The sequence below is a fragment of the Harpia harpyja genome, chromosome 1, assembly GCF_026419915.1.
Source record: "Harpia harpyja isolate bHarHar1 chromosome 1, bHarHar1 primary haplotype, whole genome shotgun sequence".
In the NCBI taxonomy this organism is placed as follows: domain Eukaryota; kingdom Metazoa; phylum Chordata; class Aves; order Accipitriformes; family Accipitridae; genus Harpia; species Harpia harpyja.
In genome coordinates, this window is record NC_068940.1 from 91,008,797 (window position 1) to 91,080,885 (window position 72,089).

The following is a 72,089-nucleotide window of genomic DNA, read 5'->3' on the forward strand; positions in this document are numbered from 1 at the left end:
ATGTTTGTATATAATTATAGAAATAAGACTTTATTCTGTACAATTTGAGTACATCCACTGTTTTGTCTGCTTTTTCTCTTCTTTTTTTCATGTATTAGGGATGCTCAGAATCATACTTGATGAAAAGCTAACCTGTTTTACATTTTATATGTGTAACATAGGAACACCAAAGGTTATAACAGTTCTTCCATTTGCACACACTAATGTTTGTGAAACATGGCCATAACGTTTTTGTTGATCACTGTAATACATTTTGCATGCACATTGTTTGATATCAGCAAGGGAATATACTTCCTTTGTAACCAAGGGACCTTACATGCAGTCTCCAAGTAGCCCTTTCAATAGGCAGAAAAAATCCAAGTTACTATGTAACTGGAAAATCTCTAGAGAACAAGCTTAGGAAATGGCAGGGGTGATTTGATAGATTGGGCTCTACCATCAGAGCAGACTAAATGAGCATCCCCGGCCTATACTGAGAAGCCCTGTTCTGAGGAAGGCAGTCACTGCATTTTAGATAAGACATAAAACTGTGACCCTTGCTACTTGTGGTCATCAGAGAGCTTAAACTACTTTTGTAGTGTCAACACCAATACTGTGGCCAAGAGTCACGCATGTCATTACTTTCCACCTACCCAAATCCCCCAGCTGTTTCAGTGGTATATGATACCCTTCTCTACTTCTAACTCTAAGCTCATGTTCAAAATCATTCATTGTGTCAAAATCATTGCAGCTACTGTGCTCCCTCTTGGGGTGGGAGTCCCTGACTCCTGGGGCTACTGTGTAACATTTAATATTTCATCCTTCAACATCCTCTGAAGGAAGGAGACATAGAAGGCCAGAAGGGGTACGTGAATGTATGTGTATTTAAAAGCTTGCTCTGTAACTCCAAAGCTGAATGCCTCTTATGGCTGGCAGCAGTTTAATCTCGAGCGGAACTTTGCAGGAGACTCACAGTTGTGATACAAGTGAATTTTCTGAAACTTTGACAATTTCCCTCCCCTTCCCTCAGAGGATAAAATAGGTCAGTTCTAGGTATGAGTGTGAATGTTGTGGTTTAGTCTGTTTGCACAGAATCCAGTCCCATGATGTGTCACCGGTAACCACATCACACTGTCTTGACTATAAACTGAACTTCAAAATTATTTTTGTTTCTTCTTTGTACCTCTACAGCAAAGCCCCTCCTAACTCTAGACCAGCTTTCCAGTCTTTCTGGAGTTTATTCTTCCAAAGTCACCATCACCACTATGGAAATGAAGAGAAAGAGTGGGCCAGGAAGCTGGTAGCTGGTTGTTTTCTCTTACTGGATGTGAGAGGGATGAAAGCAATGTCCTAGTTCTGTGGCCTTCGGCAGATTGCTACCAGCTTTCTTGGCCTTTTTAAAAATTATGGCAACTTTTTGGATATTTCAAGAGGAGAAGATTGGATCCTTGTGGGTATTTTCCCATTGAGTGCATTGAGTTCTGTGTATTTCAACCATAACTTATCGAACTTTTGGACATTGTGTCCTCCAGGAAAACATAATCTCACAGGAAGCTCTTCCAAGCACCCAGCAATTAGTGAAGTTTTAGCTAGCAGGTAACATAGTCAGGGGAAACCAGTTTCATTCTGCAAGTAGATGGGGCTGCTATTTATTTCTCATTCCCCTTTTAGTCTCCAATTCTTTTGCCCTTTCCAGTTATTTCTAATGGAAATAAGCATGGAGTGGCTTTCTTTGCAAGACATCTTAGCAGCAATTACTTGGTTGGAAACTTAGATGGATACTTAGGAACCTTGCTTAAGTGGAATCCATGGTGGAAGACATCCAGGAAAATCTATTGGTGGCTCAGATTGTACGGAGTAGTGTTAGACGATTTAAGTCTCTCCAGAGATGCTTAAATCTCAACTAGATTCGGCAACTGCAGCATCTGCTGCAGCTCTTGTTAAAAAAGAAAATTAAAAAAAATAAAAAAAAAAATGATAAAAGTCAAATAAATGTAAGATACTAATAAACCATGCTGAAGTGCAATATCAATACTCATATGAAAGGTGGAACTGGCAGCATGGAATCTAGAAAGGGAACAAGAGATGTTACTGAAACCATATCAGAAACAAATTTCACCAATGTCAGTCACCAGGCAAAGATTTTTAAATAGCAGGTCCCTGTACAGGTGCATGGAGTATTGGCAGCAGAACAAGAATAGTTCAGCTGTGACTCAATTTCGCTGGGAAGGAGAGAAAGTTATTGATACAATGAACACAATGAAAACAGTTATGTTTCAGGACTGTCATCCACGTATTTGTGCATCTGGAACATATTTTTCTTGGAGTGCAAGTAGAGATAAATCCTCATTTGAAGCCCAAAGAAGTCAACAGAAGTCTTTAAGTTGACTTCAGTGGGTTTTTCACCAAGCCTTTGACTGACATATCATGTAAGCAGAAGTCTTAAATGAGAATCAGGTTAATTCTTTTGTCTTACACCATTGAGGACACCTTTCCTAGCATTTTGGGTGGGGAAGCAGCAAAATTTTTATGAAAATATTTTGCTTTCTTGCAATGCACGAGGCAAATGCATTGTTAGTGAAAAAATCAGCAATATCAGGGCCTTACAAACAGCAAGAAACAATAGAGCCCTGGAGAGATGTGACTCTACCAGAGCTAACCCATGCATTTAATTTAAACCTGGATCTTTTGCTAATGTGGAGCCAGAGTGCCCAAGACCAGGCATTAATAAACCCTCAATGTCCAGTCATCAGGAAGGTGCCACAGGGACTTAACGTACCAATTTCAGGATCTCAGAGGTTTCATGGCATTATCCGCTATAGTTTTACCTCATTCAGCAGTGCTTAAGTTTCTTTTGGGCTTTCCATGAGTAGGCACTGACCCAGTATTTGGCCTCTAATGAAGAACAGAAGCATAAAATGCTCTAAAGTTTTCCAATAAAGAAGCAAGCCATTACTGAAATTCACTCATTTTATTCTAATAACTTTGCATTTCCTGCCAATAGCTTAAAATATGCCGTTATTCTCCCTGAAAAGAAAAAGGTCTTAACTCTAAAATAAGACTCTGGAAATGATATAATATAAACATGTGCTGACATTAATTACTGTAATATTTATCTATAAAACAGATGGTAGTGCTTTCAAAAATGTGTGAGCAATGATCAGAATGAATTCATTAGGCATTTATACTGCTGTCATGTACTTGCATAGGTGTTGCCTTGGACCCTGCTATATGCTAAGGGGCTCTTTCTTTTTAAGTGAGGTTTTACCAAACAGATGGAAAACATTATTAACTACTGTTTTCCTTACTTGTCAAAGATGTTTTGTCTAATCATCACTATAATTACACATCCACATTGTAGTAAATCATGCTGTATAAACATTTAGAACAGAGTGGATTATTAGGGTGAAATGCAAAGTATTCCAGACATTAAAACAAAACAAATTCGGACTGGACTCTGCTGAATAATAACAATTTTCAACATCAAGGACAGACAAAACATAATTTAATAGCTTTGGCTTTTCTTTCTTCCATTTATGTCCCATTATTCTATGTACAGTGTATCCTGGGTGCTTTCAAATGCCTCCCTCCCCTTTCTTTGTGTGAATATTTTAGTAAGAAGACATTTTCCTTTATACAGCAGCTCCCTTCAATGTGTTGCTGTTTTCTTCTTTCCATTTACTATATTACCACAAAAACATTCAGGAACAAAGCGGACAACAATGAAATCTAGCGGGGGCCCTTTGTTTCCTAAGATAGCCACAGAATTTCCATTCTGTTTGAAGCAAGTGTGTTTGATCAGGGTAACCAACTATTTTGGGACCAGATCTGCAGCACTCAGCTTTTCCACCTGCAGCTCCACATCTGTTGGGTTCAGAATCACAAAATATCGGCATGAACAACTGCAATTCTCTCCGGCTTGTGACTCCACTCAAAGGCTGCCACAGCCCCACTTTGGGTCACAGGAGTTTGGGAATTGCTGGCACAAGTAGTGGTTCAGCGCAGTTCACACCACGCAGCTGTCCTTGGCCCTATTTGGCCAAGCAGTGGGTGCAGTGGGGATGCATCTGATTTAACATCTATGGTGTAGATGCCTATATTTGTGCTGGTCATCCTTTAAAGTCAGTGGAAAGAAATAGGAGCTTTTATGGCACTGAATTAATTGACTGTACAGACAGGGTGAATTCTGCTCTGGTGCCCAGATCTTTCTACTTCAAGGCGCTCTGAACTTCTAGGATTTAAAAGGTCCTGCTTGAAACTAATATCTTCCTATTATGCCAAAGGCTTGTGAATATTGTCTTACAATGTCAGAAAATTGAATTATTCTCCTTCTGTAGACATCACGAAAGGCGTCTGTTCAATAGTTACAGACAAAATTCAGATTCCGTCAGAGACTGAAAGAACATTTATTGCATCTTACATATGGTTCACACTTGGAAAACAACAAATACCTTAACACTGTGTACAATTTCAGGACAATTTTCACATCTGCTTTTCTAAGAGTCAGGCTGCATCAACATTTTCCCCTTCTAACTTAGTTACAGGTTATTGCACCAGCTGTTTCTTGCAAGATCAAAAATTTATGACAGCTACAGGATCTATGGCCAGACACTAAAATACAAAAAGGTTTCATTGGGTTTAGACTTTTTCTGCATACTTTGCATCCAAAGTAGAACTGCACAGTGTCCTGGTATTCCTGAAAGCACTATGGCCAACTGCAGAACTAGCAGAATATCAGCAATACTGGGCAAATAAAAGTGGTTTATAGGGGAGCTGAAATACTGAAAAAATCCCAGACAAACCTCACAAGGAGACATATAAGTAGCTTCTAAGAAAAGCAAACTAACTATATTCAACGGGAGAAAAAATCTGTCTGTACAAAATTGATTCACCAAGCAATAATGGCTTGATCTCTTGGTCTTCTGTTCTTCAATATTAAGATCTACTTAAAGAATAAAAATACCGGAGCCTTAAAAAAAAAAAAAAAGCCCAGGAAAGCCAATTTTAACTTCCATGATATTTCCAAAGAAGTGTAATTTTCCTCCTTGTATCAATCCTGCTTTTATTCCTATCAAAAAAAAAAATATTAAGCAGTACAAAGCAATGTTTTACTCCTGCAGATTAATTTATTTCCATCTACAAACATTTACATAGTATGTCGGAAGTTGATCATGGCCTAGATTTTATCAGCGACGTTCTCTTTGTCGCAATTCCATACGTTGCCTGAGGAAAACCAAGGGTACAGAGCTGGCTATTTCTACAAGCTATTACAAAGTCTGCAACAAAGTGCGAGAGTTAGGGCTTGATTAATGTCTGCTACAATATAAAAGCTCATGCAAATTGTTACTACATCAAAAAAGGTTGATCATCAGTAAATCTGTTGTACCTTTCCTCAGCTGCATTTTTTTACAACTTCTACAGGGCATACCTTAAAAGCCTACCATGTCAGCTTTCCTGCATGGGTGGCAGAGGGTTTACTCAGCTTAGTTCTGCTGTGTTGAAATGACCCTGCCGTACTATGATGCCATTAGCTGGCCAGGCAGTAGGTTTTTAATGTTGCTCTTTCAAAGCACATTAAGGCCACTGCAACTTCCCTGGCTCACAAGATGCATTTCCAGCTGCTGCTTTGCCCTGCCAGTATTGCACAAGGACTGCCCCATGTGTTTGCCCTTTGTGCCCAATACTGCACTGAGGTGAGGTTGACCACATGACAGCTCCCTACTTAAATGCTGGCACATGGTTAGGATCAGTCTGTTTGCAATGGTGTGCGCTTAGGGTCATATTAGAGCACACTCTAACCTTTCTGTAAACACTGTAAAGGACTGCCATGCCACTTATCTCTACCAAGAACAATGCAGAAGCCTGGCACATTGTGCCTTCTGGAAGAAGGCGGTATTCAGGATGTCTTTGTGAAGAATCACTGAAGTCATGAAAGGAAAAGCTAAGGAATGTCACACCTGGTACACAAACCGATGCCACATGAAGAATATCTCATGAAGGCTCTGTCATGCTATGAGAAAGCTAAGGACAAAACCAGACCTCTGGCTGCTTTGAAGGCACCTGTTTGTATTGGAACAGGCTGGACAATTTGCAGAGTTACCCTGATGCCACATTTTAAAGCTGACATCAGCGAGCTATCAAAGCTATCAAGGGCACTGAGACTGACTGATAACAGCAGGACCTCATTCTATACCAGAACACCTCTGATACAAAGTCTATGGCAGGAGGAAAAGAAATCAGCACTAACCCTCACCTGGCCACCCTGATGGGGAAGCCTCCTCTGGTAAGTACTGTTCTTGTATCACATAGTGGAGCAGATGGTCTGTACACCCTTCTGGAGCACACATCTATTAACAATTTTCCTGTTACTGTGGTAAAAGGGTTTTTATGATCCTGTTGGACTTTTCTGTTTGTAAGCTCCTAAGAGGTATGATGATGATATATGATGGTAAATATTGTAATATATGACTGGTGTTTAGGGCTAAAACTGTTTTTTTCAGATGCTAGCTGGATGTTGCCATTTTGGGCAGATTTGGGCCACCAAATAGCCTTTTCAATGTTGAAAATGTGTAAGGGAGGTATCACTTTAAAAACAGTGTTGTGAAAATGCTGTCTGGCTTTTCCTTTCCACAGACCTCTCCTTATTTCTTCCTGTCAGCTGTCAGCCATAACAAACTCTTACCACCAAAATGTAGCTGGGGAGGTGGATCAGGAGTGGTTGTGAGGATGAAGCTGTTTAAGACACTGCTGGTCTACGAAAGCAGAAGTTCTCAATCATCCAGCTGTGTGTCTCTCTCTCTCCTAGTTTGCCTTGGATGACACAAAAGGGCACATACATTCCTCTTCTTTTCAGTGCACAACTTCAATAATATTACCTTATACTGAAAATATATTGAGGATTGTGATAATGAGACATAATTTCAGCTTGCTTGGTTAATAGTTGGACTAGTGTCCTGCTTCTCAATGGAGAAGGACAGGGAACTGGGTGTAGAAGCCTCATCATGATCTCACAGCTGACCCAGCAAAGACCTTCTCTGTGGCCCAAGTGAATGTTGGAAAGAAATGGGAGGTACTGAGTTAGGTCCTGGGAATCATGAGGAGATAAACAGCCTTGCCTGAAAACATACTCTCTGACAGCACCTTCCTGCATTCATGTCACTTCCTTTACAGCCTGCACAGAGTGTAGGTGCTGTGAGCAGCTCCTTCCCACCCAGATTATGGTGTTTGGAGACCAGAGACTTTTGGGAACGGACCTTCAGATTTCCAATCCTACAAAAAGGCTTATGTCTTGGCATTTGACTTTTTGAGTTACCAGAAGGAGAGCAGGAAGGAAAACCTGGGGTGAAAGTCAGTGCACATACCTCAAGTTGGTTAGCTCCTTACTGTAGGAAGAAGAACCTGGCAAAGTTTCAGCTGGTAACCAGATTTATCTAAGCAGTGAGGGCGGCCCACCCAGTGGGTGCGGCAGAGGTGAGCTCTGCACCCACTGCTGCTGAGCTCCATGACTTCACTGTCCTGAGGGAGTTCTGCAGGCAGCAACACTGCTGCTACCGGGTCAGCAGCAGAGCCCTTTGGTACCAGATAAGGACCTCAAAAGCAGGATTGCAGAAAAGGCAAGTGACCTAAAAATGATTCCCATACTAGTGTCTAGTCAATGTGCTCTTTCCTAGTATTATCGTTACTATTTTCCTACTGTTACCACCATTGATGGGGTATGGGTTAGTACCACTGAAAAAACCACTACAAACCCAAAACCTGGTAGGTTTGCTCTATTGCAAAGCTTTTGGCAAACTGTCAAATATATCGCTAGAAACTGCCAGCTCCAATGGTGTTTTCTCCATGCTAGCCAGTAAGAAATCAATAGCAGTGCTAATCATGAAAGTAAGGAGAGATCATAAGAGAGCAGTAAAACAAGGGAAATTGTGAGTTTCACCTGTCATTCCTGTTGATTCTGGATGGTTTCTGCTAGTAATTTCATAATGCATCATGAATTTCCATAAGGCAGAGGGCCCAGCACATGCATAAAGAACTTTTGGAATTTTTGCCCATAGGGTTGAATGCTTAATATAGAGAAAAAAATTTGATCTGTGGAAATACAGGCTGAGATTGCAGTAGGGGACAATTAGCCATCTGGACTCAGGTATTACAGGTTGTCTGGTAAGCCCCAGTGCAGTGCAGATAACTGTAACCTCCACACATGAGCAGACAGGCTCTGTGGCTGCCCCAGTAGCATCTTTAGCTGCTGTTTAGTAACAATTTAGCTTCACTAAAATGACTCTAGGCTTCTGCCCAGTGTGAAACCAGGCACAGGTCCTGGCAACTGAGTTCAGAGGTTATCTATACTTACTCTATGAGTATGCCAAGTCTGCAGGAGTCTAGCTTGATTTGCAGACAAAAGGGACAGAAGATGGGCTAAATTACGCAGGATTAGACTCACATAGCTGCATTTCAATATTTGCACCCATGTGTCATGATGCACAGCAGAACCATTGATTTTTCCTGGATGCCAGCCAGCGGGAGCACTGCAGGGACAGGACACAACTGGGGAGAAGAATTCCCCTCAGCAGCCTCCTCCAACCTTCTGTGCTCAGCATGAAGTTGAGAGCAAAAGGTGAAAGACTCTTCAATGTTTCTCTGCTGGGAGGACACTTGTCAGGGGATGGGGCTCATGCCAGGGGTGAGGAGGAGGAAACCAGGAAAGAAGCTTCCAGACAGCAATTATAAAACAATCCCAAAGAGCAGACTTTAGACAGATCAGTTTAGATCATAGGAAACAATTTATGAACCTATCATGTTCTGTTTTTCACTAGACTGAATGCTGAGTACACAGACAGTACACGGTCAGGTTTCTTCACCAACACATGTATACATACTGCTTGCTGTGATGGAAGGTGATGTGCCAAGCCGCTGGATTTCAGACGTGCAAAGGTATAGGGCAGAGAAAAAAAAAGTAAGGGTGATACTGTTTATACAGTGAAAGGTTTACTGAGCTAGGACAAGGCACTCAGACTTTTAAAAGATAGGGTAGAAAAAGCCACATTATAATCCTTTTGATAAAAGGAAGTAGCATAGACTTTACAGAATATAGCAGGAAAAGCCCATAGATTTTTACTGAAATATTTTGTGTTGTATTTCATCTGTAATGAAACTAGAGGAACTATGGAAAGAGGTCCATCCAAGCCCTTGATTGCTTACTTAGAAGAATTATTACAGAATTTATATATAGACCATGTCTCATCTCAGGCAATGTACTTTTCTGTCATTCATTCAGACACACACAACTATAATACATCCAGGCCGATCAAAGATGTATGCTGTGGCATAATCAATATGCATGTTGAACCAGCTTCAGAAGGAAAGTGCAAAGTCCAAAAGCTGTAGAAACAATAAATAAGACATCACACTACCAGAAGATGACAATTCTTATTTTATTTGTTATTCATTCCTCCCTCAAGAGCTCAAAAAGTTCAAGCAATTTCTATACTTCTAATACTTTTGGAGTTCTGCTGTAGCAGAAAATAATCTGCGATCCTTTATGGAGGCATATTAGTTCAAAGTTTCTGAATTCTGGATGTCTGCTAAACTTGAAATATTTAAATAGTCAATGTGAAATTCTTCTTCTGACATCTATTAGTAAAACAATAGTTAATGATCTAGTACACAGTGGTGAGAAGTATCTGTGTTCTTCGCAAGTCATCAGATTTTATCAGTCTTTGAACAATTTTTGTAAAAAACTTTCTTTCCTTCCTTAAACAATCCTGTTTTTACTTGGATTGTATCAGTCTCCACATCACCACTCAAGAAAAATTAAACTCGACAACAAGCTTGGAGTTGTATATACCCCCAAAGTAATTTAAAAACAATGGAAGATTATATCACCTGTGGATATATGATCTGCTTGTTATGAACTCCCAGGATACCGCAATGAGTCCAGTAGTGTATGTGATGTCTAGAGAAGATGTCATCCACTGCCCAAAGCTGCTGCCTCCTGTTTCATGTACACAGGGTATTATTAAGCCATATAATTTTGATGATGTAATGTTTGCAATTTTGTATCCTGTTTCCATAGTTTTGGTGGGTGGAATTCCTAGGCTGAAATTACCTTTGTGTGGTTGATTTAATCTACCCCATTAAAAGAGGCTGGTTTTATTACTTGTCTGCAGAATCTAAAACAGCAGTACTCCGAGCAGATGGCTATCGTCTTTGTCACAAGACAGAGATTCTGACTTATAGATTCTATTTATGCATCAAGATAGATCTTGGTGGTAACTATTTGTTCATATAAATATTTGCACAAATTTTCCAGAAATAAAGCTAAATTAAAAATGGAAGAAAATTGGTAGAGACAAAAAGTCATTTTTTCTGCTTCATTTACATAATTAAGATGGAGAAGTGCAGGCTACTCTAATAGTAGACTGCTGTGGAAATAAAGGTATTTTCCTATAGACATAAAGCTTACCAATTTCCTGTTGTCTGCAGAACCTGAAATTGTCTAAATTCATACTGAGTGTGGACTGCAGGAAAGGCTCAAGCAGACCTAAGACTGCTGCCACTGACAGTGGGGTGGACCCCCTCACCCCCTTTGGTTATGTGCTCCTGCCACTTCACCTGTGCCAGCTCTGCCCATATAGTGCAGCCATGGGGGAATGAGACCAACTTGCTGATCTGACAGAAACCTTCCTTCTGCAAGGTTTGTTTTCAATCATGAATTGGAGCTTTCCCACTGCACATGATCAGGCAGCAGTAGGAGCATGTAGCTGTGAGTGTGAATAAAGATAAAGTCCCCGCTTTTGGCAGCAGTATGGTCTCAGGCAGGCTTCTGCAACCTGTGGAGTGCTCCCTGGGTGCCTGTGCTGTGGAGGATATATTAAGACTGTCTCTGGGCAGCTAATAAAGCCACCCCTTAGCTTTAGTCAAAACAAGATTGTAGGAGCTGCACAAACTCTTTTCTTCATGTTGTAGCACTTGAATCATGTAACTCATTTGTTGTATTGGCAAGTATATTTCTCCCCTGAAAAAGGGCTGCTGAGGGATAATGGATTAGGAAGGAGGTCTTCATTTTGAGAGGTGAGCGAATAATAACATGACATGCTTCCTAAAATATGGATGGTTATAATCTCAATTTATGCCCTGGACCTATTCAATCTCTTGTACAAGTTAATAATTAAGCCATGCTTTAGTTTTTGCTTAAGAGTCTATAACCCTTTAAAGCCTGTAGTTCCCTGTAATGTCTAGGCAGAGCTTACCTGCTCCTTTCGTGATACATATGAATATCTGAATTACACAGCAGCATGAGCCTCATTTTGTTTATACTAGTTGAATTTATAGGCTATTTTTACTAATGGCTGCACATCTTAATTTAGCACATTTTTATGCGAGGAAGAAAAACTCCTCTAATTTTGTTTCTTGAAAGGGTAAATCCTGGAACCTGCACTCAGCTGATCACTCATCCTGGTGGAAGGGCCTTTCCATGGAAGGGCCTTTCCATGGAAGCTGTGGAGAAAAACTGAACCTTTTCTATGTTGCTAGTACAGTCTCAGGGCTACATTAGCTTGTGCAGCTAATCTATTGCAACTCCATGAACTTAGTGAGGGAATGGCTGGCAGATCTGGGCTGCCCTGTCCTCCCTAGCAGTAATAACATCTGGAAGAGAGTGCCCCTGCACTGTCTGCTCCCAAAGCATAGAGATCATGTACACTCTCCAGCTGTTCCTCAGATGTCACGGGCAGCACAGAGGGACCATGCCTTCAGCTTGTATTGAGGAAGAGGTAGGATCTGATTGAGTTTGACTAGAATACGATCTTAGTAGACAATGCAACTTTAGGATAAAAGGAAGCTATGAAGAAGTAGCCAGTATTATTTATGTCTGTAATTCAGGAAGTGCCTTTCACATGTCAGCTAGTAGCCACCTGCCAATGTGCCCTGCAAGCAGAAAGCTTAAGGTGTCTGAAGGTCAAAAGAAAGTTTTCTAATATCAACTTTCTCTGCTTTTGTAGTGCTTGTAAGACAGAATCCAGCATACGGAGCTAAAATTTCACACTATTTCTCCCTCACAGTATGGCTCTACAGCAATGTCTAGCTCTTTCATGATGCTTTCCATCACTAGAAATGTTCTGTAAAGGAGCTTATTTTCTTGTTCCAAATTTACAGATGAAGAAAGGAAGGTAATGATAACATAAATACATACTGTCATTTTTATAGGTCATACAGTGAACTGCCTCAAAATTGAACCCTGGCCACCAAATCCCATGGTGTGATCTAGCCACTACATAACAGGGCCTTCCCTGTGTGTACTCAGCCAGAGTGGTACAGCTATTGTTTGTATGGGAAGTCATATCTCATGAAACATCCCGTAGCCATGCTCAGGGAGAGATTGTTTATTTTAAGCAGAAAGGGTAAAATAATAAGAAGCTCTAAGCAATTTTAATACCTGTTGACATGCACATGTATTTAAGAAAATGTATTATTATAGAATGTGTGCTTGCTTATTTGGCAAGAAATCAGGTTGTTGCTTAGATTTCAAGGCAGGGGGAGTTTCTGATCTGTTCAGACCTTTGTATCTGGTTGAAAAGACTCCTCTGTTTTCCTGACTAGCCTCCTCTGTATTATTGTCCCTCCAGAAATTGTTCTTCATGGTCACCCTTGTATCCTGACTTCAGGCCACAGCTCTCCCAATTTTCAAGATCCCTCCAGCTAGGTGAGCTCTGCCAAGACTTACCTGAGAACAGCTCTACCCTAATTCTTTCCCACATTCATGTTTCTTTGTACTAAGAAGCCAACATTTTCTGATAAATTACACCAGCCTTCCTAGAGAAGTACAGAGAAATACTGGAGTATCTCAAATAGCTCAAGATGCTGACTCTTGGTTATCATCAATAAGGTAGTCTCCAGCTATTTTGAAAATAAAGAAAAACTATGGGCCATTTCTGCCTATACAAGTCCATGAACACATCCTGCATAGCAAAACATTATGTAAAAATACTTCCTTATGTACAGCATTGTGCGTTCTCCGTTCAACACAACACACTGAATCAGATTAAATGAATAAAAACTTACTGAAAATATATGCTTGCAATTGCTTGTTCAATGGGTCTTAAAACACTAAGCAACATAAGATGATGCACCAAGAAACCATAGTTGAGATCAAATTAAAAAAAAAAAAAAGGAAAGAGGCAAACCCAACAGAAGACTAAAAAACCAGGAATTACATGCAAGGAGTCACTGCGGAGTGTGAAGGAAACAGAGTGCATGATATATGAAGAGGAAAAAATTATGACTTAATTCTGCTTATACAGAAATCACTGTGAGATTTATGAGTAGTTCCCCAGGAACAGGACTAACCCCTGTATAAGTGGGTAGTGAATGAAAACAAGAGGTCTGGTACTGGACTGCTAACAGTTCACATCCTCTCGTGCTCAGTATGTGCATTCAGATATTAGGACATATACAGATTTGAAATAACAAAAGGTCACGATTAAATAGTTCTATAAAAAGTTGCTAGGTTCCTGGAAGGCAATTTAACATCAAGGTCTTTTTTCCTCTATGGAAAAAATCTAATTACTTAATACCATGTGAAGAATTTCTCTAATTTCACAAACTACAGTTGCATGTAAATGTATTGAAACAGACTGTAAATCTCAGAAATGATCTGCAAGTAAAAAACTTTATATGAACCTTGTCATGCTGACATTTCAGTCAAGAAGAGATTAATTTCACTGATCTTAACAGGAGCTGAAAAAAAGCCAAAATGTGAAGTGATCGTAACTCTTTATATTTGGTAATAAAGATGAAAAAGCACCACTGTATTGTCTACTAATAACTGAATTACACTACGGACTTGAAATTCACAGAAAAACCAACAGTCAGACAAACTCAGAAGCCCATGGAAGCCCAGAACCCCTGACTGCCCATGGAAAAGCCAGATAACACCTTTGCTGAAATGCAATAGCAATAGGTATTCATGCATTATCAAATATTAGTCAAGACAGAGACATAGGTATTGCGCCTTGAAAAAACATTTTGTTTGAGAAAGGTGCACAGATTATTAAAAGGTCATAGAAAACAGGAAAACTCATAACATGGGACTTCAAATTCTCCCACCACTTATAGGGGTGAACCTACTGTGCCTCATCAGCTCAAATTGTAATGAAGATGATTTAAACCTGTATTATCTTGTTAAAACAACTGTGAATGCAAAGGACACATAAGATCAAAGGATCAAATATATATGAGATCTGCAAAAGTGCTTCCAAAGCTCAGTGTGCTTCTAGGACCTGAGGTGGAAAGCTCAAGTGACAAATGGAAACCAAGGGCTTTAAAGTCCTTAACAAATACTAAGTATCAATTTGTAATTGAAACGCTTGTGGGAAAAACTACTTTGACACAATGGATGGCGGATGATGGAACAAAAGATCTTAAAGGTTGAATACAAGACCTTGGGGACTCCAGTAGTGTATCCAAAGACTAAATGACAGATCTAAAAACTGTAACTTCATTCAGGTTACCGGACACACTATAAACACAGAGTTGAGCAGACGAAACCAGAGAATCAAGGGGAAGTATTACAGTGATGCAGGAAACCCAGTGGAAAAGTAATCTTTTCAAACCCATGGGAAACAAAAAACTATGTGTAACTATATATATTGTATAACAGAGGAGGATTAGGTGAAAGACAAGGAATAATCCTCTCATGCCAGGAAAATTCAGTCATCTAATTCAAACTCCTGATCCAGAAGAAAATATTTTGGTTTGTTTGCAAGTGTTTTGGCTTACATGTTGTCATGAGGAGATGACAGCAGATTATACTTAATGTTGCCATCCAGGACATAAAGCCTGATCACTATTTGGAGACAGATATCACCAAGAAAAACTCAATGTTATAGGGAAAATTCCTGCCTGCATAAGTAGGGCTAGTTTTCTCTTTCAACAATTTCAGAAGCCCTGTGATTTTGCAGAAATGAATACAGTTGGACCCCGTTCTAATGAAAGTCTCCAGGCATTTGTGCAGTGGAAATATAGAAATAATAGGAAATCAGTACCTCAGCTTGGTATTAAGGAGGCTTGCTCATTTACTGGCACTGTTTCGTATCAAATGAGAAGTAAGGAGAAAGATTATGAACATGAGCTGTAGATTCCCATTGCAATTTTTGCAACAGTATAAGGGTACTGTTAGCATCTCTACATTTTGACTGTGTCCGTCTGTGTTTTGGCTTCAGTTTCAAATGGAGATTGTATTTTGCCTTGCTTTCTCTTCTAAATTGGTCTTCAAGGTTGATGTGTTACGCAGTTTCTGGCTTTTACTTCAAAGAGCTGCACTTCAGTAGCTGTTAAAGAGCCTCCTACAAAGTTTACAGATAACACTCAGGAGAAAGGGATGATACAAATATATCATAAAATCATTGTAATTTTTTATGATAGACTTGATAGCAAAAACTACTGACTACCTACACCTCTTCTTAAAAGGGAGTTACAACAGATTATCAGCATGCCTCAATAGAAACTTTCATAATAATATATTCTAAGTGCAAGAGAAATGTGATGAAGGTGCAAAAGAGTTACTCAACACACTACTGCAAACCCTTCCAAAACCCTGATGTGCTGCAGTTTTTATAAGGGAAGATCTAATGATGCACAATGTTTGTTATTATGCTGCCATGGCCACCTAGTGAGGAACATGCTTAAGAGAAAGTCGAACAAAGTCGGCACAGTTACACTAACGTTGGCATAAGCCCTCTGTTGGACACAGAAACAAGGGTCCTTTGCTGAGTATGTCGGTGGACGAAATAAGCTGCGCTTTTGAAGGAGAGGAGGACATCACATTCTTTGCGCTATATTTCTTTTTGATGCCCATGCATTCACAGTGATGCCCGAACTTTGAAGGTACACTGTCTGCTGGAGGTATTGCCAGAGATAGATGGCCCATCCTGTGCCAAATGCCCATTTCCACTGCTTCCCTTTGCCGCATTCATGCTGCCATAAAGGAACTGCTACATGGCTTCTCTCATAGGTTTTTATGTTCTTAGCTTATCAGCTGGCTTGTGTGTTTGGACAACCTTTGAGCCACACAGTTATTATGACTGTTAGTATTAAGCCTTTTCCTGATTGGAAACTGATTACTTAACGTGCAAACAAAACCAGTGTAGGATTGGGAGTGTGCAACGGACTGCCTGACCAAGGCAATCACAGGGACAATGACGTGATGAGCCTCTCAGCCATGGTGAGTCTCTTAGAGAGGCTGAGAGGAGAGGAAACTTAAATAATAATAAAAACTTCAGTTACCTCCAGGGTAAGTGAGATAAAATATTATGTCTAGACATGGTGCTAGGAATGAAGGTTTGGATTTCAAAAATAACTTCTCCACTACAGGTAGCTCAGCACAAGAGGAAGAACAACTATTGATATTGTCATGGATGACAGGAACAGTCAAAATGTAACTATGAAAAAGCATTACTGTAACAACTGTATTCAACGTTGCAGAAATGACAAAAGGAGGAAAATCCAGTACTTAAAAAAAGAAAAAGATGGAGAGCACTTAAAAGAAGACTAAAGAGTAGAGTGTAGGCAAAATGCAGACTATTTAAAGACACCATACTTGAAACTTGGTGTAACTGTAAACTACCTGTCAGTAGCAGCTTTTGAAAGATTCAAAAGGCCAACATGGGTAAAGAGCAAGATACAGGAGATTTTAAAATTAAGAAGGCATCCCTTGTGGCAATGAAGGCCAACAGCTTCCTGGGTTGTATTAGGAAAAGCATTGCCAGCAGGTCGAGGGAGGTGATCCTTCTCTGCTGAGGTAGAGACCACACTGGAGTGTTGGGTCCAGTTCATCAGAATGATACTGACTTAATGAAGCCAGTTCATTGAAGGGCTATGAATATGATGAAGGGACTAGGGCTTCTTTCATATGAGGAGAGATTAGGAGACGTGGGACTGTTTAGCCTGGAGAAGAGAAGGCTCAGGGGGATCTTACCAAGGTGTATAAATATCTGATGGGAGAGAATGGAGAAGAAGGAGTCAGGCTCTTCTCCATGGTGCCCAGTGACAGGACAAGAGGCAATGGGCACAAACTAAAACACATGAAATGCCATTTGAACACAAGGAAATACTTTTTTTTACTGTGAGGGTGGTCAAACACTGGATTACGTTGCCCAGACAGGTTGTGGAGTCTCCATCACTGGAGATATTCAAAAGCTGCCTGGACATCGTCCTGGGCAACCTGCTCTAGCTGACCCTGCTTGAACAGGGTGGGGTTAGACTAGATGATCTCCAAAGGTCCCTTCCAACGTCATTGATTCTGTGATTCTTCAGAAAGTTGGAGCCTCATTTCCACTGCCTCCCTTTGCCACATTCATGCTACAATAATGGCTTCTGTAAAGTTAATTAATTCTGCACAAACACATCAGAGTTCTTTGAGAAGCCAATGCCACAGCCAGCTGATGCATTCTACTTTGCATTCAATAGGTGTTCAACATGAGCCTTCATCAAAGATCATAAAGAAACTAAGCTGCCATGGAAAAAGAGACAAGATCTTCATGTGGACAAGTAACTGGTTAAAAGATAGAAAGCAAAGGACAAGAGTTAAAGGGGGTGGGGATTCACAAGTGGCATCTGAGAAGGAAGATGTGTGCTGAGGCCTGTGATGTGCCATGTACCTTTCTGAATTAGGAGGATAAAAGAAGGTGACATAGTTTGATTCTGCTGCTGCAGAATCGTTCAGGAGAGTGAAGGTGAGGACTGAGGAAGAGTTGCAAGGATCTTGTACTACTGAGACACTGGGAGACAAAATGGCAAGACAAAATTCAGCATATGTAAGTGAAAAGTAATTAATCCTGGGAGAAACTGTCACACAAAGAGAAACTGGGAGAGCTGGGATTGTTTAGCCTGGAGAAGAGAAAGCTCAGGGTGGATCTTATCAATCATCGTATCATTTAGGTTGGAAAAGACCTTTAAGATCATCGAGTCCAAACGTCAACCCAACACCAACATGCCCACTAAACCATGTCCTGAAGTGCCTTGTCTACACGCTTTTTGAACACCTCCAGGGATGGTGACACCACCACTTCCCTGGGCAGCCTGTTCCAATGCCTGACAACCCTTTCAGTAAAGAAATTTTTTCTAACATCCAATCTAAACCTCCCCTGGTGCAACTTGAGGCCATTTCCTCTCATCCCAGTGTGTATCGATACCTCATGGGAGTGAGTAATGAAGATGAAGCCAGACTTTTCTCAGCAGTGCCCAGTGACAGGACAAGTGGCAATGGGCACAAATTAAAATGCAAGAAATTCTGTCCTTCCATTGTGTGATTCTGTTTAAAAAATATCCTAACAGTACATTTGTAAGGAAGAGCTCTGACCTGGCTGTTACCACTCCAGAATGAATGAGAGGGCAGGATTTCAAAGAGATAAGTACTGGTTAAAATGCAGGAGTAAAAGGACAGGAATAAATAGGCAAAGGAAGGAAGTAGAAAAAATTATAATACATAGGTTTGTGAAAACATCAGCTCAGGGCTAAATGGTGACCAATAAAACAAATAGACTGTTAGAAAATATTAGAAAACACTCATAGAATAAAACAGAAAACATCCCATTCTCATCCCTAGGGGCACTCATTTTTTGTGTACTTTGCCTAGTTATAGTTTTCTCATCTGCAAAAAGATACAGCAGGAAAGCAACTGTACAGCAAAGAGAAAATAGGATAATTAAAATTGTAACGGCTTCCATATAAGGAATGATTAAATAGCTCACAATTCCTCTCCCTGAAAAAACTAAAACTATGGGAGGATATGATGGAGATCTAGAAAATCATGTGTGGCATAGAGTAAACAAGTAGGCAGTTGCTCACAGTCATACCTAATCTGAGCAGGGAAATCAAATGATGGCAGCAGGAGGCAAGTATAAAACAAAAATAAGGATGTATACGTAGTTAACCTGTGCAACTTGTTGCCACAGGAGGGTCTATATGTTATTTTGGGTTCAGAATACATGGATGAGAAATTCTCCTCTATGAAGAGAAATACTGCTATTATTTAAGAGAAATACAGCTATTATATATGAAGACACCATCTGTATGGGCTCAAAAAGCCCTGAGTCACAAACTGCTGAAGTCTGCAGTAACATTCTGGGCAAGTATCACTATATGCTTGTCCTGTTTGTATGCTGTTGCCCAGACAAAGCTACTCACTGTCACTGGTGACAGATGGACTTTGCTCTGACCTGATAAAACTGGTTGCCATAGTAGGCCTGATTTGCCCCCATTTAAATTTACATTTCTGCATGCATTTCTTCCAATGACTGTCATAGATTTAATACAGATTGTTGTTTGGCTTACTTGGCAATCCCTGCCTTGATTACTGTGTCTCCGTCCTTTGCCCACCAGGTCCTCTGATTTACCAGGATTGCTTCACCCAATGTTGTGCAAAGGGCGAGCTACTGATGACAGTAGTTACTTAATCCACTCCATCCCATTCTAACAGCTAATCCTACAGGCACATGCGACCTAATGCTAGATGACATACGTTATCCCTTCAGAGGGGATTATGGATAAAATGCTCTCACAGTAGGGAAGGGGTTATTCCTTCCCTTCCCCCCTTAACATTAACCATGTTAAGTACTGAAAGCAACTGGAGAAGGAGAAATGAATATGTTGTTCATTAAATGCAAAGTCACTCCATTCCAGATTTCCCCCCCTTGAAATGATCATTTAAAGTACACCCTCTCTGAAAATGGGAAGAGTGCTTTCAGAACAGCTGCTTTCTGAGAAGGAACCTGAGTTGCCTTGCTAGTGAGAAATACAGATTTTGCTAAAGCAGAAAAGTACTGCACACAGATGCATGCCTACTGTGTCTCCTTTAGCAAGTTTACTGTGTTCATAACCCACCGACATAGGAAGTCCAAAGCAAATCCTAAAGTGACCTTTGAAAAACTGAGGAACCAATGTGGAAATAGTAAGCTTTGGAAATGTATTACTACTTTTTATTTCATTAAGACTGAGAGGAAACAATTCATACCAACTTGGTCTGTCAAATATTCTGCGATTATTTTTTCTGTCTTCTGATCCCAGTGGTAAATATATTATATATCGTGCTGCACTGGATACAAATATACTTGCCATGAAAAAGAAAAATTCACAGCACCCACTGTTCAGTATGTTCCTCAAGAGCATCTGAAGTGCAGCTGTGGGCAAACTCTTAACATCCAAACTTTGTTGTTCTTACTATGCCCTTTGAAAACTGTTGTCTCACCCTTTTCATTGTTGATGTGCAGTAGATGATAGATGTACTTCAAATATTAAAGCTGCTTTCTTATTATGTAAAATGTAGTTAATGTTTTGTAAGGAATCTAACAGTCCTAAACAGGAATCTACTTCTGTATCATTATTGTTTACATATTTCAATGGTTGCTTTAGAGACATTTAAAAAGGGGTATTTAGGTCATCCAGTCTTAAAAGCTGTCCTTGGTTTAAAGATTCATGACACAATGCAGAAAGATAAGCTGTCATTTCTAAGACCACTGCTTGCATTAGTTGGGATTAAATGATTAATCAATTTATCTGAACAAAATTCAATGTAAGTAGGAGGTGGCTAGCCTTTTTCACCGTTTTCCAGCAGAGAAGTAAGACGTGGTGTCTCTTGAGTATTACACCTCGTATCTAGCAAAATAACATTTCAAAGCATGCAACTAAGTCTTTCATATTATCTTCAGCAACCAAATTATTCTAGCACAAAATCAGGAATCTACTCATGATCATTATGCAAGACTCAGTTAATGATCTTCAAAATACATGTTGGTTTTCTCTGAAAACACTGGCATATCACTCCCATATACAACCATAGCTTTTTGAGAGGCTGAAACACTTTCTTGTTCTTCCCCAAATAGCTGATTCCTGTCTGTTACAACCCAACGCTCTGTGTAATCCACTTTTTTAAACTGCGTTGACTATAAGCAGTGTATTTTAATTGCCCAGAGCTAATGTGCTTATAGTCTTAAATCCCCCTTACTGTTCACAGAAACCGAGCAGGCACTGAGAGGATCAACAGATGGGAGTGCCCAGCTCTGGCTGCTGTTGGAGGTGGGGAGAGAAACATTATTATGTAGTTGCTTCATAAAAATAGGCTGGATTCTTTAGAAAAGAAGTGGCCAGCCACAGCAGGATCATTTACATTGCAGTGTGGTCTCCAGAGAAATCCTGCCCAGAGTTCTGGGACTCCTGCAGCACTTTCGCTCCCTGCTATTATTTGCTGAATGTGAAATCATATGGATGTGCTGACTGTGTTTAAGCATGTCACACAGAAAAGGAACCTCCCTGAATCTGACACACATGCTGATAGTCACTTTTACAAACTTTGCAAATTACTGTATGAAGAAGAAAAAAGGAATGAGCATGTGTATGTGTGTCATTTCTGCTAGGAGGGACTGGTGATCTTAGCAATCATGCTTGTTTCACTGTGAATCATAACTCCTGACTCACTGCCATGACAAAATATGGGTCAGCCTCACAATCTGGAAGTGGGAGAGTAGGATTAGTCTTTGCAACACGAGACCTGTAGATTGCTGTCAACTTCTCTCTGAAGTGGCTGAGCTTCTCAACTTCTGCTGGACATTGTGCATAGTTGGCATAACAGAAAATCTTTGAAAGTACCAATGAATTAAGGACTTTGACACCTGGACACGTGCATCCTCCTGAGACTTTTGTGTACCTAACCAACCTAAACAGAACCTATACGTTTCAAGGCCTCTTTTTACTTGTGATGGCATTGGTGAAGGGAGAGAGAGGAGGCTAGCCATGCAGTTATGTAGCCACTCTCCCATCATGAATTTCACAGCTCATGCTGAACTAGGCAGTGCTGGCAGGGAAAACACAAACTGTTAGCTCCCTTGGCATATTAGCCCTTGCTGTTTCTGCAGTCTTCTACAGCAAATACCATTATCCCCATGTTTAAGCTGTGGAAGCTAAGGCAGATGGTTCAAGTGAACTTACCAAAGGCTCCCAGGTGTCTTTCAGACACAGAACGAGACTGAGGGAACCCTTTGTTATTTATTCCAGGTTGTCTCTCACGTTACTGATTCATTACTGACACACTCATCTCTGTTGCTAAGGTTACACTGCAGCTCGTTCAGCAGGAACAAACTGGATGGAGGTCCTTCTAGCCTTTCCTCGCTCTCAGTGGCTGCCTAGGGACGCCGTGCTATGCAACTGGTCTAGGGTCCCCTGAGGACACATGAAGTGCAATGGCCCTTTTATTACAGATCTCAACCCTAAGGGAGTGACTACGAATAATTCCCCATCTTTTGAGAAAGGTAATCACAATTACTCAGTCCTAATGACCTGTTTTCATCATCAAGGATATAGCCAAGCCCATAACGCAGTGGACAGGGAATTTTGATGCTGAGAATACAGGAGCTATCATTGTTATAATGTTTTCCCTTCTTTGCCACAGTCCTGAAGTAATCAAAACCTCAGGAACACTGATCGCATACATTTGTGCTAGCTGAGATGGTGCTGACATTTTTCTACTTCTCTGAGCCCTGTATCAGGCCAGGAACCAGGCAGCCTTCATGCAAGACTATAAAGGCATGAGGGGAAACTCTGAAGTGCAAATTTCATCTCTTTCTCTATATACACATCTCCATACATGGCGGGGAGCTGTCTTGGAACCAGTTATGCTAGTTTTCTACCATCAGACTGCTTCCCTTAGCAGTGTATGAAGAATAAGGAAAATATACGCATAATTATTTACAAATATTATATGCAGACAAGTTGATCTGCTTGGTGCTACTCTGCCAGAAATTCAGAGATCAGTGAGAAGAAATCAAGAGGAAACAGCATAGCATAAAGAAAAAAAAAGGCAGTCAAAAGGTCTCCAGTGTTCTTCTAGGAAGACTAATTATCAGGGAGGGCTAACCAAGCTGTTACAGCTTGATTCTCCCACATCTGAGGTCGGGATCAAACGGGATAGTAAATGATAAAAAGAAAAAAAGACCTCCAGCCTTACTAAAGAAAGGGATTGGGCTAGTTGTCATGAGTAACTGAGGACTCCTTATGAGTCATGAAAAGCACGTAAGAAAACAGGCGGATGCCCATGAATTACAGCAGGCAAGATGTCTCTCCAAGCTCAGAGATGGTTTCACTGAAGAAACCCTGCAAAAGCTTGATAGGAGAAGAAGTACATATTTTGCCCTGATTATTGTACATCTTTCAGTGAATAAATAGTACTCTTATTTTGAAGGAGCTAGGTCTGAGCTACTTTAATTATCCACTACCACTGGCTCCTGTAATAGGGATGAAAAATGCACAACATGGCCTAGCTTTCCAGAGTTAAAATAGATATACAGAGAGCAAACAGGTCAACTGCTGCAGCCAGATCCAATCTCAGAGCGAGAGGACTACATAGTTCTACCTGAAGGAGGACAACATGGAGGAGAAACACCTGTTCTCAAAGGGCATGCTTAGGAAGGTCTAAAGCACCACATCCATAAGCATGAGCTATGGGACTGTTCATTTAGGGCGGGTTTTGCCTCCTTTCTTGTGTCTGCTCATCATTAAGGCCAAAGATCTGAATGCCATCCTGGCTGACCCTTCATTCTGAGTGAGGTATAGAATTATAATTTGAATCAGGACTAGTATCCATATTGAATAATTCAATTCTATGGCTACAATGGAAAGAAATCGAATACCAGAATACAAATACTCTCTGACTTCAAGGGATTCAGTATCCTTAGTAGACTACTTTGCTGTTTGGGTCCACCTTCCAAATTCAAATTCTCATCCTGTTCCACGTTAAGACCCCACAACTCCTATACACTTCAACAAAAACTACAGAGTATAGATGTACTGCTGTCTTGTATGACTGCAAAGCACAATCCAAGCCACGAAAACTAAGTCACACCTTCAACAAATCTCAGACTATTACTAATAAACAGGAACAGTCCTGGTATAAACACAGCCAGCCATTGGCACATGTTTAATTATAGAATACGCCTCCATAATTTAATAGGATAATTACTGTTATTGTACTCATCCTGGGAGTTAGTTTTCTGAGGTAAAAGGGGCAGGAGAGCAGATCCTGAAAGTGGAAGGAGCAAGGTACCAAAGATGTTTACCACACAAACGCAAAAGAACAGTTACTGTGTTGACCCTGTAATCCAGTTGAAGGCAACTGCCCAGCAAAATCAGGACTTTGCTAGAAGAACTGTGCCCTCTGCAGCCAGCATTCTGACAAAAAACACCAGTCTCACAACTACACCTGCCTTGTGCAAACTGCTGACACGGTTTGATCTCTTTCATTCGGTGTGACTACAGGAGAGCCTAAGGCCATTTAGGTGCGCTACAGAGTCAGTCTTTGGAGATGAACAGAGGCTGCCTAGCCGGCCCAAGGATGATAGCACAAACCAAGGACAATTTCAGACCCACATCAGACATGCGCTTGATTAATTTTTAAAAGAGTTGCACTTGCTTACACATGGTCTGAGGTGCGTTTCAAGCCACAATAGCAGGTTAGCCGAACTGGTTATAAAAAGGCTTTCTTACTGCCATCAGTTTCAGAGGAACATTTAGGGCTTTTAATGGACGGAGGATTCTGCTGGCAGGAAAGTATACAGCCTGATGTATCAACTGGCCTACATTGCTGGACACAGTGGCAGCTCGTGATCAAACGAGCCCATTCTTTTGGTGCTGGGGTCCTGCCTAGCTGTTCTTCACCTCGAGAGGTGGCTGCTTGCTCTGCTTCAGCACAGGGAGCTATAGCTAGCTACCACTGTGCGGCTCAAGCTTTCTCCTTCCCCTCTGCAATTTCACCCGGTGTCTTTTCTCCACCGACCCCGAGTCCTGACGCCAAGAGCAACTCAAGACGCAAGAGCAGTCTCCTCAACCCCCCTGCCCCCCAGCAGAGGACGCCAGCCAGAGCCGACCCCTCCGCCCGACGGAAGCGGCGCGGAGGCGGGCGGCGCCCCCTCAGCCCGCGCCCCTCACAGGCCCGCGGAGGACGCCCTGCTGCGCACGCGCGCACTGACGCCAGGGGCCGGCCCTTCCCCGCCCGGCTCGGCTCCGCTCCCCTCCGCTGCCCTCCCTCTGCGCACGCGCCACCCGCAGGGGCGGGGGTGTTTGTCTCCCTCTCCTCCCGCCGCGGGCGCACCTGAGGCGCCCGAGGCGCATGCGCAGGGCAGGCGGCGAAGGGGGCGAGGGAAAAGGGGCGGCGGGGCGCGCAGGCGCAGGCGGTGCCGCCGCAGCCTGCGCAGGGAGCGTCGGTGGGGGTCGGGTCGGGCCGGGCCGGGCGCGCTGACGGGATGGACGAGGACGTGCTGACTACCCTGAAGATCCTCATCATCGGGGAGAGCGGCGTCGGCAAGTCCAGGTGAGGGGGCGCCCGCCTCCCCCAGCCTCTCCTGCCACCATGCGGGGCAACGGTCGGGCCCGGCCTAGTCCCCCGCGGCGCCGCGCTGGCCACCACCACCTCTGCCTCGGCGGCCGCCCGGCCTGGGCGCGGCCTGCCCTGAGGAGGGGTAGGCCCCGCGGGGACGAGCTTCCTCGCCCCTTCTCGGCCAGCCCTCCTGCAGACGAGAGGCTGCCCCTGCTGGGACTGCCTGCCTTTTCCGCAGCCCTGCCTCGGCCGCCGGCCCCGCGGCGGGGAGGGGAGAGCCGGTGCCTGCCTGACCCAGTTGGAAGCTGAGGCGAAGCGGAGCTCTGCCGGCCTGGTCAGGGCGATCTGGGCCTCCCCGTGTCCTGCGCAGCGTTGTGTCGTGTGGCGATGGGTGCGCTTGTGCGTCTCCGTAGCGCTTTGGGGTTAATCAGGTCCATAATATGTACACGCAGAGTCACAAGTGACCCGGCACTGGGTGTAGGGTGGGGGGCAGGGGCATATAAGGTTGGCAGTGAAGTAGTTCTACCGCTGATTCTTCTGCTGACTAATTATACTCTTTCTCAAGTACGTTGAGGCTGATTTCTTCCCCCTCCCACACCCCCTGCCTTTTCATGGCTTTTGTCTAAGCTACCTTTTTTGTCTTTTAGGTTGTTTTTTTTTCTTTAACTTTCTTTGTTAGTGCCATAGATCTTAATAAAGGAAGTGGGATATAAATGCAGGCGGGCATCTGGGAGCCTACCACAGTACTCACGTTAGATTTGATGTTTTTATGGCAGTGATCCGAGTCTTCTACCATGACCCTAAATAACATATAAGTTCCTAATTAGAAAAAAACCCACCACCCTTATCTGTTAAAAATCTGTCAGTCAATCCTTTGAGTTAGCTACTGAATTGATAACCTAGTACAGTAGGCTTCTGGTGACAGACATGATCTGAGCAAATTTCTTTTAGTTTAAGTCATCTCATTTATGTGTGGCCATATGGAAGAATTTTTCCCGAGACACATAGTATGGACAATGGTTTTGTATACCTACTTACGTGCTTATTTCTTCACATCAGAAAATTAGTTAAAAGAGACTTTATGTAGAGGAAATGAAATTGCTATAAAACAATAACACTACAGCTGTTCAGGTACAGGAATTTAATATTGAACTATTCCTGAATTTGTGTCTCTTCCTTATTACTTGACTAGGAAAGGTCAGATGTCAAACTTGTATTAGCGTGGTGTAGTAAGTGCTTGGAGTCCTGACTTCTGTACCAAATGCTGTCTTAAACCTGGTCCTTGTGAGTGTGCTCTACTTTGTAGAAGAGGCTATCTGCATATGAAAGAAAGGTGGGGAAAGTAGAAGTTGGCTGGGCTTAGCACTCAAGACTTGTAAACTGATGTTTTTATTCTAGTGGCAGTATGAGAGTTCCATATTTTGTCTGTTTTGGGTGAAACTAGTTTTGGTTGTAACTAAAAATAGCTGCTCTTAAATAGCATCCTGATACAGCCGTCTGAAGGTACCAGTAAAAACCTATGTGCTGTCAATTTTGTTTAATTTTAATTATTCTTTGGTAAATAAAGCTACCATTTGGTTTTGTGGTTCTGGAGTAAGGAAAAAGAGGTTGGTCTATGGTTAGCTTTGGAGTTTTCGCCCAGCCTTATTGAAGTAAAGGAATTTCAGTAGTTGCTTTTCTGTCAATGCAGGACTGTGTCCAAATGCTAAAAAGGACTTGGCTGCTAAATTCACATGCAAAAAGAGAGGAGAAAAAAACGGGGGGAGGGGGAGAAGACCAAAAAAATAAAAAGGGCTTTGTTTTGTTTCTCTAGCCTGGAAATGAATAGAAGCTGTCAGTCATAGCAAACAGCTGTCTGCCACATGGTAATATACACTTGCCACAGATGCATAAGACTGGTGATTTTAAAAACTGCGTGCTGAGACTCTTTGTCTCTTGCCAAAATATTTACATTTGGCACAAGTACAGTAGCATTATGGGCCTAATACTATAGTGTGATGTGCTGGTAAATCTTAGTTGTAGCTGTTCTTCTATTGGTGGCAAACATATCCGTCAGGATAGGGGGGAAATGTTGTGTGTGTGAAAATCCTTATACAAAAAGATACAAAACCATAAAACAATGGTGAGCTAATTCTACTCTTAAACTTCTGTATCTTTATTTATGATGGGTGTAGTCCTTACTGTTCCACTGTGTGCCCAGTTCAAGGAGTTATTTCTGGAGTGAAAAGCTGACTTGGAATTTTCTTCTCAAGCTTACAGAAATACTGTGTGAGGCAATATGAAGCAAAAAAAAAAAAATCTTAACCTTTGTACTGAATTCTGGGAGAACAAAAATAGCGTAAGATAGAAGTAAAATGCTTTGAGAAGCAGACCATGTGACTGTTCAGGCAACTGATTTGAAAACTTGTGTGGTACTTTGCTTTCAAAGAGACATACTCTGTAATAGATGCAGAAAAGAGGCCAGGGCTCTCCTAGCAGAGCATGTCTGCCATATCATTTCTGTGTTCCCATCTTTGTTTTTTGTAGGAAAGAAATTACGGAAAAATGAGATGTGTTTTTATTTAGCTATGTGATTTTGCTGTTACTTTCAGACTTGTAATTTATAGGCTTCCAGCAGGCTATGGATATGCTGCAATAATAGTAACTGTAATTTTTCTTCCTTCCCTGTCAGCCTTCTACTGCGGTTCACAGATGATACGTTTGACCCGGAACTTGCAGCAACGATTGGTAAGTATGTGCTGATGCTACCTTAGAAAAATTTATACTAACTTCAGTGCAAAATTGTAGTTTGTTCAGACTTGCCTAACCAGTAGTGAAGTTCAGACATGTCTGCTTCTCTGTAAGGAAAGAATGATGTGGACACAGTTTTAGCGTGCAGCGCTCTTTGGTGGAGAGCACTGACTGTACTGGCCTGTAGTTGTCCCCTTTATGCAAAAATATATCCTTGGCTAGGAAAACAGATATAAATATCACCCTTCACCATGAAGATGGAAGGCATAGGTATGGGCAGTGAAAACCTCTAGTGGAACAACCTGCAGTTCAGTTTGCCAGCATTTTAGGCTAAAATGGAAATGTAAGAGCTATTGTTATGTCTCCTATTGATTTATCTGTGCAAGATAGCTATCAGGTTGGTTGAATTGTAATATTGCTGTCCAGAACTTGTGTTTTATGTGGTATGATACTTGGTAGCTATCTTAAGAAGACTTAAGACTCCCTTTAGTAGGGGATGTTAGCTCTTGCGACTTCTGATAATGCTACAGTGTACTGGGCTCTGTGTGGCATCTGCTTTTTCTCTATAGGGAGGAAATTACAATGTGGCTTTTTCTCGCCTACTTAGTAGTCAGTTCCTTGGCAGCTAGACTCTTGAGAAAAATGGAAGAGAACCAAAAATCTAGAGCTGCTGGGAAAAAAGCAGGGATGTGTCATTGCTATGTTGGTATGATACCTACTAACAGTGAAGTCAGTTGGGCTGGAGGAGGATGACCCAGAATGCAGGATATACTATGTAGATGGTTGTCAAAGGAAGCAAAATGAAACTATGAAGAACGTGATGCAGCTCTGTGCCAAATTAATAACTGAAGTAATGGAAAATAGAGATGACTTTTCCACACAATGAATTTCAGTTGCATTTTTTACTTTCTCTGTAGGAAGAGTTCTGGCTAAGGACTTCTATTAGATTTTTTCTTTGACTTCAGGTGTTGGTAAACAAAGCCAGCTCTGTCTAATTGGTTAAGAAATCAATAAATTGATCTATTTTTCATTAACATTAATAAGATACCAGAGTACTGTTTCATGTAAAGCACTGAGCAGCCAAGGGGAGGAACGTGGCCTACTTTTGTTCATTTCATTGCTTGTAAAAAAAATGAACTTGTGCAAGTAGCCCTGCTTCAGCTCATGAGGGAGGATAGGGTGGAAGGAAACAGGAATGGAACAGACCAGGTGGTGAAGATGGCAATTTTGTATTCTAATCTAAATAGTTTTGGCACTGTATATACTTCAAATCACTTTACTTTCTTGGTGTGTCAACCACGTGGGGCAGGAAGTCGGTGCAGAATAGCTGCTTTAGCTTTCATGATGTTTTGGATACCAGTAGACTAGTTTGATCTCAGTGTGGGCATCTTTATTGTTTGGGGTTTTTTGTTTTTTTCTTAATTGTGTTTTTTTTCATTCTGCTGTTCATACATAATGCTCTTTACCAATGTCAAAAACTGACATCAGTGCACTATTTGAGAAACTAAGGAGTTATTTCCTGAAGTAATTCTTCTTCTTTGGGATTTGTCAAAATGCACAACAGCATGTGTGGTAGCTAATTGTTGGCTGTTAATAGCAACAACTCAAGGTTTACTACTGGCAGATCCTACCCTGTTCTGTTTCTGATATGGAAAAGGGGGAAGAGTACTCACTGTGAGCATTACTTCAAATAGAGTTTGAGTTCTGAAACAAATACGCTAATCTGGAATGAACATTATCATCTGGCAGGAAAAGAAAGTTTCTACAGACTGAGCAAATGCTTGTCTAAATTGCCCTAGCTGTTAGGCCCCTCCAGCTGATGTTTGCAGTTGTGTTGTGCAGTAGAGCTACTGTGACCCCAACCGTGAAAGTCCTATAGCGTGCTGTGGGGAGCACTCATGCGGGATAGCAGATTCTTTTAATTTTTTTTTTCACTTAACTGGAAGGTGAACGGTGTCTGGGTTCCTACTTACTTTCTTGTTTCCTTTTTTTTAAAAAAAACCTACTAGGTTATGGCATTGCCATTTTTCTGGTGAATGTATTGCTAAGAAACAACATGTTAGCTTTGAATTCAGGGCAGGAGTTGTTGTTCCTATAAAGTACCTGGAGTGAGTTCTTAGAGATAACTTTCCTGCTGCATGAAGACAGATATCCTAGATGCCCAATTCAGGTACTCGCAAGATAGTGAAATGCCAAAGCACTTTGTGAATCTCAACCTGGATTTCTTTTTTTGCTGATTAAACACTATTTCATTTTGAGTTTGGGGACAGAAGAGATTTTTAAATAATTTTAAGGCTTTCCTGTTGAGACTGCAGAGTATGATGCTTTTCCAAAATGAATGGATTGACTACAAATAATGTCATCTTTCAGTGTCATCTGTGTACTGACTGCTGGACTGGTTAAAGTGACTATATTTTTTTAAATTTGGGTTAGAAAGTGGAGAGAACATGCTATATGTTTAAAAAAAACTAAAACAACTGCATGCAAAACCACAACACTGAGGAAAGCCTTGGCTGCAGCACGACTGGTCCCTTGTAATGACCTGTTGAGATGTACCTTATCTTTGTAGCTTGCACAAACCTACTGGGTGCAATTTAAATGAAACCCTAAACTATTGTTTTGTGGGTTTTTTTTTCTTAAGAATTTTGTAAAAATCCTGTGGTATTCTTAGAAGAATAAGCTGCCTTGGGCAAATATTTTGACTTCAGGAGCTTCAGTTGGATTAACCATGTTTTATTCAACCTAGGAGATCGCCTGTCTTCCTTGCATTCTTTTGAGGCTAACTTGTTCACCAGGCTTCATCACAAGGATCTTATCAGACTATATATACCCCGGTATTTTTTGTTGTCCTTACTGCTCATGCTTGCCTTTACTTGCTTGCTCCTTGTATAAGAGATTCTAGATAAGTGTTCCGCGCAATCCCTGTTTCTTAATTGAAGTAATGTATTGCACAGATCTGATGTCTCTTAGCTTTTTAGCCTTCCTTGCACTTGGAGTCCTCCAACTCTAAGCTGTCCAACTTGTCCGTTACCTACAACACAAATAATACACTCTAGCTGATTTTGCACTTGCCTTAAGTACAGCATGGCATACTGGCCTAAATGTGAGAGCAGCATGAAGGTGACAGAGCTATTCCATGCAGACTTTAAGTCCATAGTACGTTAGTGTGTAGTGCTGAAGTGGTAGGTATGAACACACAGGAGTACAGTCTAGTAGTGCTGTCTTGTTTCTGGCTGCCTTCCAAGGCATGGTGGAAAGCACTGGCAGCTTTCTTTTGTCAAGGTTAGAATCATCACTCTTGCAAACTCAGAACTGACACCTGTCACACAAACATGTCTGTATTTCACTGAAGTATTTAGGGAACATAAGTACCCTGTTTGCTCAATTTAACAAGATTTTCTTGAGCCCTGCTTTTTTTCCACTTGTCCTCTTTTATGGCAGACTGATAATCAAAAACCTAGTTATTTAAAAGATTTCCTTTTGTTAACTGGCTTTTGTATGTGTTGAGCTCCATGGCTTACTAGAATTGTATTTGCCACTTGATCACTTTAAAGGATATATTTTGGTGTGCTATTAGTTCATCTTCATACTTTTGCTTTTCAATAATCAATCTATAACACATGGGGTTTATTCACTATTTTAGTTTCTTAATTTGCTTGCATTGCTCATGCAGAATTTAAAGCATTATCTTTTAATTTTAAGCCAGCAGCAAGGCTAACATAAAGGCGTATATACACTTTCCATTAAATGAAAATTGCAGTTACTGCTGAGTGCTGAAAAATTGGCAGAACAGGATGTTCTTTAGGATCAATTTGAGTCAACTTGCTAGCATAGCAGTCTTCTATGAACTAGGTAAAATTCTAAGAACTGGTGTTTAACACAAAGTTAATAGTGACTGTTCTTTTCTGTGAACACAACTCTAGAATAATGTACCATTCTTGTGCATGGTGTGGAGCATTATATTACTGTTAAGTTAGGGACTAAGAGTCTTAGTCCCTGAAAAAACAGAGTTCTGTTTAGTTACTGCAAAAGTTAATGTACTTTGGCCAAATTCTGCTTGAAATAAAGAGTATGGGCTTTTTCCAGTGCGGAATGTAGTCTGAAAATGACTTCAGGGAACAGTAGTGAGCTGAAGTTGTGAAACAGTGGAATAAAAATTGTGTGGGTTTTTTTTTTTTTTTTTAAAAATAAAGCTCTTTTAAACCTCAGTTGCAGTAAAGTTGTGAATCTGCTTGCAATGTGCAGTTTCTTAAGCATCCTATATACCCTCTGTGACTTTGTAAGTTGAACTTATTTTGGCAGCTGTTTGTGCTTGTTTGTGATCTGCATGGCTTTGGGAATACAAGTGCAGCACACTTATCATAAGGCCCTACTTAAATATTTTGTGTTAGAATAGTTAAAACAGGAATTCTTATTATTGTAACAGCTACGATGACTACAATTTTAAGTCAAAGTGCAAAAAGTTTGATGTTACACTTGAAAGTTGTTCATACAAAGGTATTAACTTTCCACGCTACTACTTCAGTTCAGGGCTGCTGCCTAGTGGGGAGTGAGAGTCACTCCAAAATAATTGAAACATGCTTCCAGTTACTTGCTATTGGTAACTGTTGTGGTTTAACCGCAGCCAGCAACTAAGCAGCACGCAACCGCTCACTCTCTTCCCCCCCACACCCAATGGGATGGGGGAGAGAATCAGGAAAAAGAAGTAAAACTTGTGGGTTGAGATAAGAACAGTTTAATAGAACGGAAAAGAAGAAACTAATAATGATAACACTAATAAAATGACAATAGTAATAATAATAGGATTGAAATATACAAATGATGCACAATGCAATTGCTCATTACCTGCCGATCAATGCCCATTTAGTCACCGAGCAGCCATCCCCCCACCCCCACTCTCCCCAGTTTATATACTGGGCATGGTGTCACATGGTATGGAATACCCCATTGGCCACTTTGGGTCAGCTGTCCTGGCTGTGTCCCCTCCCAGTTTCTTGTGCCCCTCCAGCCTTCTTGCTGGCTGGGCATGAGAGGCTGAAAAATCCTTGACTTTAGACTAAACATTACTTAGCAACAACTGAAAAGATGAGCGTTATCCACATTCTTCTCATACCAAACTCAAAACAGCACTGTACCAGCTACTAGGAAGGCAATTAACTCTATCCCAGCTGAAACCAGGACAGTAACCTAAGGATTAAATTACAGCAAAGTGGATCATAACTGTACTCAGCCTCTCAAACTGATGTGTGTTGCTATATCCTTTAAATTTGCACAGTTGTTAACATCTTGTCCTCCTTGGCTTGAGTTTTGTGCAGCTTGTCCTTGGGCAAGTGATAGGCTGCTAGTTCCTGTGTATTTAAAAAAAGCCAGGGGGAGAATTGTCAGATGTTGAGGTAGATGACCTATCAACAGCAGAACTGTCACCATGTTGTCTGTTGTTTTCTTGGTCACTGAGCGTGGTATTGGTGAGTCCCTGATGTTGCTGGAATCTTTGTAAGAGACATACTGCGTATTCAAATCATCCGAAGCTTAGGTGACGTGTTTGGTAGAGGAATTACTGTCATCTAACCTTATTTCTCACAGGATAGCAATCATGTAGTGGATGAGTCTTGTCTGTATTGGTTTACCTCTGCATGATCACCTTGATGGGACTTGGTCAGATTGTTGGAGATAGGGAAACAGAGCCAATAGCTACCTGAATGCAGCTTCCTTCTTTATTTTGAAAGCACGTTTTTCCTCAAGATGACAGATGTACTCAGGGAGAACACATGTATGAGTAATGAATAGAAAGTTAATCCATTTGTATTATAAACTTGAATATTTGTCCTGGAATATGTGCTTTAATACAGGAAATGTAGTATTTGCCTTATTTCCATAAAATATTTTGAGTCAATGGCTTTAAAGGCCCTTAGGCTGTTGTAAAAGTCTGTCAGCAACAAAACCTTGAGTTTTGAGCAAGGTTCGTAAATAGCTAATGAAACTTACTCTTCCTGCTCCTGTCAAAACACAACAAGTTTCCCGAGTTTGATTTTTTTTTTTCTTTTCTGTTTAATTTTCTTTCAAAAATAGCTGTGGTATGTTTGAAGAACTAAAATATTTTTCCTCCTCTAGGTGTGGACTTCAAGGTGAAAACTATTTCAGTTGATGGAAACAAAGCTAAACTGGCAATATGGGTAAGTCTCTCCTAAGTTCTTAAAGTATTGCTTTGCTTTAGGAATAGTAATGGCTTGTATAATGAACAGTTTGTATAGAATCCTTTTCTATTTAATATGAAGGTGATTTGGAGGAGTGAGAGGTTAATACTGAACCATTCAGAAGGTGGAATGAATTGTGGGACAACTGGCTAATGGGGCAATTCTCTTGCCTATGAGCTGCTTCTGCAGCACTGATTCCAGGCGGGGTTGGGATAGGAGTAGAGAAAAGGAGGAGTAATATGGTGCTAAATCAATCAGACTTTAAAACAGTGAATGTGGCCATGCGTAGATTTTTTTTTTTTTTTACGAGTAATTCATTGTTTAGCTTCTAAAGAGTTAGCCCTCACTAATCTGAGACTTCCTTGTATACATCGTTCTTGTTTGTACTTGACAGGTTTTAAAAGGGTGCACTTCTTAACCTAAACATTTTAGGCAAAATTTAGTAGTGTATTAATAGGTTAAGATTACTGTTGCATGCTCGATTTATGCTCAAATGTTACCTCTCAAAACAATTTTTAGCCTATAAACTTCGTAGCCCTCATACAAAGACTTTTATATGCTCAAGGTCAGTGTTATTTGTAGCAGATGCAGCTGAAAGAGGGAGAGGCAGTGTTTGTAATCTTAGCCTTAGAGTGTTCAACATCTACTCTAGTTAAAAGTAGAACTTCTAAACTCATGGCAAGTAAGGTAAGAAAAAGTACTTCCAAGCTTTTTTTTGAACATTCTGCATTCTGCAAACCAGCCTTGAAGCACCTTTTGAATATTCAGACCCAGTTGTGACTTCTTGTAGCAAGCAAGAGTAAAACCTTGTTTCTCATATAAGCAAGATAACCTTTACTTCCTTGGGAAGTAGTAGTGGAACATGAGATATGAAACACTCTCAAAGCAACAGAAGTATTGCAATATATATTTCGACTAACAAACAGGACTTAATGTCTTAGTGTGACAATAGTAATCATCACTAAAATAAATGGGTTTGACAAGGAAAATAACTGCAACACCTTTACAGACAAATACACATATAGGAGGAAAACCACACTGATAGCAGAATGATGAGTGATCATGGGATGGAAAATATTACATAGGACTAATGTAGGGTTATCATCTTATATATTGGTGAATATGAAGAAATAATTCTGCGGTAAACTGGAAAAGAAAAGCTGTATCATGACACAAAACCAGTCTGAGATGTGTGGGATGGCCTGAGGACTTGTAGAGTATTGGAAGTCCAGTTCAGTTATTCACATTCTTTGGCAGGGAACCATTTTGAGTCCAAAGTGTTTCATGCATCACTTCTAACCTGGGGTAACTTGGATGAAGTTATTTAAAATCTTCTATGCGTAAAGTCTGCAATGAGTGTGCACTATAACTTAATCTTGATAAGAAAACAGCATTCTAATATACAGGGTTTTTTGCAGAGCTGTTGACGCTTTAAATTTGAGGATGTAAATTCAGTTTTACTTAAAACCAGAACAACCTCTGACTTATTTCTGCTTCTGCTCTGTCATAGCACATTAAATGCATTTACCCTGGCACTGAATCAAATTTGGTTGGACCAAGGTGATTGAAGTGAAGGAACTAATTTTGTTGCCATGAGTTTTGATGCTTGTTACAAAGTCTTAGTTAGTGCTGCAGCTATGCTTCTTTCTTGCGGGTTGCTGCCGTACTAGCTGCAGAACAAATGCTTCCACAGAAATGGCTATCTTATTGCTATATAGTCCAGTTATTTACCACACCTAACAGTTTAAACGTGTTTCCCAGGACAGACTACATCAAATCTCAAAGTTAATGTGCAGTAAAACATCAGGGAAGAGCATAAACTCGGTTAATCTGGTAGTTGAATATACTTTGAATCTTATTTTGTATGTTCATTAGAAGCAGAATACCTGAGAGCTAAACTAGATTCTGCTCAAATTCTGAATAATGGAACTTTCTGAATGGCTTTTTAGGATACCGCAGGTCAGGAGCGGTTCAGAACATTAACACCCAGTTACTATAGAGGTGCACAAGGTGTTATCCTGGGTAAGTATAGCTTTGCATGCTATTTTGAATAAATTTGTGGTTTTCTCATGCACTGGAGTTATACAAACTCATATAACCTTTCTATAATATCTAATTGATATTAAAAATCATTGTATCTGCGTTGAACAACTCGTATATTAAAGGATCTTGAATTTGATGTCTGACCTCTTTCTCATGTAGTCAATCTCACTGGCCTGAGAACCACTGATTTTTGCATTAGATTTAAAGCTACTGCTATTTGAAGGGATAGCTTGGAGCTGTGCCTGTGCTGCCAGGAATTTGTCTTTTATTTATTACTTTTGTTTTTTGCCTGTGCTTACTAAGCCCAGAGTCAAAATAAAAAAAAAAAAAAAAGATTTTTCTCTTCTCCTCAGTGTATTCTTTCTGTATCAGTATGTATACAGCTTTCTCTTTTTCTTCTCCCTGTTCCTTTTTCCTAATGAAATGAATATAAACACTGTGGAGTCTAGCTGGGATTTTTTGCTCTGTGTCTCCATACTGATGGGATGTTACACAGTCAGAATTACTTAGAAAAGGCTAGCTGGGACCATAAACAGCATCAATCTGTGTGGGAGAAACCCAGGCCAAACCCCATAATTGCAACTTCACAGTGAAGTCTCTTTTGCTTTTCTTTCATATATGGAAACCTCTTAACTAGGCACTGAGCTCTGAAGTTCTGCTTTTCCACTGCTAGAAGTGAGGAGCTAACTAAAGTAAGGGCAGGGAATTAAGTTTAATTTTTTTTTTGAAGTTGTGTCTGACTTGAGAGGTTCTTGGTAAGATATTGTGTCCAGTTAAATTGTTTAACTTGGAGTAACCTCTATCATGAGACTTCCTGGTAGGTTTTGCTTTGTATGTACTGTTTCCCAAGTCTGAGTTGCATTATCTTCCTCGTATAGGAAGATGCTGTCAAGGCATGTCTTGTCAAGTCACTTAGTTGCTGGCACTGACCTGCCACTTACTGTTGAAAGCTGTAAAAGTAAGCAAGCACTATTTGGGAACTAGAAAGTTCTGCTGTTAAGATTTGCTCTTGTTTTATTTAATAATCTCCTGACTATTTTTTTGTTAAACGACTTCCTAATAATAAGGTTATTCATGCAAGCCAAGCTATAGATTTGATTGAAACCAACTGTTTATGCCTGTCTGCACATGCGATGTGAGAATGAAGGAAAAAATACTTTCATAGCTTGAAATGGTAGTTATTAGATAGTTGCTGGGTAGCGGATTTTAGGTTTAACAAAGTCTGCCTTTTGTGTGCCCTTTCTGCTCCTAGCATGGCTTGTTACTTATATCCCACACAAATGCTAAATAGTTTGAAACACTAAAATGCTGAAAATTCAGTAGCTCACTGGGATTTGTGAGGATTTGGTGATCAGTTTACTTTTTTAGCTAAATCAGTAGCATAGCAGTGGTGTTAAACAAGGCCTAATTATCACTAATTAACTCACTGCAGAAGGTCGTGCCATCCTCTTTGCATATCTTTTGTGTAGTGATGTTAATAAGTATCCTATGTCAAGGGTCTGGAAGTGTAGAATTCTTTGGAGAATGATAGCCTCTAGTCTGTAAGCTAGGATGTCTCAAGTAAGTCTGAGAACAGTAGATGACTGAATCTTAGAGTTGCTCTGCATTAGTATCATCAGCGATTTGAGCTGGTGGATGTTCAACTTTTTTCCAATTATTGTCTTGCTGTAGTGAGTAGATTGGAATCCTTGGAACTCCTTCAGTTTTCTAATTCAAAAAGCCATAATTTTTGCTCCTTTTGTAGTATAAGCTGTATTTCTTGGAAATATATTGTGGAAATAATATTGCTAATGTCTTTCAGTTTACGATGTCACAAGAAGAGATACTTTTGTCAAGCTGGATAACTGGTTAAATGAACTGGAAACATACTGCACAAGGAATGACATAGTGAAAATGCTAGTTGGAAACAAGATTGATAAGGTAAACCAAATTCAACTGCAGTAAGTAGTCTGTTGGTGTATTTTGTTAATAATACATATTAATGCTATGTCTTATTATAGGAAAACCGTGAAGTTGACAGAAATGAAGGTCTCAAATTTGCAAGAAAACATTCCATGTTGTTCATAGGTATGTTACAGATATTTGCAGGGATCTTACTTGATTTTTGTTACATAATGAAAAGTACCATTTCTGTAGGTCTGATGGTCTTTAGATGTACAATCCAATTAATGATATTTCTCAGCTGTGGTAGGTACAAAGACAATAGGTATTGCCATTTTTTAAAAATTCTCTCTAAATATGTCCAGATATCTATTCTAATTGGATGTGTATCCTGAAATTCATAATGATTAAGGGTGGAATACAGGCTCTACTGTAATCTGACAAAACCTGTTTTAGGTTTGTGGTTTTGTCTGATTTCTTTTCCCAGCCAACTTGCCAAATTAATAACAGAAGCAAAATGAAAGAGGGAAAACTGGTACTAGTGGCCAGTTTTCAGTATAGCAAAAGAACTGGTACTTGACAGAAATCTGTATTAGAACTGGGGTGTAAAAATAGGTAGGAATATAATTAACTTATAAATGGTGGGTGGGATTGAATAATGACAATCATGACTGGAGCAAATGCTGGTCTCATCTTGCTGCAAAATGAGATGGGTCTTGTAGGCAAAGCCTTGTAATGATAAAGTGGGTGGTGAAGTGATTCTTTATTCATAAGTTTATTGTATGTTTCATTTAAGGATCAGCAGGGATTACTTTATAGGGTGACTCCAGTAACAAAGCAGTTTGTTGACATGTCCTGTACTTAGACTTATGTTCCTAATCTCTGACTAATGACATATCTTTGTCTAGTACCTTGCTGTGTTTCTTTTTGGCTACAGCGTCAGATGTGGAAATAGAAGTTCAAAGTTGAGGCACAAGCTGTTAAGTGCATGGAAGATGAAAAGAAACATGAAAATTAAACTATAACTAAATATATATATCTGCAAGCTACATATGCTAAGTATCTGCATGGCTGTGTAGAAGAACAGGGCAAGCCCTAGTGGGACTGAACAGTTTCAGATGGTATCTGTTTCTCTCATAATATACCCTGTGAGCAAATTTCTTGGCTTTAGCCAAAGTAAGGCTCCTGAGTGAAATTACCTAGAATTCTGCTAACTGCAGAAGAAATGAGATCCCTTGTTGCTTTTCATCACATCAGTTGTATCATGGAGGCTGACCCAAAATCCTACAGTATGGATCCTTGCTTCTGTGGTATGGTGGTACTGCAGTTCTGACTAATGTACAGAACTGAAATACAGAACAGCAATCAGGTTTATCAGACATCTTAAGTTAGTAGAACCCTCCACTCTACTGAAGTGCTTTCCACAGAAAAATAAAGCTAAGCTGTAGCTGTCTCCATATAGTCTAGTGACATTCAACTTGGAAGCTCTTCTGTTAAGAGTCTTTTGAAGTGCAGCCTTATGTGGTGACAGAAATCTGCAAACCTGCTAATTTTGGCAGTGCTATGTTGTTATAGAAGATACTGTAGAAGTTGTAAGTCTAGGTTGTAGGTTGAGACTTAACTGAAAGAGCAATATTAAACAAGTTACTGGAAGCTATACTAACATTTGACTTTTTGCGTCCCTTCTCCAGAGGCAAGCGCAAAAACATGTGATGGTGTACAGTGTGCCTTTGAAGAACTTGTTGAAAAAATCATTCAGACTCCTGGACTGTGGGAGAGTGAGAGCCAAAACAGAGGTGTAAAGTTATCGAACAAGGAAGAAGGATATGGAGGAGGAGGAGCATGTGGTGGATATTGTTCTATGTTATAAACTTTGGGAAGCTTATTCTTTGCATATTTAAGCAGATAGTGACATCTTTCTGTACATAAATTCATTAAATGCTATTTTTAGGGACCTTGCAGTTTGCACATATTTGTTTTGTATCATGACAGTGAACACTTGTAGGAAAAATGTTCTGCAGCTTTCCCAGTTTGAAAATGTTATGGTAAGCATGCCCAATTTGCAATCTTCAGGTTTTTATAAGTAGCATAAATTATGTGCAAGAACAAATGCACTAAAAATTTTACGGCTGTATACATTCATCATGTAACTATTCTAAACAAATCCATCTAACAGAAGCACATTACTGCATTTTCTGCTCTTCATCTCATTTTTAAATACTCTTGAAATTATAGAACTATATAGTGTGCACAGATCTTGAAAACAGTGTGAGCTATAAATGTCACATTTCATCTCTTCTAGTAAATGCTTTTTTTATGGTATTAAAAACAGCAAGATTATACAGTTCTTAGACAAATCTGCTAAATTTTTGTCTTTCAGCAGAGCTGTCTAAAATACAAATTGGCACAGGCCATAGTTGGTATCAGCACCTTCTTGAAGAGATGCTTTGAAAGCTTCCTTTGCAAAGCTGGGGGACGCCTGTTTTTTCTTTTTAATCATCACTTCAGTTGATGGCTTAACTGGAGTTTTAATCCTGTGATATTTATATACTAAATTTGTTGTACTCTTGCACTCTAGGTTTTTATGATGTGGTCTACTCCAGACTTGCTGTAGAAAGTCATCATTATTGGCAAGGGGTCTGAATGACATCTTTGTTCTTTCATTGTGAATCAATTTGCCACACTTCAGTACGGATGCCTAATTTTCCTAAATGTTTGTAATATAACTTTATCTCAAACTGTAGCTCACTGTGGCTGTGAAGGTCTCTATCACATGTCTGCTTTGTGCGGCTACTTGTTCAGAAATAAAACTTCCTGTCACAGACACTAAATGGGAAGCTATAGGGCTTCTTGAACTCTGTATGGAAAAATACTATTGCCATGAGTATTCACTTGAATTTACTGTATCAAAGCCAATGGTTTGTTTCAGAAGACTTGTATAGACTAATAAATTTTTTTTCCACAGTATTCAACTTTTCTAACCTCTTCCTATTGTAGACTTGTATATTTTCTAGCACATACAGTTTAAACAAGGTCACTTCTTATGGACAAATTATTTCTGATTTCTGAAGGACAAGACAAGGATGCTGTGTTGTTGTGTGGTTTTCTTTTTTCTTTTTTTTTTTTTTTTTAAATAATCACTATAGTGCAATCGGTAACTGAACTCTTGGGCAGTTTCTTGTAAATATAGTGAATGACAGTACCTTTTATTACTGCAAGGTTTTGTGTAAATGTCAGCATACATGATCTGTATTTTGCAGCAGGTCTTGGCTGCTTCTGTTAAAATACACTTTATTCTTCACAAGGAAACCTTGTTTTCTATTCTGTTTTACACTTGTTAGAAAACAATACCAAAACCTGAAGACTTAACCATGCTAGTTTTTACCAAATATTGTATCTATAGTATTGTTAATGTAGTAGGATAATTTAAATATGTAAAGTAATTAACATTAAATATACATACTGTATTAAAATGTTAGATTTGTATTACTGTTTCATGCAGAATATGTGGACTGAGCAAATCTTGTTTGTTAGCATTGAGGTTGAAGGATTTTGGTTTTTGTAGGCTAGTGTAGAGGAAACTTCTAGGAGCATTAAAACTCTGAATAACTTAATTATTTTAGTATTATTTCAGTAATATTGGGCAAGTATCATCATGCTGGCAGATGCCTGTAATTTATTTTCGTACCTATTTTCCCCCTAGTCTGGGTGCATCCCTATGTTGAGAAGAAACTTAATTTTCAGTTTCTCATAAAAGGTCCTTTTATCACAGGACCTGGATTCATCTTTCATTCTGCCTTTGCCAGATCTGACAGCTCTTGTCAAAGGGAGGAACTGCAGGGCACTCTGAATAGCGGGTATTGTTCTGCAAAAGAATCAAGTCATTTGCTCCTTCTTTCCCTGCAAAATTTTTCTGGGGGGAGGAGTATTCTGAAACAGCATATTCAGTGAGAGTGAGTGCAGTTAGCTATTTATTTATGTTAAAAAGCAGATGTTTTCTAATTGACTTGCAACTAGCTTTCCTATCTTCATCTTTTAAGGGTGTTTGGTTATGTCCCTGAGGAATGTCTTTTCCTAGAGTCTCACCTTGTTTCCTCATTGCTCTGTCAAGAAGCTGTGTACTGGAAGGGTGGGTTCCTGTGCTTCCAGTATTTGTTAGAGCAAATTTAGCATCAATTAATCTTACTTTGCTACACGTTTTTCTTCTTCGTTCTCTTTTTTTTTTTTTTTTTTTTTTTTCCTTGGGGAGTGGGGTGGGGGGCAGGGTGGGCTGCCATCTTTCAAATGAGACTGTTCCCATACTTTCAAAGTTGTTTTTCCGCTTTGCACGTCAGAATTGTATCACCATTATCTCCACGTGCACTTTCACTGTTGTAGCTTAATGCAAGCACCATATCTGAAACTATTGCAAGCTGTATCACAACCTCTGCTTAATACTGGTTTAAGCCTATGTCTTTGTGGAATATTGGGTATTGCAGTCAGAGAAGTATGCCCAAGAGATCCTTCAGTCTATCTCAGTAGGTAGCTGAGGGATAATGGAAGTAGCTATTGTTTGCTCTTCATCAAATAATGAGAATGTGTCCATTTCCATGGCAGATAGTTCTGTAAGAAAATACTAAACCAGAATGAGGTAACAGAAATCTTACATGATCGTGAAAGACAGTTAAAACTGAAGTTGTTTCCAGTTCATTTACTCTGTTGTCAAAAATACTGACTAGCAGTTAAGTACTTGTGGCTGGCAGAGGTTTTCTGTAGTCTTTACACTAGCCTGGAAGAATATGGAACAGCAGTTGCATCCTCTTGAACTTACACTTGAGAATAATACTAAGTGTTGTCATGGTTTTGTCTTGATTTCTTCTTCTACTCTTAAAAAGGGAGCTGGGACAGGCTTCTGGTGGAGATTTCAAGATGCCTTTTTTTTTTTTTTTTTTTTTTTTTTTTTTACTGCTAGTGGGGTTTTTATCCAAACTAACAGCATCACTTTTCCTGTTCTCCTGCTGCAATAATGAGATCAACAGCTGGCTCAAAGTAAGTCTTAACAAAATGAAAAGGCAAGTTCAGTAAGTCCCCAGGCAACACCAATGACTGTCTCAACCTTGGCAGAACTTCCAGAAACGGTGGTGTTCTTGCTGCCATCACATACCACAGGGGTAACTGCTCTGTATGCTTCATTTTGTTCCCTTGTTTGCCAGTAACCTGATACATAGTGAACTACAATAATGCTTGTAATCTTGCCCCATAGTTTAGTGTAATAATTCTATGTTTTGAGGCTGAACTGGCTGCATTTTTTTCAAACACTTGCAAAGCTTGGGTAGCCTGTGTTGTGATCAGCACAAGTTACTGCTATTTAGCTACTGGAGGATTGATACAAATGTTCAAGGTGCTGCATCCAGCCCATATGTGCTATCTTGTTCAAAGCTCCTGTAGTTTCAGTGTCTTGCTGTCCTTCATGAAGGTGTCAGTAAGCAACATTAGTATGAGCAGGGCTTTTTCATGTTGCCAGACGAATCACTGCATGGTTTTCAGAGCTAGTTGAGCCTTCAAGGGCGAAATACAAGGTGTTTTTCCTGGTCACTTTCCAACAACATTAGCTTTTGGGAAAAAAGAGAGAAGCTCTCCATTAAAACTATTCCAAGTTTTGTAAGGTTTCCACATACCTTGCTCCTGAGTATCTGTGGCACCTTAATTAAAAATTGATGAAGGGTTATACAGGCAAAGAACTGTGAAGGTGTTTCCATACTACTGTGTGCTTACATACTATGGCTGACTTGAATGCAAGAGTAAGAACTTTTTCTTTGTCCTTGTGCCTGAGTAACAGCTGGTCCTTTCTGTTGGAATTAAAATGGTCATGGTGATTAAGGATTTTTTTTTTCCTCATGCTACTAGTTTATGTAGCATCTATGCACGTTTTATGTACAATGATAGCAAAATGCATAGTGAAGATCTAGAACTCTTGGGCTCTAGTTCTTTAGAAGCTTAAAAATCCCTCAGAAGCAGCCTTAAAATAAAAGTGTCAAATCATGAATGGAAGGAAACTTTTCTAGTGTTTCCTATGTATGATCAGCTCTGGATTTACTTGGTTCTGGGAACAAGTCTGGTTGGATCCTTTTGACAGGAGTGCTTGGTTCCCAGTTGTTAATGCTTGTCAGGCTGGACTTTCTGATCTGAGGAGTGTGGCTGTGAAGATGATCTTGACAGCATGAAACTTGTTCTTTAACGTAGCTAGATCTGGAGCTTCTCATTACTACATAAGATTAGGAGCAAAGCTGTAAACTGGGGTTCAGGGAAGAGCAGTAGCAGCCATCCAAACTGTGAATGCAGTTTTAGTAATATATAATACATTTACTGTATATTATATATATAAAATATATAATACACAATACAGTAAGCATATAGAATATAATTTTCAAACATACTTTGTTATTAATATACTTCATTAAAAGATATAATCAATATATAAACATAATATGTAAATATTTTATACTGGTTAGAGATTATGTATCATCTCTGACCTTCAGTTTCAAACATAATGAATTATTTTAATTCAGGGTAGGTATGACAAAGGTACAAATCCTGTGGGCAGGTGTCATCCAGAACAGAAGGAAGGATGCCTATGGAAGCAAGAGTTGGGCTTTATATACTGATAAAGCATGAGCTTGGTATGAAATCAAAGCTGAAGTTCTAGATTAATTGGGTACTCAGGGTGCTAGAGGTCAGAGATCACATCTGCCTAGATGTGATTTGACTTAGATTTTTCTCCTGAACAGCATGCCAGACACAGAATGGTTGAGGTTGGACGGGGGCTCTGGAGGTCATCTGGTCTAACCCCCCTGCTCAAGCAGGGACACCTACAGCCGGTTGCGCAGGACAATGCCCAGATGGCTTCTGAGTGTCTCCAAGGATGGAGACTCAACAACCTCCCTGGGCAACCTGTGCCGGCGCTCAGCCACCCCTCACAGTGAAAAAGTATTTCCTGATACTCGGCTGGAGTTTGGGCTAAGGCTAAAGCTCCCTGCCCTCCACCTGCTGGCAATGCTCCTCCTTGTGCAGGCCGGGGAGACTGCTGGCTGCCTTGTTGCAAGGGCACTTTGCTGGCTTAGGTTCACTTGGTGTCTACCAGGACCCCCAGCTCCTTTTCTGCCAAGCTGCTTTCCAGCAGGGTGACCCCCCAGCACGTACGGGTGCCTGGGGTTGTTCCTCCCCAGGGGCCAGACTTGGCATTTCCCCTCGTTGGGCTTCACGAGGTTCTTGTCAGCCCCTGAAAGGGAGCTCATCCCTGGGTGGGCTCGAACCACCAACCTTTCGGTTAACAGCCAAATGCGCTAACCGTTTGCACCACAGAGACTGATATGTAAGCATTTTTCTTCAGAAGAGCTGAATTTCTTCCTAATCATGTTTGATAACTGCTAATGGTGGTGATTGTACGTGTTGGACACTGACAAACCGGTACTGCTGGCACATTGCTGCAATAAACCTGATGTGTTATTGTGTCAGAATATTGTAAGAGATGGGGGAGAGAAATGCTATTACCTCGGCTGTGGGGTGTGAAAGATGAGATTCTTTTGATGTGAAGAAGTAACTATTCCTCACCACTTACCTCCCTCAGGAGAGGAGGGCTTGGGGCCATGTCGCGCCAGGCCATCTGCTAGTATTTCAGAGGTGGGTTAACAGCACCGTTTCTCTAGCCAAAGCTACAGAAAGGCCCTGCGGTACCCGTGTGCTTTTTGTGCGCATGGGCATGGCTGTAAGAAGTCTGAAAACCTGTGTGGCTGTGAACGTTAATGCAATTAAAGCAAAACACAGGTACACTTCAAAACATGGATTAAGAGACATCCAAGATGCTGACTGCAGGATTCTTACTGCATCTGGGAATGGGGGGTTGGAGACAAGATAGCTCTTGGGCAGGTCTTAACAAACAGTGAAGATTTCATGCTAAGACTTTCATTTTTATTTTTTTAAGTTTCATAGGTGTACTACCTCAAAGAAAGCACTGATAACTTCAGTTTGTAGTGGGCATATGTATTTTTCACTGTCACTCACCAGCCAGGAAAAGAGGGAGCCTTTCTCTCCGTATGCCCTTGTGTATCGATGGAAACCCAAGGATATGAAATACCAAAAACATGACAGGAGCTGAGTCCTGTTCAGCCAGTGAATCTGTACCTGTTTTATGTCTAGTTTCATGACAGAAAGAAACTGTCTGTTTTAATATCTTAGCCTTTTTTTGTTGTTCATTTGGTAAAGAAAATGCAGCAAAATCTTGGCTTGAAAATCGTTGAATTCCTTTTAAAAGCTAGGAAGCTTAATCTCTGCAGGGTTGCACTTTGGAGCGCTGCTGACAACGTTGTTGGTGAAGTGCTCCTGTAACTGAGCTGCCTAAGCATAGGAAGATGTGTGGGTAATTGTTTTAGAAGGAGTTTGAGCAATTTGCTTTTGGAGGCATAGGAACCGGTAGGTGGAGAAAAATGTACTTTCGGTAGTAGCAGCAGCAGATAGCCTCTCATAGTACGGAGTTTGACAGAGAGCAGCTTCCTTTCCCTTCCTCTGGTGTATTAAGCTGTACTGTAAGGGAGTCTACTCCGTGTGCCTCAAAGCTGTGGAGCAGGTTGGTCCCATGGTGCGTGCTGGGGTCTTGCTCCGCTGGCTGCTCCCCTCAGGAGCTAACAGGGATGGTACTCGACTCCCATCTGGCCCACACTCCCTGGTGTCCTTCCGCTGGGATCCCTGGCATGAGGGAAATGTACAGATCCAGGTTTCATCCTGAGCTGGAATTGAAGGGTAGCTGGGCTGTATGGGCCTGGGAGCTAAAATGCCCTCATGGGTGGCAGCGTTTAATCGTAGCCATAGGGAACATAGGGAGGAGTCCAGAAAATTGCAGAGCCAAACTCACTTAGTACAGGACCTTATGTTTTTTAGTAAAGTGTTTAATAATGGTCTCTCAGGCAGTTTCCAACATAATCTGTTGGAGCACTGACAGCATTTGAGATTTGGCAATAATGTTTGAATTAACAAATTGTTCATTTTCAAGACTGCAGGCATTACATACAGGCTTTTCTGTAACTTACAGTGTTTGAGTCAAAGGTTGTAGGACAGGGAAGACTTACTCAATTAGCAGATCTAATTGGAAGAGATAAGTGTTAAGGCACAGAGGTCCTTTTTCAGGTCTGTGAAATGGCTGCAATAATGCTATTATCACAGCATACTGCTGTTTCTTGCTGTGAACCAGAAGATAGAACAGTACCCTTTTGTGTCAGGTCTGAATGCCTGTGCCTCCCTCTACACATGTAGCAATCCAGGTAGAAAGATGGTAAATGAGTAAGGGTGTGAAAAGCATCAATAGACTGTTAATGTGGCACAGACGTGGGAGGTTGTTCAGGTACCCGTGGCAGTCTGGCTGAAGCAACACAGAGCTCAATAGTTGAACATACCCCTCCAGAAAGCAGGCTGCTTCCTCGGTCTTCTCTGGTTTGGTGCTGCAGCAAGCGTGTTTGGGAATGGACCTGCTCCGACTGTGAGGTTTGACTGTCTGACCTTGCACCAGGGGCAGGAGCACCTTCCTACCGTACTATTTCTTTCTCCAAGGATTGTGCACTAGCTGGCAAATGGAATGAAAGAAAATTCTGTTGTTTTACAAGCAAACATGATGAAATATGATGGGCTGGCTAACAGATTGGGCTGGCAAGTTTAACACTGGGAATATCCTGCCTGCTTCTCTTCTCCCTTTAAACAGTAAGAAAAAGCCATCTTTTGGTCTTGTAATTTCCTTTTGCCTAGAGAGGAGAGGCAAACTCTTTGAGGCTGGAGCAATCAAAAAGAAATGCAATGAAGTTTCCCCTGTAAGTTGCAGATAGACAGCAGTGATACCTGAAGGCCTGCAATGATATGCTTTCTTTCTCTTGCACTCCTCAAAATATGAGTAGCGGTCTTCTGAGCTTAGTGGAAATTATTTGCTATGTATTTCACAGTAGTAGTCAGAAGCAATAAAACCATTGAAATGCATTTGCCATGCCCTCCAGAGAAGTCAAAATTATTTGACAGTATACGGATTGGAACTATTTATCGTACTAGCTTGAAGTCTGAATACATCCTTTGTTTGCAGAACTTAGTCTGGGAAAACAGAGCAGGAAAGGACTTTAAGACACCACGGCTATCTTTCTCTCTACCCTAAGAAAGGATCAGGTACACTCAAACAATTCATGTATTTAAAATATTCTTACAAGAAACCCAACAATGAAGATTTTATTGCCTCTGCAGACAAGCTCTTCCACTGGTTTTGGAACCTTAATAATGGAAAGCTTATCCTTCTGTTTAACCTTTATTTCCTTTGCTGTAATGAGAGTATGTTCCCTTAGCTGGGGCTTCTACTGAAGCCTGTGTTTGCCAGGTGATGCCTGAGTGCCTAATGGAACCAAGCTGAAGATTGTTTCATTTATGACATGTAAAATAAAGAAGCAATTGCATTTCCTGCTAGACAAGAAAGCTGCTGATTGTAAATTGATGCCTTTTCAATTTTTTTTCTTTTTGGGTAATACACTACAGAACTAGTAATGTAATCTCTCTCTGAGCCTGTACCTCTTTTTTTTTTTTTTTTTTTAGTGCATCAGTGTCTGTGGAAATAAATCATATCAAAAAGCTTAAACCTAGTAATAGACTTAGTTCTCGGCGTGGCTCTGAGGAAAACTGCTCTCTCCCTCTACTTTGTGTACAGGAAAAGAGCTCAAAGGTTGGGTTTTTTTGTTCACTAAAACCTGAGTTTTTAGTTTAATGACCCTGCGGTAGTCCACATATTTCAGAATGTCTACTTGGAGTTTTGTCTCCTAGCTGAGTCCTAAAAAGCTGTGGTATTGTTAGTAGGTACTCCTGAGCTGAGGCAAATCCTTGGGGATGATCAGCCCCAGTTGTGCCCTGCTGCAGCATGGCAGGAATCAAGTCAGCAGACTTGGAAATACATGAAAACACGTTTATGGGAAAACAAATGCTGAGGAGCCCCTAATTTTTCTGACAGGTAGTGTTTAAGTGTTTTTTTCTGTCAATAAGTAAATTGTATAATTGAGAATTGTTTCAGCTCAGTTATTTAAATTCATGTTTTCTCGTTTGCTCTGTGCTTATGTTTCTGTCTTGACCCAGGCCTGTGCTTGATGGCTCTGTGAGCTTTCCTGCCGCCTTTAGCCCCGGCAGCGCCGTGTGGTTGAAATCTTTTAGAGTGGCTCCTATTAATATGTTAGCGACCACATGTAAGTGATTAACATTAGTGTGGTTTCCCTACACTTAGTGGAAAGTATGAGGTCTAACGTTAATTTAGTAATAAAAGGAGATCAGATTGGAAATATTTTAGGGATGTTCAGTTTTACAGGCGTGGCTGAAAATGGGAAGGGAAGAAATTACATTGCGCTGAGACAGCAGCATAGTTTAATGGCAACTTATCCTAAAGAACACCATGATATTTTGTAATTACTTGCAAACACTCAGTATCTGCATTGTGAGAAGGATTACTTTGATATCTCTAATAGGGGAGCTGTTAAATAAAGCAGTTGCTTTCTGTTAGCAAGGGGTTACGTAAGTTCTGAATGTTTTGCTGCTCAAATCACATTCTAGAAATGTGCACCATGTTGAAGGAAAGTGCTGTCTTCTCTGTATTGGGTTTGTGTGGCAAGGTTTTGGTAGTGGGGGGGCAACAGGGGTGGCTTCTGTGAGAAGCTGCTTGAAGCTTCCCCTATGTCCGACAGAGCCAATGCCAGCCGGCTCCAAGACGGACCCGCCGCTGGCCAAGGCCGAGCCCATCAGCAACAGTGGTAGCACCTCTGTGATAACAGATTTAAGAAGGGGAAAAAAGTTGTGGCAAGCACAGAAACTGCAGCTGGAGAGAGGAGTGAGAACATGTAAGTGAAACAACCCTGCAGACCCCAAGGTCAGTGAAGAAGGAGGGGGAGGAAGTGCTCCAGGTGACGGAGCAGAGATTCCCTAGAACACCATGGTGATGCAGGCTGTCCCGCTGCAGCCTATGGAGGACCATGCTGGAGCAGATATCCACCTGCAGCCCGTGGAGGACCCCACGCCGGAGCAGGTGGATGCCCGAAGGAGGCTGTGACCCTGTGGGAAGCCCGCGCTGGAGCAGGCTCCTGGCAGGACCTGTGGCCCCGTGGAGAGAGGAGCCCACGCTGGAGCAGGTTTTCTGGCAGGACTTGTGACCCCATGGGGGACCCACGCTGGAGCAGTGTGCTCCTGAAGGACTGCACGCTGTGGAAGGGACCCATGGTGGAGCAGTTCATGAAGAATTGCAGCCTGTGGGAAGGACCCATGTTGGAGAAGTTCGTGGAGGACTGTCTCCTGTGCAAGGGACCCCATGCTGGAGCAGGGGAAGACTGTGAGGAGTCCTCGCCCTGAGGAGGAAGGAGCAGCAGAGACAACGTGTGATGAACTGACCATAACACCCATTCCCCGTCCCCCTGTGCCGCTGGGGAGGGGTAGGTGGAGAATTCAGGAGTGAAGCTGTGCCCAGGAAGAAGGGAGAGGTGAGGAGAAGGTGTTTTAAGATTTGGTTTTATTTCTCATTACCCTACTCTGGTTTGATTGGCAATAAATTAAGTTAATTTTCCCCAAGTCGAGTCTGTTTTGCCCGTGACAGTAATTGGTGAATGATCTCCCCCTGTCCTTATCTCGACCCATGAGCCCTTTGTTATATTTTCTCTCCCCTGTCCAGTTGAGGAGGGGGAGTGATAGAGAAGCTGCGTGGTGCTTAGTTGCTGGCTGGGGTTAAACCACGATATTCTCCCACAGAAAGACAGAAATCCATCCTGCACTGTCAGAGCTATCAGTGATAGTAGAGGGGCTGGAAAAGAAGTGCTCTGCAGCTTGACCTATAGTGCAGGCAAAGTCTTCTGCATCCATCCTTGCAAGTAGGATGTGCTCTTTATCACCCTTGATCTCTAAATATTTTTACAGCATAACCAATATGGGGAAGTGAGGGAGCAAACTGGGAGGAGGAATGAAAAAGTAGGCCTGTGAATGTTAGAGAGAATCTCTTCCTTTCTGCCCCCTCCCCCCAGCCCCAAACTGCTTGCAAGACAGATTGACATAAAGCTCCCTCTTAGGACTATACCATTGCTCAAGTGCATGTATGCATTGTATGAAACATGATACCTAATCATGTGTAAAATAACTTTAAGATGTGAGAGTTTGTGTGTGTTCTCATGCTCTGTAACTTCTGCCTCCCTTGCAGACCCTCCTGTAGGCTTTGCAAGGGTTAGATGAGTTTGCCACCAAGCAGAACTCTTCCCTCCAGAGCTTTTATCTTTAAAATGACCTATTGAAAAATTCCCCCTTTGCCTGTGCACAACTGATTTTTATGAAGTCCTGTCAAATCTCCTAATCCCGTTTTGGTCTTTTGGTGCAATTTACTTTTATCCCCAAACCCAGCTCTCCAAATTTGCCAAAGAAAACACTGGGCATTATCAAAAGACCATTTTAAATGAAGCTGTTTGGAGAAGCCTGTTAGGAAAGTAAAAAAGTAAAAGTAAAAAAAAAAAAAAAGGCAAAAGGCAATGTGTTTTTCATATCTTATATATATGTTAAAAAAAAATATTTCTTTTATGCTCTGAGACTAAGTGGACCCTTGAAACCACAATCTCTTTCCTTACTGAAATTTTTATATCTCTCGGTTAATAAGGGGCCATGAAAGTGCTGGAATTTTTATTTAAAGACCAATGTGAACATTATAATAAGATATTTTCAGGCATAACTAAGAAATGCCGCTAAATGAGACTTTTCAAGCTGATATGAGAGAAAGCAAATAGTGTATTTGTCTTGGGCACCTGCAGCTATCCATTATCATAGCATGTGAGCTCTCCGCAATCATTAGTCCTCTGGAGTGCTTTGAGATAGGCTTGCTGAGTCACTACAAGATGGGTCTTGATTTCTGTAGAAGCATTTAGGTGGCAAACTCCCTTTGAGTACTTGGGCACAAATTATTTGTGTAAAATCCCGCAAAGAGACAGAAACCTGCAGCTTGAACTAACGTGCCTGAGTTCCCACCTGGTGTCCTTGACCCCAACCAGTTCTTCCCCCTAGTTCAGTAGTTGTAGCTTCCCCATAATAGTTCAGTGATGCTCTATATAAACTTCATTTGGGTGCACTGGGAGTATGGGGAAATAGGGGTTACGGCCTGACCCAGGAGCCATTAGTTTGTGTACCCAAGGCTGGCTGTCCACTGTTGCTCTAGCGCTACGGCTTTGGGTAAGAGAGAGGACACAGTTCTGCTTCCTCTGGATTAGAGCAGATTTAAGTTACAGTTTTGCTCTTGGAAAGACTGATGTAGAGAGAATGTGCTGGATGTATGTGCTCTTTCAATGGACTCATCTTACCAAAGGATCCTGATGTCTCTGTGGGGTGTCTTTGCCCTTATCTCTCAGCAGTCTGTCAAAGTTTGGGTTTGTTTTTTTTTTTTTTTACTGTTACTAGCAGTGACTTAAAATTTTTACAAACTCTTGATGAAAACAGAGTGCCCACAGTGTTGTGCCTGTGCTACTGTCCGAGGTTCCTGGCTGACATTTACCTTGTGAGCAATGTCAGTTTAATCTATTGAGCGTGGGGCTTATGGATACCATGTAGTGTGGGCTTTTTCTTTAGAATATCTGATCATGACGTGTTAAACTCCTAAAAACTGCATGATTTTCCTCACCACTTACTTTGTGTTTGCCCCAAAGAAGGAAAGCAGATTTTCCTGATGAGACCCATTTCCAATAAATGGTGTTTAAAAGTGTTTAATTCTGCCAGCTATTCTACCTCCTGGCCAATCTCATTTGAAGATTTATGCTCTTGACTCGCCTCATGTTGCCATTTGTCCCTCACCCAACCCGTTTTGTGCAGTTACATGCAACTCTGGCAGCTATAAGTCCCTGGCGTAGTTCTGCTCTCTGGTTCGTGCCTCCTAGCAGCACAGTGATTAAAATATGCTTTCATTCTTTAGTAATGGCATACTGTAACATCTTTCTACTGCATTGACTGGGATTAATGTCTGTATAGCTCCAGATCTTCCTACTTGCCTTTTTGGATACTTGTACAGGACCATGACTTCTCTACTTCATGGAATTCAGTATTTATTAGATATAGCTATCAAACGACCAGACATCATCTCAGCTAACTGTTGTAGGATTCTTGGATACAAGTTACCTGAATCTAGCTAATAGAGCTTAAAAATCTAGATACTAAGAGCTGTTTATTCTCAGTAGGAGTTTTTTAATGTTCTTCCTAGTTATTACTGGATTGGAAACTCTTTCACGGGTAGGAGAAAAAAGAAGAGCTCAGGCCAGGTCAGATAAAAGGAAGTAAGTGGTTGACCAGTGATTGTGTTTTACCCCTTGCTGCTGGCCCCAGAAGGGCTGGGGAGTTCAGGCTTGCTGGTAGCGGGTCAGTGTCAGCTGCAGTGGGAGGTGAGGAGGACAATTGTCTTCTCTCATGCATTTATCCTGATTCTCATGCTGATCATACTCCTTCCAAAAATGTTTTGATTTAAATGTTCAAGTTGAATATTGTGTCCTAGATCACAACAAGAGTTGTGAACTTGCAGGAGTCCTACGTTCATGCAAATAAAGTGTCTTAGCCTTGCTGACCACTCTCCTTTCACAGGCAGTCTGTACCTGAAATCTTGCTATTCTATCATGCAGTAACATGGAAGCTTGTGGAGGGATTTCCCTTTCAGATCAAAGGCAAAATCTTTCAGCAAAGCTCTCTGACACTCTGCAAATGCAGCTCTTCGTGCCTTACAGATGGGGACATCGAATGCTTGTGTACATGCTGGCTTCAGGCTTAAGCTGGCATATTTTCATTTATCTTAGTAAGCATGTTAAAAATCAGACCTTTAGCTAAACTGGTTGAAGCTGGCCACATAGAGAGGGCAAGAGATGGAGCACATAGAATGACTGCCTTAAGACTGAGCAAAAATGATGACTTTATCCTGTAGTGGCTGAATGGCTCCAGCTGGCTTTTGTTGTATCGTACAAGAAACCTCTGTCTGAGGCAGTGTCAAGATTAACAGCCTGGCTGGTTTGTTCCCTTTCTCAGTATACTACTACACCGTCTGACTTCGTGGATGCTGTGAAAATTACTGTAAAATCATAGGTGAGAAAGTAACTTCCACAAAGAATAACGCGCCACAATAGGCAGATCTTTGCAAAGCAAGGAAATTCTTAAAAAAAAAAGTTATTAGTCACAGAGTAAACCAAGGGAGATGAAGAAATGCAGCAAGGGAGGAAGTAGCAGAATTGGTTTTGGACCAAATGCTTTTCAAGGTCTCTTCCATAAGATGGCAGCAGCTTATTTTGTGAACTGGACTGGGAGACTGATGTGAAAGGGTATCTGCTGGAAGCCCTACAAAACAGGCATTCAGTCTTCATAAGCTTTATCTCTATTTGCTTGTTACACATCCCTTATAATTGTCCCAACACAGATCAGTTGGGAACCTTACTTTATGTGCTAAACCATTTTCTGTTGTTTGGTACAGTGGTGATTTTATTTTTTCTAAATACAGGCACAGAACCTAAGAGGCAAACTCCACAAGAGAGTTGTTAGTATCAAATGACACTTTTGCATTCGCAGGGATTGAGTGTGCAGGATGCAGGGAGAGTGACAGGGTTGTTTGGCCTATTTTGGATTTTTTAAAGTGTTTCACTTTGTGTGGTTATTTTGTTAATAACTGCCCAAAGCAACTTGAGTTCTGTGAGCAGAAGAGGTAGAAAAACAGTTGGGATTTTCTCTCCTCAAAAAAATGGAGATCTGTTTCATGACACTGAACTGTTTCAGTGGAATCAAACACTCATTTTCTTTTGAAGAGGAAGATTGTGGAGAGGGGATTTTTTTTTTTTCCTAACAGAAAGCAGTGGAAGAAAAAACATTTGAGAGGAACTATTTTCTGAAGTCTTATGACATAAAGGATTTTATATTTCAGCTATTTTCACTTTCCCTTCTAAATGTTTTCCATGTTTTCAGTGACACCCACAGAGGCATGTGCAATACATTTATGCAGTCTGACTGTCTTCTATTCTTTGATGCAATTTTCTCTGCAGATGAGTGTCAGACACTTATCCCATTAGTACCAAAGATTTAATAATCATAAACTGCTGTGATACCCTCTAACAGGAGATTCTATTTAAGCGCAAATTATGAATAATTTTCTCAGTGTTCGTGCTTATTCTGAATAGCTGGATAACATGGGAGGAGGTAAAACCAGCCTATTTTTGGCTTTCCCTGGTGCTTACGCTTACCGGCTAATGTTAGTCATCTGTTTTTGTTTCCTGTGGCCCATTAGTCTCCAATCTATCAAGTGCACAGGAATCACAGTAATAAAGCTGTAAACTTGAAGAGTGGAAGGAATAAGACTCTGCGGTATCCGCCTTCCATTCATTTTTAAATTAAACTGTTCAACTTCCATGCCTCTGATTTCTGTGTGTTGATGGACCGTTACAGTACAGCCCAAATGGGGTCTGTCACAAGCTGGTTCTGACGATGCTCCTCTGTCCTCTAATTTCAGACTCTGGCTTGGGGAGGACCCCAGGGCTCAATCTTGTGTGGAAGTGAATGGGCCAAACACAGCGAGTGTGAGTGGTTTCCACAGGCGTGCTGGGAAAGAGATGCACCCAAATTACTGATGACAGGAGTCTGATAGTTTTAATCTTGGAGGAGAATTTGGGGGTTTAGAGGCTGAGAGCATCTCTTTCTTAACTATTGGATCTGCTTTTCTACTGAAAACAGCAGCTGAGGTGGGTTGCCTTAGCCCGTTTTCCTTTCTCAGAATTGTGCCCCAACTTGAACTAGGAAAAGAAGGACTTTCAGCTCTCAAATTTTGGCCAGTGGTGAAGTTTGAAGTCTTTGAAAAAGTTATGTTTGGCAAGAAATGTAGTATTTTAAGGGGTCATTTCATTCTTACTGTTGTGCAGTGTGTGTGCTGTCTGATTTGTACCAAGGAGACTCCTGGAATGTGTGTCCTGGTGACTTCTTTCTTTCCAATTAACTTTAAAGAAATAAAAAGAGAGATGAAAGCAAGTTATTTGAATAACATTTAAAATGTTTTATTTATTCTAGAAAGGTTCACATTCTTTCTAAGAGTCCACTTTCTTTCACTTTCAGTATGGAGCCCTTTTCACCTCAAATTATTTGTGTTGTGATAGCATCCAGAGACTCTGGTCAGGATGGCTCCACAGGGCTTGGGGAAACAAACGGGGTGAAATGAAAAGGAAAATCAAATGAGAGCAGTTGAGAGCGTATGGGGAACACTGGGTGTGCAAAGTTGGCTTGTGGCACTGAGCACAGGAACAGATCAACACAGAGCTGGAGCCTGGATGGGGAGGACCAAATTCAAAGTAAAAGTGCCTGGTTTATTCAGTTTAGGTGGAGTGGATGAGGCTGAGAGGGATGGCCCAACATCTAGCTGAGTGTTAGCCTAAGGACGAGGCTTTCCATGGCCACAAAAAGTGCTTTTGTTTTTCTTTTGTGCAAATTTTTTTACAGAACAAGTTAATGGTAATAATTTTGGTTAGTAACTAATTCCTTGGAGCAAATGGCTTTAAGTCAACTGTGTATCAGATGTTGCCACATACTACTTTGTTTTGGTGTTTAGCCACAAATAACTCATGACAATATTTTTGTATTATAATACACCATAATTTACTTCTAGCAAGCATGTAATTCCTAAGAGACAGAGTGGCATTCAGCCTATACGTTCTTTGGTCCGCTCGATATTGAATCCAACACAATGGGTGCAGCTGAATGATTTAATGTCATCCTGAAAGAATTCACACAAGCTGCTGAAAAAGAAAACAGGCCATGGAAATAAATTGTAACTAAATGTGTTCTTAAATATAGGGCTACAATGCACAGAGAGGTTGTATAATGCTGTCCCCCGCTGAACTTTTTCAACAGTCTTGGAGCCTTACCCTCCTGTAGGATAAGAAAAAAAAAGGCATCCTGTAGGGTAAATTCCACTAAACAGTAAATTCTGTGAAATGTTGCTTTCATGTCGGACAGGTGGAAGTTCAGGATTCCAGGACAGTTCAGGAGAAATATGAGATTCATACCAAGCATGAAGGTATTCTGTTTATTGACACACTGGTTTAAGTAAGAGTGAGAAATCCAAGAAATCTGCTAAAATCTCCCTACTAGGTGGAGGTAACTTCGAGAGTTTTCAAGTCTGCTGTGTATCAAAACAAACAGTTTGCTAGTTCACTGGGTGTTCACAGACTGAGGGAAAAAAAAGTCATGCAGCTGATCAAGAGCTTTTGAATAGGTTGGCCTGCAGTGGTATATGCCAGAGCTGGCACTTGGTGCAAATACAACTGTTCCTGTGGCAAGATCCTGACGTGACACTAGCACTAGGTGCTGGCTCGCGTTACAGCAAAATCAATAGAAATTCAGTGTTTCGCTTGATAAGCCCAGTTATCAGCTGCACACATAAAGGGTTGATGCTTGTTTCATTAGGGTAGAGAAATAGCTTACACAGTCACCTCTGGCTTGCACCACTTTTAGCAAACTGACTTTGTTTTGATTTTGGAGGGGTTGTGTTTTAAAATTGTCAGTTTTCAACTTAGAGAGGCTATTTACCTTTTATTTACTGGAGAAACCATGTGATTCCTTGCATTAGGATATTCATTAATTCTGCTCTATGTCAGAAACCTACTAAAAAGGGTTCAGAAAATTTCCATGCCAGATATTTCAGTGTACTTCAGACGATTTATTTTATTCTACTTCTAGCTTATTTTATTTAAACTTATAGTTGAATGCTTTCCTGAACGCGGGCCTAAATAAATCATTTTTATTTCAAAAACAATGGAAGTAACTTCAACCAATACTCAGAGGATATCGCTGAGCAAGTGTAATGCTTGCTGTATGGCCTTGTATGCTGCTCTTGAAATAGTACCTATGGCAACTGTAAATCAGATTTTTTGGTACAATTGTCCCCAGTGCTGCAATAGGATCTGCCAGTTAGGAGGCTTACAGCCCCTGAATCCCGCTGAACTCCGGGGGGCTTTGTGTGAGTTTGAGGATCTGCGCCAGGGTGAATTTTGTTGCAAAGTGGAGGCTGCAGTATTGAAAATGCAGTGACAAGATAGAGTTCAGAAAATGCAAGTCCTCTTGCAGCATCTCCTGCCCAGGGGAATGACGTCTTTATGGCTGCAAGCGTTTAAGCAGCTTGCTATTTACTAGTCTTCCAGTATTTAGTTAAAAGGTAGTTAAAAGTGGACTAAAGAGGCAAAGCACAAACAGAAGTTTTCCTTACCCTGGTGTGTTGGTACAGGCTGATGCCATTTACCTTAAAGTGCCCGTTTTTGGAGAAACCGGTACCAATAAAATACATACCGGTAAGAAGCCAATTTATGTACCAGAAATGACTACATGTGTTACGTAATTAGAATACCTGCTCTGACTTCTGAAACCTATCGCTGCTGGGCCTGCTTTTAATCTAGCGTTGTCTCTTCAGCTTACGAGATGAAATGTAGCTGTAGAGCATTACGAGAACCAGATGGAGAGCCTGGCTGGAGGGCTGGCAGGGATGGAGACTACCTTGGCCCACTCCGAGCCGAGTGTGCTGTGTACCTTTGAATGATACCTTAATCCATGATAAAGGCAGACAGCTCACTTTTCCAAAATCAAAACCATATTCATCAATGGTAGCCTCCTTCCAACACGGCACAGGCTACTGCTCAGAGAGATGCAGTCTGGAACAGCTTGATACAGGCAGAACTAGATGGCTACACATGGATAAGATAAAAATCATTCAGCTACCTAATAAATAAATTTGAAAGATGTTCTAAGATGCTACAAATTCAAGTACTAACTTGATTTATTATCCCAAAGGGATGTTTGCTCCACCTTTCAGTCACTGAATCCTGATTTATGGTACACGTTTTTAGGCTTGATTTTTTTTTTTATGAAAGAATATAGCTGGTTGACCTAGCTCTCTGCCCAGCAAGCTTCATGCTGCTTAAATTAATACAACTTGTTCAAAAATGTAGTTGAATGGATGGGTTTTTAAGTCAGCGAGGATTCAGTTTTTGTAACTAAATGTTATTCCTACACGGGAAAATACCAGTAGAAGTAAAGTCAATAAACTCTAAAGGCAAATATATTAAAGAATTCTTATGTATCATGATTTTCCTCTTGCCATCGAGGGAAAAGATTGTGTTTTATACAGGAACTGAGATGTTTCCCTTTCTGTAGTCCTGTGTGGATTTAACTAAAGCAGCAACTAAGAGAAACAAGACTTTCATAAAGAAAGCCTTGTTGATAATTATAGAGTGGTTGTAAGCGTACGTTCATAGCCTTTATTTTTCTTGTTCAGAACTTTATTATGGATCTTTAAGTTTCAAATGACTCTTGATACTTCGCATGTGTGAGACAGATTTTAGGTAAATAAGCATAACTTATTATTTTGGGACAATACTTCAAATATATATTTTAAAGGGTGTGTTCTCTGACCACATGTGACTCTTCTAAATCTATAAGCTAACTATTCTAAACCAGATTAACAGATTGTAAATAGGATAGGATGGCACTAGAGGGAGAAATAAATATGGTTTCTAGTTAACAGTTCTAGTTCTAGCAAATCGCCCTTACATTAAGCAAGTATAAGTTATGTATTGGTTGTTCAAAGTTTTCATCATGGTTGGAGTTAGAAAAATTAACCATAAAAGCAAAAATGTTGTGTTCATTTGCCAAATCACAGGCTATATTTATGTTTGCAGAAAAGTAAGAATCTTTGACAGATGTCTTTTGAACAATCTGTTGTGGTTTTTTATCATCTGCATATTCAATCAGGAGTAGAAATTGGTTGAGGAAAATGTGAAACTTAGTTTACCAAGTTCTGTATACAAAGATAAAATATCTTTTTGGCTGGGATTGTACCTGTTGCTTTTTTAATACCTCTTGAACTCCAGTAGTGTCATTTTTATAATGTAGCCCTGCACATGTGAACAATTTGGTGGTGGTAGTAATCTTCAAACATAAGGCATTCATTGATCTGGAAGAAAAACTTTAATCTATGCAACCTCTTTTCTTTCCAGGTAATGATCTCATTGGTAAACAATTTGTATTAAACCCACAGTGTCCTCAACACCAAGGAAATGACTGATGCAAGCCAATATATTTTATACCATAGTGTTTGAACCATTGTGTATGTTGGTGAATTATTTTCATAAACCATTGATTCAAAAGGCTGTGGACTTCAGAACAGCATGTTTTGAAACTCTGCAGGCTTAACAAAAGACCCTCAATCCACCAGAAGACTGTGATCTTATGGGCACAGTTTGCAGTGCTGCTACTTACAGCATTTGATGGATATCCAGATATAAGCTCCATAGATTTCTCTTTGCTGTGATTTATTATGTCCACTTTTTGCTGAAACTGGTAGCAAAATTATTCATAACAGTCCTTTTCATATTTAAAAGCTTAAAATTTCAGAGAGCAGGCCTTAAGCTGTATTCCCTCTGTTTTGAACTGGTAGTATCTCCATTTGCATAAAACACCGTGAATTTCTCTGATGTATTCTTTTAGTCAAGGAAGGAGAAAAATATTCAAAGCCTTTTGTAAGTTATGACAAATAAAATTACTGATTTCTTACATGCTGAAAAGCCAAGAGCCTGTAGTCTGGCTGGTTCAGATTTGTTCTCTCCAAAGGTGTTATGCTGCTCCTTATTCATGCTTCATTTGGGATTCCAGCCATTTAAAGAATGTTATCCTACTAGTATATACAATGCATTTATTTTATTGCACATGCTTACTTTGTTGTGTAATGCCACCCAGAGTTTTCAACGTGGCTTAGAGTATAAGTAAAAGGGCAGTGTCAACTATTAACATCTACGACTTAAACCAGACCTGATACAGTAAAGGGAAAAACATTAATCACAAGATGCTTGAGTGCCAGCAGTGGAACTTGTCCTTGCGTGGTAAGACAAATCATATAGGCTGATACAGCTTTGTCTTGGTCTGGCTCCTCGGTATGCCTTGAGCAGCAGGTGGCCTTCTGGTAATGCTGTACCAAGGAAGGTGGTAGTAGAGCAACTCTGGAAGAGTGGCTCAGACCCAAACCAGGTGATCGACAGGAGGAAGGGAGGGATGATGCCCTGTGACAGAAGGTCTACCAACAGGGAGAGGCACAGTCTTGGGACTAAGTTATGCTTAAACCTGAGGCAGTGCAGAAAGGGAGCTGTGAATGGCATTGGATGTGGAGAGTTGCATGGCCAGAGCTAAAACCGGTCTAATTTTTTATTTGTAGCTGCACTGCCTGTGCCTCAAAGGGATATTTTAAGGCAATGCTGAAAGCAGGAGATGGTGAGGATGTCGGTGAGTTAACAGTCTCCTCTGAGTCTGAGTCAACGTTCTATGCCTGTCATTTGATTCATATACAATATATTTCAGTGTGAAGAGCCCAGCTAGAGTGAATTGTTCCACAAAGAAGAAAGCTAAGCTTTTCACCATCTAATCAATATTTCCTGAAGAAGTGCCAATGTCTACTGAGCAGAATTACAATCTTTCTGCCATAAATCATGTCATTTCTGACCCTAAACCTTCCCTGCCCAGATGTCCCCTCTCCTGATGAGTGACATTTAGAACAGGAATATTAGCATTTAGGACAAGGACAGTGTGTGCTACAAAGCACATACTTGGGTGCTCTGCAGATAATAATCTGAGTTACTCATGATGATAATTTTTGGGAAATTCAGAATGCCTCAGTACATATGCCAGATTCCTGGATTTTGACCAAGAGGGTATTATAAATAAGAAACATCAGTATCGTTGCCATCCAGTGTAGCTAACTTCCATCTTGGATGCAGATTAGTTTGTGCATTTGTATTGCACACCAATGTATACAAAGTCTGGATTTCTCTTGAAAAAGCTTGGTGTTTTGCTAACTAACTAAATGAATAAACATATAATCTTTCAGGAGCTGGCAGAACAGCATCTAGTTCTTATTACCCTCTTTGTTTCTCTCCACCCTTTGGCTCTCACCATAATTGAAGACAACTGCTCTGGCCACTCAGCTCAGCATCTGCAAGATGAAGTTATACATCTTCCAGACGTGGCACCCAGTTGCCAGCACATTTCTTACTCTCTGGTATGCTTTGGGCCTCTGCGTTGGCCTCATTGCTGTCTACCTGTCTCCGAGACTGCTGCTGATGCTCTTTCAGCCATGGCGTATAGTATTGGATTCCTGTGTTGCTCTCTGTAATACTACGCAAAGGAAAAAGAATGGGGAATGCTGTGAGAGACAATTACATGGAGCTAACGGTAAGCTCATTTTACATGCAAATGTATCCAGAGCAATCTGGTTATTTTAGAGCTTATGCCCAGCATTTTCCTGTGACATAGATGGGAGCTGAAGAGCACTCTCTGCCATCATGCCATGGTCCAGAGTACCTGCTAATTCTGTAACAGCAGCAGTTGATTTTCTATTTTATTTTAAGTAGAATGGTATTACCAGAAATTTGTAAACATTTGCATAGAAAAGGTTAACTCTTTTAAGTGGCTTCATGCCATTAAGTAGGAATGTAACCACTCCAGTATAGCAGTTTGTCCACGGAGAGGAAAAATAACCCTTCAAAACCCTGGCACCAGTTCCACATCAGAGCTAAATTACTGTAGCAGATTGAAATGACAAGACTCACATTTTAAAATGAGCATGTAAACGAGGCATGTGCCCAGATTGGCATGGGACAGGAATCCTAATTTGTACATATGCCTTGGGATTTGTGCACACACATAAAAACGATTAAAAAATAATCTGGCAAAGAGTATATAATACAAGACTGAAGGGATGAGTTTAATATTCTTATACCAGTGGTGTGTGAGAAGACCGAAGCAGACTTTAAATATTCAGTGTTTTCTTTAATAGGCAGTACTAGGACAGCTGAGGACAGCTCATCACAAGTGACCAAGGAAACCTGTTGTGGCATGTATATATAGAGTATACAAAGTCTAGAGTATTTATATATAAATATACTCTAGAGTAGAAGCCTCTTAGTTGTTTTTTGTACCTTTCTAGATGCAATGCAAGAGTTTGGACAGCCTGTAATTATTGGGCAGGTCCTCTCCTGTCTCAGCAGGTGTCATGGGATGTCATTTTGTCCTAGACTGCAGGCAGTGCAATACATAATTTGAAACATTTCTTGTTTTTCTCCATTTCAGGTGATGTGTCCAGTAGCATTGCTTTACGAATAGCTCTTTAGGGAGAGAAGAAGAGAGAAGCTGGGTAGCCTCAGTGAAGTTGAGGGCAGCTGGACTGAGGCAGACTGTGCCTGGCTGAGGACATGGTATCCTGCTACACACTGGGGAGTTTTCTTCGTGACTAGCAAATTCAGGCTTGGAAAATTATTTTCTTTTGCCAGCCATGAAAAACACACCTGTTTGAATTGTGGAGATCTGGTTGTCCTGGAGCACTGCATGTGCAGTGGGGCACAGTGACAGTTAAGGCTGTATGATCAAAGGGAGAGGTTGAGCCTAGCACTGGTGCCATGCCGAAGACCCACCTCTGCCATCGCAGCCAGCCTCAGCTGTGATGAGTGCAGTGGTTATTTGGACTGCAAGATCAGTGGTGAGGCTGGCTGTACTGCAGCCTCAAGTACTAATTAGTGTCTTACAGCTTGTTTCAGAACTGCAATATCTTGTTTCCACTCTGGTTTCATGCAATTGCTTTATATACTTGAAAATTTGATAATTGGCCAAGTTGAAAACTATCTTTAAGGTGAAATCCATGTATTTCTCAATGAAAAGATTCTGTTTTAATACTTTGCTAACATCAGGCTGTCTGACAGCATTATGCTTTATTGTTATAGTAGCTGACTTTCAAACATGATGGCACTGTGAAATAATCGTATGTGTGATTTAGTAGAAAACTATGAATAGAGGATTGGGGCTCCATCAAACTGTGTATAAGCACAGATGAAGTGGCTGACCCTGATCCAGAGACCTTTCAGTTGAGCTGATTCAAGACCTGTACTCTGCTGCTCAAACCCAGCTTACGTATCATACTTTTGCCTTTTTAAATTCTATTTTGGGGAAAGCTGCACAGAAAGTCTTTGCTGTTGGTTATTGCGTATGCGTATACTTACTTCCAGCCCAATCACTGGCAGTGTTACAATGCACCAAATAATCGCTTTTATAAAGTTGGTTTTAAAGATGATACTTAAAAAAAAAACCCATAAAAAAGTCATGGGGTGGCTTTTCCAATAACATCTTGAACTTGTAATTCTGCAGTGTTGTCTCTGAGCCATTAATGAAATCCATATTGCAGGGATGGCCTTGAAGTAATGGAGGAAGGAAAAAGCAGCTGTATTTGCTATCCTGCGGCTCTGTGTTTTTCATTATGTTCTCTCTTATTTTTGTTTTGGGGTATAGTTTCTGGAGCAAACAACCTCCCTGGGGCTGATCTGCTGCAGAGAGCAGGTTGAGTGCCTGGTGCTGGCTCTCTAAGGGGCATCAGTTGTGACACTGCAACCTGTTAAGCAAAGCACCGAGGTGCTCAGAAGGGAAGAGCAGTGTTTTCTGTGGGTGAAAGTTCTGGCGCAAGTATTTGACTGAACGACTGTGAGTATATTACCGAAAAAACAACCCAACCAGCAAGATACTGCCAGAGTTAGCCTAATGATCCAAGCATTTTACATAGCTGATGACCAGGGCAGGTTTATTCTCTCTCAAAATGACACATTGGAATAATATTAGCTAACTGTCTGTAGCCTGGTTGGGGTGTCTCCTTCCAGTCACGTAATTGTTACTGTCACCTCTCATGCTGTATGGTATGCAAGGCTGATGCCTATGAATTTTGCCCATATGCTTTTTAAGAGCACTGGAGGCAGTCAGCCTTAAATTCTGAACAAATAGTGATGGCTCAATTAATAATGGAGTGAAAGAGCACAAAATTAAAGCATGTGTTAGATTAGCTAGATGGTTTTTCAACAAGCTGTCAGCCAGTATATGTAAGAAAAGTAAAGCTACTATGGTAGAGACAAAGAGATTCCACTTAGATAACCAAAGCCCAACTCATCTTTGATCAGGTTTGCACAACTGGTTTCACTATGCTTTTTCTTTACTTCGTGCAACCAGTAACTGTTTATAGTCATTGTGGTGGAGCAGAGGATTGGAGCTCACATGGATGAAGAGAGCCCCAGAGAAGGGTTTAATCCCATTCAGTTCTCTATAGTATGCAAAAAAATCTTCCCTCTAATGAAAGACTACAAAACTGAAACAGAATTATTAGACACTGGCTATGTTTTAAAAGGATCAAAATAATATAGGCACATCGCTGCTTGATTTTTGGCTCCCTGGTAGCTAATTTCTCCCAACCTGAATCTGCACATTTGTAATGCAAAATGTTTTACTTCACATTAAAGTAAGAGTGTTTATTTATGCAGTTTCATTTCCAATAAAAGCTATGCTTTACAGTGTACTATGCAGAATGACAGCGGTGCACTGAATCGCAAGGTCACGCTATAGATCATACTCGCTCTGCCAAACACCCAGTAAGGAATTTTGAAGTAAGGGGCTGAGCAGTGAGCAGAGCCAGAAACAATACAGGTTAGAAAAATGTTTGTTTTATTTAGTGAAAGAAGAAAGAGTTTGACTTATTAGGAAGGCCTTTCCTACCATATTCATTCTGGGTCCAGGTCCTGGAAAGAACGTTTGGGATGGAGCTTCCTGTAGCTGACAGTAATCTGTCCTCAGAGCCTCACGTGTCTTCCTCTAAACTGAGGAATATTGGGTGTATTTGAAGATCTAACTAGCAGTTTATGCTCCACACTGTTACATTACCAGATGCTTGCCTTTTTCCATAATCTGTGTGAGGCTATGTGTCTGGTTAAAGGTGGGGAAGTGTCATCCTCTGCACATAGGTTAGGTGTGTGTGCTACTGTGCAGCTGAAAGTAGTGGGTCTAAGTAGTATGAGTACCTTATTCCAGATGTTTGCAAGGGTAATTTGTCCTCCAGAGGAAAAATTTACCCTAGGACAGAGAGGGTGGCAGAGGTAACACTGCACAACGCAACCACTGCATGGGTTTGTGCATTTTCTGTGTATGGAAAACAATTTGAAGATAACTTATCGGATGTCTAGAAAGCCAAGAAGTGCCAAAGCCAGTGTGGCAAGTAATTTCTGTTTAGGAAGAGTACAGTTTGCAGGCCCTATTTCAGATGTGGGACAAGAGAAGCAGCACTAATGGTGAAAGTGGAGAGCCACAACAGGAATTATTGTAACACCCACACAAAACACAAAACCAAAGTAAAATTTCAGTATTGAATAGGCTGTTCTCTGGATGTGGTTGGTGAGCTGCACCCAAAGCTCTGAGGTGCCTATAGTAAACTGGCCTTCCAACAGAATCAAAGCTGAGCAACAACACTTGGGGTACTCCTCGACAGACACTGGATATTATTTTGGGAATATAACTTATTGGGGGGGGCACACTTTGGACAGCACAGAGATGGTGGTGCCATTTTAGAAATCTCCCTTTTGATTCGGGCTCTACCAGATTATTCCCCGCAGAAGAAAGAAACTGGTGATGGAGTGAGGAGCATACTTGGTGCAGTCTGATTTATTTATTTATATGCAGAGAAAGCACAGGAAACTCTTTCAGGAACTGGCGGCAGAAGACATCTCCAAGTCTCTCTCAATCACTTACTTTGGCAGAACTGCCTGCTCCCTCAGATCTACTTTTTAGGGCTCTCGTAGCTGTGATTCTCTGATCAGGGGTTTGGTTTGCTATTGCCTCTTTTTGTCTCTGTCAGGCAACCACATCCCTCTGGGTGGCTGTTATTGTCAGATGTCATTGGAACATGGGATTGATGGCCCTGGGGCCCTTGTCCCACTGTTCTCAGCACCAATCACTGCTCTGAATTCTCTTGGTGGCCTCATCCATGGGACTGAGTACCTGCACTTAACCCAAGTGTTCCTGATGTGTTTTCCTGAATATTGTCATCATTTTCAGATGAATCAAGGTCAATCAAGAATGAAAGATGGAAAACTGGGGTAGGGACAACCAGAACAGGGTATTAAAGGGTTGGTGATGGATGTCCAAAACAATAATGAAGTGATGGGGGCAGGTTTCTCTACGTGGGTCTGTAAAGGAGCTAAGTGGCCCAGAGGAAGGCTGGCTCTTCCACCCTGAACTTCAGCGAACCCAAGAAATAGTGATATCGGTGGCCTAAGCTGAGGAACTTTTATAAAAATATGTTCTCCCTCACCCTTTCTTGTTATTGTAGTTCTTCACACTGGCTGCACATCATGTCTATACGCTTCTGAACATAGCAGGGTCTCCAGGGTGTTACACCAGGTCAGTCCCTCATACATACCTCCACTCCTCCTGCAGCTGCAGGGGTTGTCTTCTGTCCAAAGTCCTTCTGTCTCATCATGCAGAAGGGTATTGTGTTTCATCCACCTTAAGGGAAATTTGCAGTGCCATGGTTTTTGTTGTGAGCATTTTTGCCAACAGTATGGTTCAAATGTTATTGACAGCTCTTCATTGAATCTGCCATGTTAGTTGTTCTTGTTCCAGCCTGCCAGATGACTGAGGATCACAGTATTGGGTCAGATACGTCACATCTTTGCTGTTTTAGCCCAGTTGTGCTCTGGCAGATCATCACTGTGCCCACCAAGATTTTACATGAAGTAACGTTTACAGCTTAACACGCTGAAAAGATAATCCATGCTGTCTGGCAACACAAGAAGCTATTAAGAAAGACCAACCACTGTGGAGAGCAGGAGTCTCAGATCCATGCTGCAAAAATAGCTGCATTTCTCTCCTGGGCCAGATAAGCAGGCTGTGACGTTGCTCACAGGCAGTGCCCAGCTACACTGAGTATCCCGGTGCTGAGCTGTCTGTTAATGTGTGACCTATACAGATTAAAGCTGATGTTAGGAGCTGCTGGATCCTAGTCTGATTTCAAAAGCAGTTGAAAAGTTATTGTTGATGGGCTTGTAGGTGTGTACAAGGCAGGGGCTGAACTTGCTGCTTCAGTGCGCGCTGTGCTCTTGCACAATGTGTAAAGCAAAGGCAGTGAACATTACTGCCTTGGGGGACACCAGTCTGTGTACTGGTTACAGATGGGTGGCTTGCTGCTAGAAGCTTCCTTTTGAGGAAGACTTTCTCTGGACAGATTCACATTTGTGTCAGTAGTTACTGCTGGAATTTCATTAACTCCTCAGTAAGTGAAGAAAAGTGGATCTGACTGAAACAGAATGGATTGCTTTTATTGAATTCTTCTTTAATTAAAGCTCTTATTGGTTTCATGTTGTTTTGGTGTCATAGTTTAGATTTTTACACTGAATGATGGGAGAAGGGAGAAAAAAGAGGAAATGTTTATTTAATTCATGCTATAGAATGTAATGACAAGAGATTGTTTCCATACGTACTGTTTTTGTTGACCTTTTAACATTTGGAAATGTCAGGAAATACCATTACTGTAGGTCTATCCAGCTTTAATGCTACAATAACTTTATAGCTATTCACAAGGGAAATTATTATATGTTGCCTGAAACAGTGAAGGTGTATGCGAGCATACACACAGATCTCTTTTTCTCCCTCCCTGCCAAATAGATCTCTGTGGCTGCATGCAGTTCCTGTTAAAAATGCAACTTTTGTGTCCCTGTAATTTTAACTTTGGTTTCAAATCTGCCAGATTTACTGAGGCAGCAAAGAGGTATGTTTCTGGGAAGTTTAAAGAAACTTAAAATAGCCTAGAATGCATTTTAACTTACTGTGATTAGACAATGGCCAAATTGCATAGGTTTTCCAAACACAGATATTAACCTTTGTTTGGTTTGGATTTTTTTGAGGGGGCCTGTAAGATTCAGAGAAGTTCAGAAGGCAGGTACTTTGATCTACGCATGTTGTCTTGCCTTTAGAACTGAGGAACAGGTCATGACCTTGTTACTTAAATCCCCAAAACGTGGGAGGGTTTTGCTGACTAAGTAATGCTCTCCCCGGCTGTGTTGGCGGTGTAGCACACACCCGTGTCGTGTCGCATTGCGTTGTGTCGTGTCGCATTGTGTCGTGTCGTGTCGTGGAACAGAGCTGGGTGAGGCCCAGCAGCGGGAGGACGCCGTTACCTTGGACAGCACCAGGCGAGCCCCTGATTTATTACTGTCCCCTTGCCTACAATCAAAACCAAAACAACACAGAGACCCAAGAGAAAGTGATTACACAGCAAACACACTGCTTGCAAGATTCTGGCCTAGAAGTTGAACCTTCGGTGATTTGAGAGGGATGGGGATTTTGTCCTTTGGTTAGAAAAAAAGAGCACAGTAGGTGTTGGGAACGAATCTTTCTCCTCAACATCTCGGCTGAGGCTGAGGCTGAGGACTTCAAATACAAAACAAGGGAAACTGAAACCAGCAAACACATATATATGTATTTAAAAAATATTCTAAAGGGTTAAAATTAATATTGAGAATGGGCATAATTATCACATGTTTTACAGAACCCAACCACTTAAATGTTAGGGAGTTACCTCTAAGGTTATAATTAACTTTACACTGTCTGCCCAGAAATATTCTGGACCTTCCACTGGCTGGTGGAGGAAGCTCTTCTGTCTTCGGGAGATTCACAGTCATTTGTGAATCTGGTCAATTTTATTTATCATGCATACAATTAAAAAAACAACGATCCCCCAAAACACTCAAATAGAAATGCCCTCCACAAAAATTGTAATCTGAAATAATGACAAGATACTGTTGTTATCACTTCACAAGCTTAATTGAATTTTTTCAACAAAGTAATTTTGAAATACTGCAAATGAGTAGTAATTGTCAGGTGTGATTTATTACTCTGCAGAATTTTGGAAATGAGAACTATGAAAACTGGCTACCCTAGAGTATCAACAAATCTCTTCTATTGGCTGAGATCAAACTCACAGCTGAAGTTTGTATGGGTTGTTCCAAAGAATACGTGAAAAAGATTTAGATTTTGACACAATTTATTGAGATTTATTTATATATAGTCTTTTAACTGTATATATTATACGTGTTTTTATAATCTCATTCACACAGAATAATCTGACTACACTAACTCTTCCTTTGTAATTAATTTGTATGATATCAATATTATTAAATGTTAGCTTCCAGATGTACTGAACAATAGGCTGAATTTAAGTGTTTCAGTCATAATTTGCTAAATGTTTTTTAAAACTATGGAGAGTATTCAATACATTGAATGGTAATGGGTTATGCTGATAATGATTTGAACTGCTTTGTTTCTTATTCATTACATTGGTTAGAGAAAAATCTAAATTAGCTTTAGAAAGTGTCAAAATTAAAAAACATCTTTGGCGGTCTTTGGATTTATACATATGTACACATGCATGTATACATATAAAAATGTTTGTATCTGTGGATACACACACAAATACACATATGGGATTCAGTTCTATGCTTGAGCTCAGACAGTAGAATAAATTTCTGCTACTTGTGGATAGCCAGTTTTCACAGTCTTTGTTTCCAAAATTTTGCAAAGTTGTAAACTATACCTGACAATTAGGACTGGTATAGTCATGCTGTCTCTAGGTTAGTAGCTTGCATGTACTTTATTACTTTGGCTACATAATGATTTGTTATCCTTAATTATAAACTCAGATACTGTTATGTGTGTGAATACTAACAGACATGCTTCATTTAGAGGTGTAATGTGCTTCCAGATTATTACATGTGATTGCTGGCAGTATCTGTTGTCTTTCTGACACCTTTCCCATCTACATATTAAAAAGAACTTTCCATTTTTTTAATCTGGTAGATTTCTGATGAGTACAATTAAGCACAAAAATGGTCTTTAATACATCTGTTCATCAGCCTAGTGGTGACCTACTTTGAGATAAGATTTTGTATAGGTTTTTCTGGACTATTTTGCATCTGTAAAGGATAGAAGATTTATTGGCCCAGGCTGTTGCTGCTAGTGCCCAAAGCAGAAACACTGCTTCAGTGTGTTGGCCTGTTGAGAGTCCCCACGTGCTAGGACTGGAGTGATTCCCAGGGTGGGCCACAGGCAGGAGAAACGGCCTGCTGCAAGATGACCTAAAGGGAAACCATATTAAATAATTGCTTGGTATAGATGTCTGGGATTCCTTGTGAGAGAAGCTAAAAGTTGGGGTAACCCTCTGGAGCCCTCCAAATCAGACAGGCAGGATTTGAAGTTAGGTCTTTTATAACATAAGCCAGCCGAGATGACTGCTGGGCTACAGACAGGACAAGGGAGGAAAAGAAGACAAACCCACCTTCTCCTCCCTTCTGGGAGCCAGTTGATGAACCTTCTCTTCCACATGTGCCCGTGCTACCATGTAACTTGCCTGGAGTTGCAGTAGATGTTTAATCACAAATTGGACACTGTTTCACTTGATCCAAATCAAGGGGTTCGTTTTCCCTTTGCAATCTGCTGAACAGAGCACCTGCTAAGCCAAAAGTGTGTTCAGCATTGCCAGCCATTTGTACAGCCTTGTTACTCAGTTTCTGTAAAACTGCCCAATTACGAGCTTTGTAGTTACATTGCTTTAATTGCGTAGAACAAGTACATCTCAAACAGCAGGTATATGGGTGAAGTTATCTAAACAAGGTAGCAGGAGCCTTCAAAGGGTCACAAAAGCTAATACCTTTGAGGTACCGAGGCCTTAGTTTTGCAAAAATGTCAACAAAGACTCCAGCTGGCTGCAGTGGCAGGTACTACAGGTCAGTAATCCAAAATGAGGTATCAGTCATTAAAAATGAGGCTTACTCCCTCCTTGCCTGCACTCCCTTTGCTAGTGGAAAAGGCAAATACCGCCTTTTCGGCAGAAGCTTTTTTCAAGAGCTGAATGGTCTTCAGGCACAAGTGGTAAGTGCTAAAAGGGAAAAATGTGCATGATTTGATGCATATAGATTAGCAATGAGTACAGTGTTGAAAATTCCTGGCCGTGGGTC

At 40.8% G+C, this 72,089-nt stretch overlaps 1 protein-coding gene across 1 annotated transcript; it reads left to right on the forward strand.

Annotated features, from left to right (window-relative positions):
- Nucleotides 1-25,151: 25,151 nt before the first annotated feature.
- On the forward strand, nucleotides 25,152-41,490 carry RAB18 (RAB18, member RAS oncogene family). The gene is made up of 7 exons (XM_052804880.1): nucleotides 25,152-25,327; nucleotides 28,005-28,060; nucleotides 34,175-34,236; nucleotides 36,207-36,279; nucleotides 38,102-38,220; nucleotides 38,301-38,367; nucleotides 39,873-41,490. Exons 1-7 carry the CDS (start codon nucleotides 25,260-25,262, stop codon nucleotides 40,049-40,051), a joined length of 624 nt encoding a protein of 207 aa, XP_052660840.1. The 5' UTR covers nucleotides 25,152-25,259; the 3' UTR covers nucleotides 40,052-41,490.
- Nucleotides 41,491-72,089: the final 30,599 nt, after the last annotated feature.

What these genes read in the sequence shown, in the direction of transcription:
- RAB18 (XM_052804880.1), top strand. Translation starts at nt 25,260, where the DNA reads ATGGACGAGGACGTGCTGACTACCCTGAAGATCCTCATCATCGGGGAG. An exon ending in GGAACTTGCAGCAACGATTG is followed by an intron (nt 28,061 to 34,174) that starts GTAAGTATGTGC and finishes TTCCTCCTCTAG; the next exon opens with GTGTGGACTTCAAGGTGAAA. An exon ending in TGCACAAGGTGTTATCCTGG is followed by an intron (nt 36,280 to 38,101) that starts GTAAGTATAGCT and finishes AATGTCTTTCAG; the next exon opens with TTTACGATGTCACAAGAAGA.